Here is a 72,089-nt window from a genome sequence, read left to right as displayed (position 1 = left end):
TCCTGCTATACTTACACAGCAATGGCAAAACCAGCTTCCTCCAATCACGGAGTGGACTCACGAGATGGACGCTCTGGGGGGGAGCCATGATTGGAGGAAGCCGGTTTAGTCATTGGTGACGTATGGAACTGCGGGCTCGGGGATCGCTGATCTGGCTTTGCACAAAAGAAAGTATTTGTAAAAATACAGTGCAATGTAAACTTTCATGAAAGTGCCCCTATTTTTAATAGTATTTTTAAAAAGCAGGCACTAATTCATGAAAGTTTACATTCACTTTAAAAACGATATTGCTACATTTAAAGGGACACTAAACCCAAAATGTTCTTTCATGATTCAGGTAGAGAATACAATTTTAAACACATTTCAAATTTACTTCTATTATCCAATTTGTTTCATTTTTTAGATATCCTTTGTTGAAAAAATAGCAATGCACATGTGTGAGCCAATCACATGAGGCATCTATATTCAGCCACCAATCAGCAGCTACTGAGCCTATCTAGATATGCTTTTCATCAAAGAATATCAAGAGAATGAAACAAATTAGATAATAGAAGTAAATTAGAAAGTTGTTTAAAATTGCATGCTCTTTCTAAATCATGAAAGAAAAATTTGGGTTTCATATCCCTTTAAGTCAAATAGATTGTACATACACGTTTGTGCAATACATTTAAACAAACAAAAACACGTGATAAAAATGTAAAACATATGTATGATACATTCAACAGCTGTAATTATAAAGGTAAACACTAGAGGGAGCAATTTTCTAAAAGTCAGATTTTTATTTTGTTACGAAAAAAACAACATTGCTATATATATATATATATTTGTGTATATACATAGCGAGAAAGCGATACACAAGTGTTCTATTAACTAATAGCATATGTGATACACATTTACTACATTTTTAAAATATGAACAACTTTTTAGGATAATACATTTTTTATAACTAAATCAGTGATCAACCATGAATGTAAACTCATAGTCAATTTGAGATTATACACATACATACATACATACACACACGTCGGTAATGCTAACATTACCAAATGTTGGCATTTCTTTAACCCTTAGTTACTCTATTTAAAACTGAAAAAAGTATCATTAAAGTGGCAACAAACTGAAAATAAATGTATTATTCATAATGTTTTTGCTACATGTCTGGGCATGTACTTTAGTTAATAATAGTTTTCTTTCTTATTGTTATCTGTGAAAAACAGAGATGTATATCACTGTAGATCAGAACAGGAGTTGACTTCTCTATTTGGTATTACACACTACACATTTTTTATGCATTTTTGCAATTATTTCACACTCTCAACTGTCAAAAAGCATAAATCATCAGTTACAACAAGGAAGAAGTGGTTTTGATAGGATATAACAAACAATATTGTTACAAGTCATATATGTGTTATACATTCATTTAATGGGTTTTAATAAATATCATCAAATGTAAGTATTTGGTGAAATGTATGTTTTTTTAATACTGTATTAAAGTGAATGTAAATTTTGATGCTAAATTGCCCGGTTTTTAAAAATTTGATTAAAAACATGGGCACTTTAAGTCATCAAAATTTACATTTCACTTGTGCTGGGAAAAAATACTTACCTTTTAAACTTGGCAGTCGCTCCAGCTTCCTCTGGTCGTTGCAAGCCATTTCTGATGTCAGAAATGATGGATAGGTCATCCTCCAATCATGACTTGCCCCCGGGGGAATCAGTGTCTGATTCAATGCCGTGATTGGAGGAAGACGGATTCCTCATTTTAGACCCAGGAAGAGGCTTTGCGACGGGTGGAGGAAGCTGGAGCGGCTGTCAAGATTAAAAGATAAGTAATTTTTCACAACAGGAGTGAAATATAAATTTTGATGAATTAAAGAGCCATTATTTTTAATAAAATTTTTAAAAACCGGACACTTTAGGATCAAAATTTACATTCACTTTAAAACAGATACTCCAACCTCAAAGGAAACCTCATTAAAGGAATGAGACATTTGACATTAAATTTAATGTACATAAAAACAAGTTATTTTAAAATCATGAAGTCAACATTAAACATTCACAATTTATTTCCAATTTACTCGTTACTTTGTTCACTTGGTATCCTTTGTTAAAGAATACACCTACATAGACTCATAGGAGTTCCGTAGTATGCAAACATTGCTGCCATTGAGTGATAAAGACACATGCTGTGTCCCATGCCTACCTAAATATGTATACATTGAACATATTATTATTATTATTATTATTATTATTATTATAATAATAATAATAATTATTATTATTATTATTATTATTATTATTATTATATTAATTAATAATACTTAATATGAACCATGCAAATTTTGTTTTGATTTTCATATTTTTTTTTTTTTTTAATTTCTTAAATTGCTATATCACTGAGTTTATATTCCATGCTCAGGTTTTCCATATTTCTTGGCAGAAATAAATAAAATGTCTAGGAGCAACAACAGCTCATGCAAAGTCAAGAGCATATTGCATACACATTGTCTATCATAAGCTGCATCACTCACTACAGAGTTACAAATTGCCTCTGAAAGCAACAGAAGCATACAAACTTTGTGTTGGGAGCTTCATGAAATGGGTTTCTACGGCCAATAAGCTGTACACAAGCCCAACATCTACATAAGCAATGCCAAGCGTCATCTGGAGTGGTGTAAAGCAGGCGCCACTGGACTCTGGAGCAGTGGAAATGTGTCCGCTGGAGTGAATTATGATCCAGTATCTGGCAATCTAATGGAAGAATCTTTTTTTTTCCAGTGAAGGAACTTAAGTGGCCTACACAGAGCCCTGACCTTTTTCCTCACTGAACACCTCTGGGATAAACTGGAACACTAAATATAAACCAGACCTTTTAGTCCAAAGTCTGCGCTTTACCTCACAAATGCTTGTTTGGCTGGATAGGCACAAATTCCCACAGACACACTCCAATATCTTGTGGTGGCTCTTCTAGCTGCAAAGGGGGGGGGGGGGGGACTCCATAGTTTGGAATGGGATATGTGTGATGATCAAGTGTCTCTATACTTTTGGCCACATAGTATGTGTGTGTGTGTGTGTATATACTATTGGCAGGCCCGGACTGACCATAGGAAATACAAGGCAAATGCCTGGTGGGCCAGTTTATCTTAGCCCCGCCCACATACCGAGTGCCCCGAACATTTTATTATAGTGTTCTGTGTGCTGGGCTTGTGCTGTGAGACTGAGCATCTTCCTACTGGCAAGTTTGTCTCACAGTTGCTGTATGCAAGAGACATAATGGCTGCTACAGTCTGATGTGGCCGAGGGTGGGAGGAGCAGCAGGGGCCTCTGAGATCTGTGCTGGGTGGACTGGCCTGGCTGACTGGGGGGAACTGAAAAAGGACAACATGTGACCTGTAGCAGCACGCGCAGGAGGTAAGAGAGGGTGAGGGAGGTAGCCTGTAGCCAGTGAGTTACTAGCAGGGGATGGAACTACCAGTGATGAAGGGGGGCCCAACTTCAGACAGGTTGTGTACTGTTTTTATTTTTTATTTTTGCAGGGGGGGGAAGCACCCACGGGGGGCACCCACAGGGGGGGTAGCCATGGGAGGAGGCAGCCATGACGGCTCTGGCTGGAGTGGAGAGATGCTCACTGCTCAGCTCAATGCACATGCTGTGATCCCTAGCTCTAGCTGGAATGCATTAGTATTTAAAATCCTAAAAATGTTGCCTATCAGAGGGTCTAGTAGCGGGGGCTTGATTTATTGCAGGGGGGCTGGGGCATCTTTTTTTGTTGGGGGCATCATTTTATTGCATTAGGGCTGAGGGCATCATTTATTGCAGGGGTGCTGGGGGCATAATTTTATTGCTGGGGCATAATTTATTGCAGGGGGCCTGGGGGCATCATTATATTGCTGGGGCATCATTTTATTGCAGGGGTGCTGGGGGCATCATTTTATTACAGGGGGCATCGTTTTATTGCAGGGGGCTGGGGCCATCATTTATTGCATGGGGCTGGGGGCATCAATTTATTGCAGGGGGCTGGGGGCCAGAGGCATCATTTTATTGCTGGGAGCATCATTTTATTGCAGGGGTGCTGGGGAATCATTTTATTGCAGTGGGTCTGGGCATCATTTTATTGCAGGGGGCTGGGGGCATCATTTTATTGCAGGGGGCTGGGGGAATCATTTATTGCTGGGGGGATCATTTATTGCAGGGAAGATGGGGGCATAATTTCATGGCTGGGGCATCATTTTATTGCAGGGGCTGGGGGAATCATTTATTGCAGGGCGCATAATTTATTACAGGGGGCTAGGGGCATCATTTATTGCAGGGGAGCTGGGGGCATCATTTTATTGCAGACATTAATGGGGTTGCATTACTGCGATCACCCTTCCGGTGTTAGGTTTTTCTCTAACACTCTCTACCCATTGATATCTATGGGGTAAAGCGTGCACGAGCACGTCAAAGCAGCCCTTGGATTTTGTGCGGTATTGAGCTTAATGCCACTATACCGCACACCATATCGCACGCACAAGGAGACTTTTCAGAAACTCGTAATGGCAGTGCTATGGGGGGGGAGGGGTGAAATAAGACAACTTTTGTTGCGTTCGTTTTGCACCCTGTTTAGCGCAAAACTCGTAATCTAGGTGATGGTATCTAACAGACTTGTGTTCCTAAATAATGTGGGGTCTAATAGACTTGTGTTCCTAAATATTATGGTGTCTAATAGACTTGTGTTCCTAAATAATGTGGGGTCTAATAGACTTGTGTTCCTAAATAATATGCACCTAGATTACAAGTTTTGCGCTATAGAGGGTGCAAAGCGAATGCAACAAAAGTTGCGTTATTTCACCCTCCATAGCGCTGCCATTACGAGTTTTTGAAAAGCCTCCTTGTGCATGCGATATGGTTGCAATGAGCTCCATACCGCACAAAATCCAAGCGCTGCTTTTACGTGCTCGTGCACACTTTCCCCATAGATATCAATAGGGAGAAAGTGTTAGGAAAAAACACTAACACCTGCGTTCGCGGAATGAAAACCTCCGTAAAGCAACCCCATTGATGGGGAATTTTTTTTTAAGTTTAAACCTAACACTCTAACATATACCCCATGTCTAAACAACCCTAATCTGCTGCCCTTGACATCGCTGACACCTACATAAACTTATTAAACCTTAATCTGCCACCCCCAACATCGCAGCCACCAAATAAATCTATTAACCCCTAAACCTAACAACCCCCTAACTTTAAATTAAAATTACAAGATCTCTAGCTTAAAATAAATAAAAACTTACCTGGGAAATTAAAAAAAAACTTAGTTTAAACTATATATTAAACTAAGATTACTATTATACTAAAATTAAAATAACTAATCGGTTAATAAATTACTCATTAAAAAAATGCTCACTACTAAAAAAAAAATAATAATCTACAGTTGCAAAAAATTAAAAATACTAAATTACAAAAACTAAAAAAATACTAAATTATGAAAAATAACAAACAAAATTATCCAAAATAAAAACAATTACACTTAATCTAATAGCCCTATCAAAATAAATAAAATAAAAAACTAATTTAAACAAAAAAAAATTGCGCTCTTATGCTGACAATAAAATATGTTAAAATCTGAAAGTGAATATGCAATCTCAATACAATTAATCTGACATCAACAAATGTCCTTAAGGTCTCAAAATGGGGGTACCAAAAAGGACTAGACCACAGTACCTTGTAAAGGAGAAATTTTGTTTAAATGTTAAAATCTTGCAGCTGGTGTCTTGCAGGTTCTTTCCTTGATTATGGAAAAACTGTTTCCTCTGAAGAAAAGTTATATCTCAATCGTTGTGCCTCTGTAGTGCAGCCTTGTTCCAGCCAGCAATTCACCAGTCTTGGCTCGAGAGTAGTAACATAAAACAAAGAAGAAAAAACAGGCGCACAAGGCACGATTCAAGTGTAAACGTTTAATAACAAAGTGACACGCACAGTAATGATTGCACTTACTAGACAAAAATAAATGATGTGCATTAAAACAAAACTCCTGGGATCTGCCTTCAAGCCTTTGAAAAAGCCCGGCCGAAGTCGGGGGAAACGCGTCAGGCCAGTCACTACATACTATCACTCCTTTTGGGAAGCAGAATAATCTGTATGCAGAAGCCGGTTACACGCTCAGGTTAAGGATCTGGATCACCATCACCTGAAGTTGTTTGACTGAGAGCTGCAAGGAGAAGGACCATCTGTGCCACTGTTACAGGAGCTGCAGATCCCAGGAGTTTTGTTTTAATGCACATAATTTATTTTTGTCTAGTAAGTGCAATCATTACTGTGCGTGTGTCACTTTGTTATTAAACGCTTACACTTGAATCGTGCCTTGTGCGCCTGTTTTTTCTTCTTTGTTTAATGTAAAAAAAAACCTAGCCTACAATAAACTACCAATAGCCCTTAAAAGGGCCTTTTGTAGGGCATTGCCCTAAAGTAATCAGCTTTTTTCAATGAAAAAAATACAAAGACCCCCCAACAGTAAAACCCACCACCCAACCAACCCCCCAAAATAAAAACCTAACTCTAAAAAAAAAAACCTAAGCTACCCATTGCCCTGTAAAGGGCATTTGTATGGGCATTGCCCTTAAAAAGGCATTTACCTTTTTTTATTACCCTTTAAAGGACATTCAGCTCTTTTAAGAAAAGCCCAAACCCTAATCTAAAAACAAAACCCCCACAAAAAATGTTTAAAAAAACCTAACACTAACCCCGACGATCCACTTACAGTTTCTGAAGTCCGGACATCCAGGAGGCAAGAAGTCATCATGCAGGTGACGAGGTCTTCATCCAACCAGACGGCTTCTATCTTCATCAGGGCGGAGCGAAGCGGTTCCATCCTGAAGACATCCGGTGCGGAGCTTCCTCTTCAAACGGTCGCCGCTGTATACTGAATCTTCAATCCAAGGGAGCCTTTTCATGAGAGCTACTGAAATTCTATTGGCTATTCAAATCAGCCAATAGGATCTCAGTAGCTCTCATCCTATTGGCTGATTTGACAGCCAATAGGATTTCAGTAGCTCTCATCCTATTGGCTGATTTGAATTTCCAAAATCAAATCAGCCAATAGGAATGCAAAGGACGCAATTTTGAAAAGGCTCCCTTGCATTGAAGATTCAGTATATGGCGGCGACCGTATGAAGAGGATGCTTCACGCCGGATGTCTGCAGGATGGAACCGCTCCTCACCGCCGGGATGAAGATAGAAGATGCCGCCTGGATGAAGATAGAAGACACCACCTGGATGGGTGAAGACCTCGCCGCCTGGATGAAGATTTCCCGCCGCCTGGATGAGGATGGATGTCTGGACTTAAAAAACTGTAAGTGGATTGTCGGGGGTTAGTGTTAGGTTTATTTAAACTTTTTTTGGGTGGGTTTTTTTTTAGATTAGGGTTTGGGCTTTTCTTAAAAGAGCTGAATGCCCTTTTAAGGGCAAGATAAAGAGCTGAATGCCCTTTTAAGGGCAATGCCCATACAAATGCCCTTTTCAGGGCAATGGGGAGCTTTTTTTAGAGTTAGGTTTTTATTTTGTGGGATTGGTTGGGTGGTGGGTTTTACTGTTGGGGGATCTGCTTTTTTTTCAGGGAAAAGAGCTGATTTATTTAGGGCAATGTCCTACAACAGGCCCTTTTAAGGGCTATTTGTAGTTTATTGTAGGCTATTTTTTTTATTTTGGACAAGTCTGACTGGGGTGATTGACAGCCTCTGCTGGCATGCGATTGGCCTCGTTCTAGAAAGGGGCAGTGCTTCTTAAATGTCGGCCTATGTGTCTAGTGCTGGTTGTTCCAGAGCTCATGGTATTCAGATTCTTTGGATCTGACACTGAACCTTGAATCTCTGATGCTTACCTTGAGTTTTAGCCTGTCACCTCAGTTATTGCCTAATCCCTCCTGATACTGCATATTTCATACATCAGGCTAAAGGGAAATAAATTCAGGAGAGATGTGTAGTGTTTGAAATCATTTTAAAGCCTGAGGGAGACTCTAAAAATCCATGGAAAATTACAGAGATTAGCGGCTGGATTAAAAATCAAGTATAGTGTACATTGTGTTAAAACCTTGTGCATGGTCCCACACAATCATTCAAGCTTAAACTTAGGGACTAAAACACATATTTTTTTCTTTCATGATTCAGATAGAGCAGCGATTGTAAGCAAGTTTCTAATTTACTCCTATTATCAATTTTTCTTCGTTATCTTGCTATCTTTATTTGAAAAGGCAGGAATGTAAACTTTAGAGCCGGCCCATAATAGATTCAGCATCTAGGTAGCGCTTGCTGATTGGTGGTTACATTTAGCCACCAATAAGCAAGTGCTACCCATGGTGCTGAACCAAAAATGGACTGGCTCCTAAGCTTACATTCCTGCTTTACAAATAAAGATTCCAAGAAAATGAAGAAAAATTGATAATAGGATTAAATTAGAAAGTTGCTTTAAATTGCTACTCTATCTGAATCAGGAAAGAAAAAAATTGGGCATTGTGTCCCTTTAAGAGGAAAGAAACATCAAAATTGAAATGTGCATAGGTGCATTTCAATTTTAAATAGAAGCATTTTTCCACTATAATTCTATTACCAGAAATGCTACTAGTAAATTATTAATCTTTTTCAGTGGCATACTCACATATTCACATATCTTCAAGCACCAACTCTGCTCAAATCCTTAAAGGGACAGTCAAGTCCAAAAAAATCTTTCATGATTTAAATAGGGCATGCAATTTTAAACAACTTCCCAATTTACTTTTATCACCAATTTTGCTTTGTTCTTTTGGTATTCTTAGTTGAAAGCTAAAACTAGGAGGTTCATATGCTAATTTCTTAGACCTAGAAGACTGCCTCTAATCTGAATACATTTTGACCACTAGAGGGCATTAGTTCACATGTTTCATATAGATAACATTGAGCTCATGTACGTAAAGTGACCTAGGACTGAGCACTGATTGGCTAAAATGCATGTCTGTCAAAAGAACTGAAATAAGGGGCAGTCAGCAGAAGCTTAGATACAAGATAATTACAGAGGTAAAAAGTATATTAATATAACTGTGTTGGTTGTGCAAAACTGGGGAATGGGTAATAAAGGGATTATATTTCTTTTTAACCAACAAAAATTCTGGTGTTGACTGTCCCTTTAATTAGTGTCATACAAGTCATTGCTGACTTTCTGAGCAGGTGCAGTGTTTGAATACGAGTGCTCCGGCCTTCACAGCACTGAAAAACAATAATAGCTTACTAGAAGCATTTTTTCTGTTGGAAGTGTATTTAAAAAAATGCTTCTAATTAAAACTGAAATGCAATCCCTTTAATTTGGTATTACAAGTTGCTGGTTAAATTGTTTAATCATTTTAGCATGTTTGATACATTTAAAGTGTGCAGCAACTTTCAAAGGAAAGTGCAAAGGGATATTAAAGGGCTCTTTTCACTTATATCATGGTTTGAAAACCTGGTATCAACTATAACAGTTTGCGTGTGTGCTTTCAAATACAGTTTAAGATGATGCGGTAAGAAATTGAGATTAAATCTTAATACCAGGAAAAAAGGGTTAATAAGATAAAAACTTTGAGGAAGAGATATCTAATACTCTGCAGACTGCCCCCTTATCTCATTTATATTAATATACTTTTTACCTCTGTGTTTACCTTGTATCTAAGCATCTGGAGATTGCCCCTTATCTCAGTTATATTAATATACTTTGTACCTCTGTAATTACCTTGTATCTAAGCCTCTGCAGGCCTCCCATTATCTCAGTTATAGTAATATACCTATTACCTCTATGATTACCTTCTATCTAAGACTCTGCAGACTGCTCCTTATCTCAGTTATATTAATATACTTTTTACCTCTGTGATTACCTTGTATCTAAGCCTCTGCAGACTGCTCCCTTATCTCAGTTATATTAATATACTTTTTACCTCTGTGATTACTTTATATCTAAGCCTCTGCAGACTGCCCACATATCTCAGTTATATTAATATACCTTTTACCTCTATGATTAAATTGTATCTAAGCTTCTGCAGACTGCTCCTTATCTCAGTTATATTAATATACTTTTTACCTCTGTGATTACCTTGTATCTAAGTCTCTGCAGACTGCTCCTTAGCTCAGTTATATTAATATACTTTTTACCTCAGTGATTACCTTGTATCTAAGCCTCTGCAGACTGCTCCTTATCTCAGTTATATTAATATACTTTTTACCTCTGTGATTACCCTGTATCTAAGCCTCTGCAGACTGCCCCTTATCTCAGTTATATTAATATACTTTTTACCTCTGTAATTTTCTTGTATCTAAGCCTCTGCAGACTGCCACTTATCTTAGTTATATTAATATGCTTTTTACCTCTGTGATTACCTTGTATCTAACCCTCTGCAGACTGCTCCTTATCTCAGTTATATTAATATACTTTTTACCTCTATGATTACCTTGTATCTAACCCTCTGCAGACTACTCCTTATCTCAGTTATATTAATATACCTTTTACCTCTGTGATTACCTTGTATCTAAGCCTCTGCTGACTGCCTCCTTATCTCAGTTATATTAATATACTTTTTACCTCTGTGATTACCCTGTATCTAAGCCTCTGCTGACTGCCTCCTTATCTCAGTTATATTAATATACTTTTTACCTCTGTGATTACCTTGTACCTAAGCCTCTGCAGACTGTCTCCTTATCTCTGTTATATTAATACACTTTTTACCTCTGTGATTACCTTGTATCTAAGCCTCTGCAGACTGCTCCTTATCTCAGTTATATTAATATACTTTTTACCTCTGTGATTACCTTGTATCTAAGCCTCTGCAGACTGCCTCCTTATCTCAGTTATATTAATATACTTTTTACCTCTGTGATTACCTTGTATCTAAGCCTCTGCAGACTGCCTCCTTTTCTCAGTTATATTAATATACTTTTTACCTCTGTGATTAACCTGTATCTATCCCTCTGCAGACTGCCCCTTATCTCAGTTATATCAATATACTTTTTACCTCTGTGATTACCTTGAATCGAAGCCTCTACAGACTGAATCCTTATCTCAGTTATATTAATATACTTTATACCTCTGTGATTACCCTGTATCTAAACCTCTGCTGACTGCCTCCTTATCTCAGTTATATTAATATACTTTTTACCTCTGTGATTACCTTGTATCTAAGCCTCTGCTGACTGCCTCCTTATCTCAGTTGTATTAATAAACTTTTTACCTCTGTGATTAACCTGTATCTAACCCTCTGCAGACTGCCCCTTATCTCAGTTATATCAATATACTTTTTACCTCTGTGATTACCTTGTATCGAAGCCTCTGCTGACTGTCTCCTTATCTCAGTTATATTAATATACTTTTTACCTCTGTGATTACCTTTTATCTAAGCCTCTGCTGACTGCCTCCTAATCTCAGTTATATTAATATACTTTTTACCTCTGTGATTACCCTGTATCTAAGCCTCTGTAGACTTCCCCTTATCACAGTTATATTAATATACTTTTTACCTCTGTGATTACCTTGTATCTAAGCCTCTGCAGACTGCCCCTTATCTCAGTTATATTAATATACTTTTTACCTCTGTGATAACCTTGTATCTAAGCCTCTGCAGGCTGTCCCTTATCTCAGTTATATTAATATACTTTTTACTTCTGTGATTACCTTGTATCTAAGCCTCTGCCGGCTGCCCCCTTATCTCTGTTATATTAATATACTTTTTACGTCTGTGATTATCCTGTATCTAAGCCTCTGCAGACGGCCCTTATCTCAGTTATATTAATATTCTTTTTACCTCTGTGATTACCCTGTATCTAAGCCTCTGCAGACTGCCCCTTATCTCAGTTATATTAATATACCTTTTACCTATGTGATTAACTTGTTTCTAAGCCTCTGCAGACTGCCCCTTATCTCAGTTTTATTAATATACTTTTTACCTATGTTCTTAACTTGTTTCTAAGCCTCTGCAGACTGCCCCTTATCTCAGTTATATTAATATACTTTTTACCTCTGTGATTACCCTGTATCTAAGCTTCTGCAGACTGCCCATTTTCTCAATTTTATTAATATACTTTTTACCTCTGTGATTACCCTGTATCTAAGCCTCTGCAGACTGCCCCTTATCTCAGTTATATTAATATACTTTTTACCTCTGTGATTACCTTGTATCTAAGCCTCTGCAGACTGCCCCTTATCTCAGTTATATTAATATACTTTTTACCTCTGTAATTATCTTGTATCTAAGCCTCTGCAGACTGACACTTATCTTAGTTATATTAATATGCTTTTTACCTCTGTGATTACCTTGTATCTAACCCTCTGCAGACTGCTCCTTATCTCAGTTATATTAATATACTTTTTACCTCTATGATTACCTTGTATCTAACCCTCTGCAGACTACTCCTTATCTCAGTTATATTAATATACCTTTTACCTCTGTGATTACCTTGTATCTAAGCCTCTGCTGACTGCCTCCTTATCTCAGTTATATTAATATACTTTTTACCTCTGTGATTACCCTGTATCTAAGCCTCTGCTGACTGCCTCCTTATCTCAGTTATATTAATATACTTTTTACCTCTGTGATTACCTTGTACCTAAGCCTCTGCAGACTGTCTCCTTATCTCTGTTATATTAATACACTTTTTACCTCTGTGATTACCTTGTATCTAAGCCTCTGCAGACTGCTCCTTATCTCAGTTATATTAATATACTTTTTACCTCTGTGATTACCTTGTATCTAAGCCTCTGCAGACTGCCTCCTTATCTCAGTTATATTAATATACTTTTTACCTCTGTGATTACCTTGTATCTAAGCCTCTGCTGACTGCCTCCTTTTCTCAGTTATATTTATATACTTTTTACCTCTGTGATTAACCTGTATCTAACCCTCTGCAGACTGCCCCTTATCTCAGTTATATCAATATACTTTTTACCTCTGTGATTACCTTGAATCGAAGCCTCTACAGACTGAATCCTTATCTCAGTTATATTAATATACTTTATACCTCTGTGATTACCCTGTATCTAAACCTCTGCTGACTGCCTCCTTATCTCAGTTATATTAATATACTTTTTACCTCTGTGATTACCTTGTATCTAAGCCTCTGCTGACTGCCTCCTTATCTCAGTTGTATTAATAAACTTTTTACCTCTGTGATTAACCTGTATCTAACCCTCTGCAGACTGCCCCTTATCTCAGTTATATCAATATACTTTTTACCTCTGTGATTACCTTGTATCGAAGCCTCTGCTGACTGTCTCCTTATCTCAGTTATATTAATATACTTTTTACCTCTGTGATTACCTTTTATCTAAGCCTCTGCTGACTGCCTCCTAATCTCAGTTATATTAATATACTTTTTACCTCTGTGATTACCCTGTATCTAAGCCTCTGTAGACTTCCCCTTATCACAGTTATATTAATATACTTTTTACCTCTGTGATTACCTTGTATCTAAGCCTCTGCAGACTGCCCCTTATCTCAGTTATATTAATATACTTTTTACCTCTGTGATAACCTTGTATCTAAGCCTCTGCAGGCTGTCCCTTATCTCAGTTATATTAATATACTTTTTACTTCTGTGATTACCTTGTATCTAAGCCTCTGCAGGCTGCCCCCTTATCTCTGTTATATTAATATACTTTTAACGTCTGTGATTATCCTGTATCTAAGCCTCTGCAGACGGCCCTTATCTCAGTTATATTAATATTCTTTTTACCTCTGTGATTACCCTGTATCTAAGCCTTTGCAGACTGCCCCTTATCTCAGTTATATTAATATACCTTTTACCTATGTGATTAACTTGTTTCTAAGCCTCTGCAGACTGCCCCTTATCTCAGTTTTATTAATATACTTTTTACCTATGTTCTTAACTTGTTTTTAAGCCTCTGCAGACTGCCCCTTATCTCAGTTATATTAATATACTTTTTACCTCTGTGATTACCCTGTATCTAAGCTTCTGCAGACTGCCCATTTTCTCAATTTTATTAATATACTTTTTACCTCTGTGATTACCCTGTATCTAAGCCTCTGCAGACTGCCCCTTATCTCAGTTATATTAATATACTTTTTACCTCTGTGATTACCTTGTATCTAAGCCTCTGCAGACTGCCCCTTATCTCAGTTATATTAATATACTTTTTACCTCTGTGATTACCTTGTATCTAAGCCTCTGCAGACTGCTCCTTATCTCAGTTATATTAATATACTTTTTACCTCTGTGATTACCTTGTATCTAAGCCTCTGCAGACTGCTCCTTATCTCAGTTATATTAATATACTTTTTACCTCTGTGATAACCTTGTATCTAAGCCTCTGCAGGCTGCCCCTTATCTCTGTTATATTAATAAACTTTTTACGTCTGTGATTATCCTGTATCTAAGCCTCTGCAGACTGTCCCTTATCTCAGTTATATTAATATTCTTTTTACCTCTGTGATTACCCTGTATCTAAGCCTCTGCAGACTGCCCCTTATCTCAATTATATTAATATACAGTTAACCTATGTGATTAACTTGTTTCTAAGCCTCTGCAGACTGCCCCTTATCTCAGTTTTATTAATATACTTTTTACCTATGTGCTTAACTTTTTTCTAAGCCTCTGCAGACTGCCCCTTATCTCAGTTATATTAATATACTTTTTACCTCTGTGATTACCCTGTATCTAAGCTTCTGCAGACTGCCAATTTTCTCAATTTTATTAATATACTTTTTACCTCTGTGATTACCCTGTATCTAAGCCTCTGCAGACTGCCCCTTATGTCAGTTATATTAATATACTTTTTACCTATGTGATTAACTTGTTTCTAAGCCTCTGCAGACTGCCCCTTATCTCAGTTATAGTAATATACTTTTTACCTCTGTGATTACCCTGTATCTAAGCCTCTGCAAATTGCTCCTTATCTCAGTTATATTAATATACTTTTAACCTCTGTGATTACCCTGTATCTAAGCCTCTGCTGACTGCCTCCTTATCTCAGTTATATTAATATACTTTTTACCTCTGTGATTACCTTGTACCTAAGCCTCTGCAGACTGTCTCTTTATCTCTGTTATATTAATACACTTTTTAACTCTGTGATTAACTTGTATCTAAGCCTCTGCAGACTGCTCCTTATCTCAGTTATATTAATATACTTTTTACCTCTGTGATTACCCTGTATCTAAGCCTCTGCAAATTGCTCCTTATCTCAGTTATATTAATATACTTTTAACCTCTGTGATTACCCTGTATCTAAGCCTCTGCTGACTGCCTCCTTATCTCAGTTATATTAATATACTTTTTACCTCTGTGATTACCTTGTACCTAAGCCTCTGCAGACTGTCTCCTTATCTCTGTTATATTAATACACTTTTTAACTCTGTGATTACCTTGTGTCTAAGCCTCTGCAGACTGCTCCTTATCTCAGTTATATTAATATACTTTTTACCTCTGTGATTACCTTGTATCTAAGCCTCTGCAGGCTGCCCCCTTATCTCTGTTATATTAATAAACATTTTACGTCTGTGATTATCCTGTATCTAAGCCTCTGCAGACTGCCGCTTATCTCAATTATATTAATATACCTTTTACCTATGTGATTAACTTGTTTCTAAGCCTCTGCAGACTGCCCCTTATCTCAGTTTTATTAATATACTTTTTACCTATGTGCTTAACTTGTTTCTAAGCCTCTGCAGACTGCCCCTTATCTCAGTTATATTAATAAACTTTTTACCTCTGTGATTACCCTGTATCTAAGCTTCTGCAGACTGCCCATTTTCTCAATTTTATTAATATACTTTTTAACTCTGTGATTACCCTGTATCTAAGCCTCTGCAGACTGCCCCTTATCTCAGTTATATTAATATACTTTTTACCTCTGTGATTACCTTTTATCTAAGCCTCTGCTGACTGCCTCCTAATCTCAGTTATATTAATATACTTTTTACCTCTGTGATTACCCTGTATCTAAGCCTCTGTAGACTTCCCCTTATCACAGTTATATTAATATACTTTTTACCTCTGTGATTACCTTGTATCTAAGCCTCTGCAGACTGCCCCTTATCTCAGTTATATTAATATACTTTTTACCTCTGTGATAACCTTGTATCTAAGCCTCTGCAGGCTGTCCCTTATCTCAGTTATATTAATATACTTTTTACTTCTGTGATTACCTTGTATCTAAGCCTCTGCAGGCTGCCCCCTTATCTCTGTTATATTAATATACTTTTTACGTCTGTGATTATCCTGTATCTAAGCCTCTGCAGACGGCCCTTATCTCAGTTATATTAATATTCTTTTTACCTCTGTGATTACCCTGTATCTAAGCCTCTGCAGACTGCCCCTTATCTCAGTTATATTAATATACCTTTTACCTATGTGATTAACTTGTTTCTAAGCCTCTGCAGACTGCCCCTTATCTCAGTTTTATTAATATACTTTTTACCTATGTTCTTAACTTGTTTCTAAGCCTCTGCAGACTGCCCCTTATCTCAGTTATATTAATATACTTTTTACCTCTGTGATTACCCTGTATCTAAGCTTCTGCAGACTGCCCATTTTCTCAATTTTATTAATATACTTTTTACCTCTGTGATTACCCTGTATCTAAGCCTCTGCAGACTGCCCCTTATCTCAGTTATATTAATATACTTTTTACCTCTGTGATTACCTTGTATCTAAGCCTCTGCAGACTGCCCCTTATCTCAGTTATATTAATATACTTTTTACCTCTGTAATTATCTTGTATCTAAGCCTCTGCAGACTGCCACTTATCTTAGTTATATTAATATGCTTTTTACCTCTGTGATATCTAACCCTCTGCAGACTGCTCCTTATCTCAGTTATATTAATATACTTTTTACCTCTATGATTACCTTGTATCTAACCCTCTGCAGACTACTCCTTATCTCAGTTATATTAATATACCTTTTACCTCTGTGATTACCTTGTATCTAAGCCTCTGCTGACTGCCTCCTTATCTCAGTTATATTAATATACTTTTTACCTCTGTGATTACCCTGTATCTAAGCCTCTGCTGACTGCCTCCTTATCTCAGTTATATTAATATACTTTTTACCTCTGTGATTACCTTGTACCTAAGCCTCTGCAGACTGTCTCCTTATCTCTGTTATATTAATACACTTTTTACCTCTGTGATTACCTTGTATCTAAGCCTCTGCAGACTGCTCCTTATCTCAGTTATATTAATATACTTTTTACCTCTGTGATTACCTTGTATCTAAGCCTCTGCAGACTGCCTCCTTATCTCAGTTATATTAATATACTTTTTACCTCTGTGATTACCTTGTATCTAAGCCTCTGCTGACTGCCTCCTTTTCTCAGTTATATTAATATACTTTTTACCTCTGTGATTAACCTGTATCTAACCCTCTGCAGACTGCCCCTTATCTCAGTTATATCAATATACTTTTTACCTCTGTGATTACCTTGAATCGAAGCCTCTACAGACTGAATCCTTATCTCAGTTATATTAATATACTTTATACCTCTGTGATTACCCTGTATCTAAACCTCTGCTGACTGCCTCCTTATCTCAGTTATATTAATATACTTTTTACCTCTGTGATTACCTTGTATCTAAGCCTCTGCTGACTGCCTCCTTATCTCAGTTGTATTAATAAACTTTTTACCTCTGTGATTAACCTGTATCTAACCCTCTGCAGACTGCCCCTTATCTCAGTTATATCAATATACTTTTTACCTCTGTGATTACCTTGTATCGAAGCCTCTGCTGACTGTCTCCTTATCTCAGTTATATTAATATACTTTTTACCTCTGTGATTACCTTTTATCTAAGCCTCTGCTGACTGCCTCCTAATCTCAGTTATATTAATATACTTTTTACCTCTGTGATTACCCTGTATCTAAGCCTCTGTAGACTTCCCCTTATCACAGTTATATTAATATACTTTTTACCTCTGTGATTACCTTGTATCTAAGCCTCTGCAGACTGCCCCTTATCTCAGTTATATTAATATACTTTTTACCTCTGTGATAACCTTGTATCTAAGCCTCTGCAGGCTGTCCCTTATCTCAGTTATATTAATATACTTTTTACTTCTGTGATTACCTTGTATCTAAGCCTCTGCAGGCTGCCCCCTTATCTCTGTTATATTAATATACTTTTTACGTCTGTGATTATCCTGTATCTAAGCCTCTGCAGACGGCCCTTATCTCAGTTATATTAATATTCTTTTTACCTCTGTGATTACCCTGTATCTAAGCCTTTGCAGACTGCCCCTTATCTCAGTTATATTAATATACCTTTTACCTATGTGATTAACTTGTTTCTAAGCCTCTGCAGACTGCCCCTTATCTCAGTTTTATTAATATACGTTTTACCTATGTTCTTAACTTGTTTTTAAGCCTCTGCAGACTGCCCCTTATCTCAGTTATATTAATATACTTTTTACCTCTGTGATTACCCTGTATCTAAGCTTCTGCAGACTGCCCATTTTCTCAATTTTATTAATATACTTTTTACCTCTGTGATTACCCTGTATCTAAGCCTCTGCAGACTGCCCCTTATCTCAGTTATATTAATATACTTTTTACCTCTGTGATTACCTTGTATCTAAGCCTCTGCAGACTGCCCCTTATCTCAGTTATATTAATATACTTTTTACCTCTGTGATAACCTTGTATCTAAGCCTCTACAGGCTGCCCCTTATCTCAGTTATATTAATATACTTTTTACCTCTGTGATTACCTTATATCTAAGCCTCTGCAGACTGCTCCTTATCTCAGTTATATTAATATACTTTTTACCTCTGTGATAACCTTGTATCTAAGCCTCTGCAGGCTGCCCCTTATCTCTGTTATATTAATAAACTTTTTACGTCTGTGATTATCCTGTATCTAAGCCTCTGCAGACTGTCCCTTATCTCAGTTATATTAATATTCTTTTTACCTCTGTGATTACCCTGTATCTAAGCCTCTGCAGACTGCCCCTTATCTCAATTATATTAATATACAGTTAACCTATGTGATTACCTTGTATCTAAGCCTCTGCAGACTGCCCCTTATCTCAGTTTTATTAATATACTTTTTACCTATGTGCTTAACTTTTTTCTAAGCCTCTGCAGACTGCCCCTTATCTCAGTTATATTAATATACTTTTTACCTCTGTGATTACCCTGTATCTAAGCTTCTGCAGACTGCCAATTTTCTCAATTTTATTAATATACTTTTTACCTCTGTGATTACCCTGTATCTAAGCCTCTGCAGACTGCCCCTTATGTCAGTTATATTAATATACTTTTTACCTATGTGATTAACTTGTTTCTAAGCCTCTGCAGACTGCCCCTTATCTCAGTTATAGTAATATACTTTTTACCTCTGTGATTACCCTGTATCTAAGCCTCTGCAAATTGCTCCTTATCTCAGTTATATTAATATACTTTTAACCTTTGTGATTACCCTGTATCTAAGCCTCTGCTGACTGCCTCCTTATCTCAGTTATATTAATATACTTTTTACCTCTGTGATTACCTTGTACCTAAGCCTCTGCAGACTGTCTCTTTATCTCTGTTATATTAATACACTTTTAACTCTGTGATTAACTTGTATCTAAGCCTCTGCAGACTGCTCCTTATCTCAGTTATATTAATATACTTTTTACCTCTGTGATTACCCTGTATCTAAGCCTCTGCAAATTGCTCCTTATCTCAGTTATATTAATATACTTTTAACCTCTGTGATTACCCTGTATCTAAGCCTCTGCTGACTGCCTCCTTATCTCAGTTATATTAATATACTTTTTACCTCTGTGATTACCTTGTACCTAAGCCTCTGCAGATTGTCTCCTTATCTCTGTTATATTAATACACTTTTTAACTCTGTGATTACCTTGTGTCTAAGCCTCTGCAGACTGCTCCTTATCTCAGTTATATTAATATACTTTTTACCTCTGTGATTACCTTGTATCTAAGCCTCTGCAGGCTGCCCCCTTATCTCTGTTATATTAATAAACATTTTACGTCTGTGATTATCCTGTATCTAAGCCTCTGCAGACTGCCCCTTATCTCAATTATATTAATATACCTTTTACCTATGTGATTAACTTGTTTCTAAGCCTCTGCAGACTGCCCCTTATCTCAGTTTTATTAATATACTTTTTACCTATGTGCTTAACTTGTTTCTAAGCCTCTGCAGACTGCCCCTTATCTCAGTTATATTAATAAACTTTTTACCTCTGTGATTACCCTGTATCTAAGCTTCTGCAGACTGCCCATTTTCTCAATTTTATTAATATACTTTTTACCTCTGTGATTACCCTGTATCTAAGCCTCTGCAGACTGCCCCTTATGTCAGTTATATTAATATACTTTTTACCTATGTGATTAACTTGTTTCTAAGCCTCTGCATACTGCCCCTTATTTCAGTTATAGTAATCTACTTTTTACCTATGCATTTAACTAGTTTCTAAGCCTCTGCCGACTGCCCCTTATCTCAGTTATATTAATATACTTTTTACCTCTGTGATTACCCTGTATCTAAGCCTCTGTAAATTGCTCCTTATCTCAGTTATATTAATATACTTTTTACCTCTGTGATTACCCTGTATCTAAGCCTCTGCTGACTGCCTCCTTATCTCAGTTATATTAATATACTTTTTACCTCTGTGATTACCTTGTACCTAAGCCTCTGCAGACTGTCTCCTTATCTCTGTTATATTAATACACTTTTTACCTCTGTGATTACCTTGTATCTAAGCCTCTGCAGACTGCTCCTTATCTCAGTTATATTAATACACTTTTTACCTCTGTGATTACCTTGTATCTAAGCCTCTGCAGACTGCCTCCTTATCTCATTTATATTAATATACTTTTTACCTCTGTGATTACCTTGTATCCAAGCATCTGCAGACTGCCCCTTATCTCAGTTATATTAATATACTTTTTACCTCTGTAATTACCTTGTATCTAAGCCTCTGCAGATTGCCTCTTATCTCTGTTATATTAATATACCTTTTACCTCTGTGATTACCTTATACCTAAGCCTCTGCAGACTGCCTCCTTATCTCAATTATATTAATAAACTTTTTACCTCTGTGATTACCTTGTATCTAAGCCTCTGCAGACTGCTCCTTATCTCAGTTATATTAATATACTTTTTACCTCTGTGATTACCTTGTATCTAAGCCTCTGCAGACTGAATCCTTATCTCAGTTATATTAATATACTTTTTACCTCTGTGATTACCTTGTATCTAATACTCTGCAGACTGCCCCCTTATCTCATTTATATTAATATACTTTTTACCTCTGTGATTACCTTGTATCTAAGCCTCTGCAGACTGCTCCTTATCTCAGTTATATTAATATACTTTTTACATCTGTGATTACCTTGTATCTAAGCCTCTGCAGACGGACTCCTTATCTTAGTTATATTAATATACTTTTTACCTCTGTGACTACCTTGTATCTAACACTCTGCAGACTGCTCCTTATCTCAGTTATATTAATATACTTTTTACCTATGTGATTACCTTGCATCTAAGTCTCTGCTGACTTCCTCCTTATCTCAGTTATATTAATATACTTTTTACCTCTGTGATTACCCTGTATCTAACCCTCTGCAGATTGCCCCTTATCTCAGATATATTAATATACTTTTAACCTCTGTGATTACCCTGTATCTAAGCCCCTGCCGACTGCCTCCCTATATCAGTTATATTAATATACTTTTTACCTCTGTGATTACCTTGTATCTAAGCATCTGCAGACTGCCCCTTATCTCAGTTATATTAATATACTTTTTACTTCTGTAATTACCTTATATCTCTGCAGGCTGCCCCTTATCTCAGTTATAGTAATATAATTTTTACCTCTGTGATTACCCTGTATCTAAGGCTCTGCAGACTGCTCCTTATCTCTGTTATATTAATATACTCTTTACCCCTGTGATTACCTTGTATCTAAGCCTCTGCAGACTGCTCTTATCTCAGTTATATTAATATACCTTTTACCTCTGTGATTATCTTGTATCTAAGCCTCTGCAGACTGCTCCTTATCTCAGATATATTAAAATACTTTTTACCTCTGTGATTACCTTGTGTCTAATCCTCTGCAGACAGCCCCTTATCTCAGTTATATTAATATACTTTTTACCTCTGTGATTACCTTGTATCTAAGCCTCTGCAGACTGCTCCTTATCTCAGTTATATTAATATACTTTTACCTCTGTGATTACCTTGTATCTATTCCTCTGCTGACTGCCTGATTATCTCATTTATATTAATATACTTTTTTCCTCTGTGATTACCCTGTATCTAAGCCTCTGCTGACTGCCTCCTTATCTCAGTTATATTAATATACTTTTTACCTCTGTGATTACCTTGTATCTAAGCATCTGCAGACTGCCCCTTATCTCAGTTATATTAATATACATTTTACCTCTGTGATTACCTTATATCTAAGCCTCTGCTGACTGCCTCCTTATCTCAGTTATATTAATATACTTTTACCTCTGTGATTAACCTGTATCTAACCCTCTGCAGACTGCTCCTTATCTCAGTTATATTAATATACTTTTTACCTCTGTGATTACCCTGTATCTAAGCCTCTGCTGACTGCCTCCTTATCTCATTTATATTAATATACTTTTTACCTCTGTGATTAACCTGTATCTAACCCTCTGCAGACTGCTCCTTATCTCAGTTATATTAATATACATTTTACCTCTGTGATTACCTTATATCTAAGCCTCTGCTGACTGCCTCCTTATCTCAGTTATATTAATATACTTTTTACCTCTGTGATTACCCTGTATCTAACCCTCTGCAGACTGCCCCTTATCTCAGTTATATTAATATACTTTTAACCTCTGCGATTACCCTGTATCTAAGCCCCTGCCAACTGCCTCCCTATATCAGTTATATTAATATACTTTTTACCTCTGTGATTACCTTGTATCTAAGCATCTGCAGACTGCCCCTTATCTCAGTTATATTAATATACTTTTTACTTCTGTAATTACCTTGTATCTCTGCAGGCTGCCCTTATCTCAGTTATAGTAATATAATTTTTACCTCTGTGATTACCCTGTATCTAAGCCTCTGCAGACTGCTCCTTATCTCTGTTATATTAATATACTCTTTACCCCTGTGATTACCTTGTATCTAAGCCTCTGCAGACTGCTCTTATCTCAGTTATATTAATATACCTTTTACCTCTGTGATTATCTTGTATCTAAGCCTCTGCAGACTGCTCCTTATCTCAGATATATTAATATACTTTTTACCTCTGTGATTACCTTGTGTCTAATCCTCTGCAGACTGCCCCTTATCTCAGTTATATTAATATACTTTTTACCTCTGTGATTACCTTGTATCTAAGCCTCTGCAGACTGCTCCTTATCTCAGTTATATTAATATACTTTTACCTCTGTGATTACCTTGTGTCTAATCCTCTGCAGACTGCCCCTTATCTCAGTTATATTAATATACTTTTACCTCTGTGATTACCTTGTATCTATTCCTCTGCTGACTGCCTGATTATCTCATTTATATTAATATACTTTTTTCCTCTGTGATTACCCTGTATCTAAGCCTCTGCTGACTGCCTCCTTATCTCAGTTATATTAATATACTTTTTACCTCTGTGATTACCTTGTATCTAAGCATCTGCAGACTGCCCCTTATCTCAGTTATATTAATATACATTTTACCTCTGTGATTACCTTATATCTAATCCTCTGCTGACTGCCTCCTTATCTCAGTTATATTAATATACTTTTTACCTCTGTGATTAACCTGTATCTAACCCTCTGCAGACTGCTCCTTATCTCAGTTATATTAATATTCTTTTTACCTCTGTGATTATCCTGTATCTAAGCCTCTGCTGACTGCCTCCTTATCTCATTTATATTAATATACTTTTTACCTCTGTGATTACCTTGTATCCAAGCATCTGCAGACTGCACCTTATCTCAGTTATATTAATATACTTTTTACCTCTGTAATTACCTTGTATCTAAGCCTCTGCAGATTGCCCCTTATCTCTGTTACATTAATATACCTTTTACCTCTGTGATTACCTTATACCTAAGCCTCTGCAGACTGCCTCCTTATCTCAATTATATTAATAAACTTTTTACCTCTGTGATTACCTTGTATCTAAGCCTCTGCAGACTGCTCCTTATCTCAGTTATATTAATATACTTTTTACCTCTGTGATTACCTTGTATCTAAGCCTCTGCAGACTGAATCCTTATCTCAGTTATATTAATATACTTTTTACCTCTGTGATTACCTTGTATCTAATACTCTGCAGACTGCCCCCTTATCTCATTTATATTAATATACTTTTTACCTCTGTGATTACCTTGTATCTAAGCCTCTGCAGACTGCTCCTTATCTCAGTTATATTAATATACTTTTTACCTCTGTGATTACCTTGTATCTAAGCCTCTGCAGACTGACTCCTTCTCTTAGTTATATTAATATACTTTTTACCTCTGTGACTACCTTGTATCTAACACTCTGCAGACTGCTCCTTATCTCAGTTATATTAATATACGTTTTACCTCTGTGATTACCTTGCATCTAAGTCTCTGCTGACTTCCTCCTTATCTCAGTTATATTAATATACTTTTTACCTCTGTGATTACCCTGTATCTAACCCTCTGCAGACTGCCCCTTATCTCAGTTATATTAATATACTTTTAACCTCTGTGATTACCCTGTATCTAAGCCCCTGCTGACTGCCTCCCTATATCAGTTATATTAATATACTTTTTACCTCTGTGATTACCTTGTATCTAAGCATCTGCAGACTGCCCCTTATCTCAGTTATATTAATATACTTTTTACTTCTGTAATTACCTTGTATCTCTGCAGGCTGCCCTTATCTCAGTTATAGTAATATAATTTTTACCTCTGTGATTACCCTGTATCTAAGCCTCTGTAGACTGCTCCTTATCTCTGTTATATTAATATACTCTTTACCCCTGTGATTACCTTGTATCTATGCCTCTGCAGACTGCTCTTATCTCAGTTATATTAATATACCTTTTACCTCTGTGATTATCTTGTATCTAAGCCTCTGCAGACTGCTCCTTATCTCAGATATATTAATATACTTTTTACCTCTGTGATTACCTTGTGTCTAATCCTCTGCAGACTGCCCCTTATCTCAGTTATATTAATATACTTTTTACCTCTGTGATTACCTTGTATCTAAGCCTCTGCAGACTGCTCCTTATCTAAGTTATATTAATATACTTTTACCTCTGTGATTACCTTGTATCTATTCCTCTGCTGACTGCCTGATTATCTCATTTATATTAATATACTTTTTTCCTCTGTGATTACCCTGTATCTAAGCCTCTGCTGACTGCCTCCTTATCTCAGTTATATTAATATACTTTTTTACCTCTGTGATTACCTTGTATCTAAGCATCTGCAGACTGCCCCTTATCTCAGTTATATTAATATACATTTTACCGCTGTAATTACCTTGTATCTAAGCCTCTGCAGACTGCCCCTTTTCTCAGATATATTAATATACTTTTTACCTCTGTGATTACCTTATACCTAAGCCTCTGCAGACTGCCCCTTATCTCAGTTATTCTAATATACTTTTTACCTCTGTGATTACCCTGTATCTAAGCCTCTGCAGACTGCCCCTTATCTCAGTTATATTAATATACTTTTTACCTCTGTGATTACCTTATATCTAAGCCTCTGCAGACTGCCCCTTATCTCAGTTATATTAATATACTTTTTACCTCCGTGATTAACTTGTATCTAAGCCTCTGCAGACTATCCCTTATCTCAGTTATATTAATATATTTTTTAACTCTGTGATTACCCTGTATCTAAGCTTCTGCAGACTGCCCCTTATCTCAGTTATATTAATATACTTTTTACCTCTCTGATTACCCTGTATCTAATCATCTGCACACTGCTCCTTATCTCAGTTATATTTTACATTTTTTACCTTTGTAATTTCCCTGTAGCTAAGCCTCTGCAGACTTCCCTTATCTCAGTTATATTAATATCCCGTTTACCTCTGTGATTACCTTGTATCTAAGCTTCTGCAGACTGCCCTTTATCTCAGTTATATTAATATACTTTTTACCTCTGTAATTACCCTGTATCTAAGTTTCTGCTGACTGCCTCCTTATATCAGATCTTTTCACAGACTTGCATTTCAGGCAATTAGTGCTGACTCTTAAATAATTCCATATGCATGTGCACAATGTTATTTATATCAAACACATGATCTAATAACGCCCTCTAGCTGTGAAAAGCTGTCAAATTTATTCAGATAAAGGCGGCTGTCAAGTGCTTAGAAATTAGCATATGAGCCTCCTAGGTTTAGCTTTCAACTAAGAACACCAAGAGAACAAAGCAAATTTGAAGATTAAAGTAAATTAGAAAGTTGTTTAAAATGACATGTCCTATCTGAATCATCAAAGTTTATTTTGGACTTTACTAGCCCTTTAAATATAGTATACTGAATACTTGACTTATGTTTGTGGTAGTCTTTTGTTACTCAACTTAGCCAATCCCCTCTCAGTGATGTCATGTTTCTCCCAGCCAATCCTAGATCTGCAAATTAAGCCATATCTTAGAGCTTGAGATAACCAAAGTATTTGCAAACAGTAAACTTTTAAAATGACCCCATCTACAGGTGATGGAGAGAATGACAGGTTTTGGACACAGTATGGTGCTCAAATTCTCTCTTTTTACAGAAATTGTGTGCAGAGTAAAAGTTATAATTGTCCTGCTGTTAGTAACTGCAGAGTTAAAGTGTCAGTAAACTTTAAAAATAATGTTATACAATGTTTTATAAATGTTTGGCTAATATAATGTTATATAATTCTGCACTATGTGCAGAATTATATAACATTATTTTTAACGTTTACTGTCCCTTTAACCAAAATCTTGCACTAGAAATAGATAACTGTTTCTGAAATTTGTCTGGTACCTTTTCAATGATTACAATCTTATAATTCATCTACCAATAATAATACTCCTGAAGTCTGACATTTTTCTTTCCAGAAAACAATACAAAATTGTCATCTTCATGGTTAATTTCTAAATTTTGTAATCCAAACAACTAATGTGCAGGATTAAAGGTATAGTGTATCCTAAACTTTTTTCCCCTTTAATTTGATCCCAATTATCCATTTTAGCTAATGGAGTGCACATTGTTTACAAACAATCCTTTACCTTTATATCAGCAATTGAAAAAGCTGTTTTTTTCTTGTGGAATATATAAATATCCTGTAAATTTCTATACAGAAAGGAACATGAAACACATTTTTTTAATTTTATGATTCACATAGGTTATACATTTTTAATCAGCTTTCCAATTTACTTCTATTATCAATGCTGCTTCATTCCCTTGGTATTGTTTATTGAAGGAACAACAATGCATTACTGGGAGCTAGCTGAACACATCAGTAATCCAATTACAAGAGGCATATATGTGCAACCACCTATTAGCAGCTATCTCCCAACCAATGAGCCTACTTAGGCATGCTTTGCAATTTGCAAAAAAGCATATCAAGAGGACTAAGCAAATTAAATATTATAAGTAAATTGGAAAGTTGTTTAAAATTGTATGTTCTATCGAATCATGAAAGAAAACATTTGGGGTTTATGTCCCTTTTAAATATTAGCTAAAAAAAAAAAAGTTGTGTAAAACATATCCAGCAGAAAAAAATAACACTCCAGTGGGGTTAGGAGAGAGAAGCAATAACATGTTAATGTTTATCTTAATAATATTGAACTTTGGTATACAGAGATAATATAAAAAGGCATGTATGTGTACAGAAAGTGATCAAATAGAGAGATCTGATTTCCCTGTAAGCTCAACCATTTTTAGTTAATTATGTTTTGAAAGAATAAAACCAGCTATTTTATATACAAAAATAAACATATAGAAGCAATTTCTTGTAGATTTTAATTTTTCTGCAGCTGGTATAACAAGTCATTGGAAACATAGAAACATAGATATTAACGGCAGATAAGAGCCATAGGCCCAGCAAGTCTGCCCGATATTACCTAACAGTATAAACTTATCTAGTTTGTAGGATAGCCTTATGCTTGTCCCATGCATTTTTAAAGTCCCCCACATTGTTTGTTGCTACTACCTCTTGAGGAAGTTTATTCCATAAATCAATCACTCTTTCTGTAAAGAAGTCCTTCCTCAAATTACTCCTGAATCTACTACCCTTTAGCTTGAGATCATGACCCCTTGTTCTTGAATTTTCCATTTTATGTAAAATACCCACAGCCTCAGTTTTACTAAACCCTTTAATGTACTTGAAAGTTTCTATCATATGACCTCTTTCCCTTCTCTCATGTAAGACCTACATATTTAGGTCATTGAGCCTATCCTGGTAAGTTTTATTTTTTAGACCATGTATAATTTTTTTAGCCCTCCTTTGCACAGATTCAAGTTTAATATCCTTCTGAAAATATGGCCTCCAGAACTGCACACAATACTCAAGATAAGGCCTAACTAATGATCTATAAAGTGGCATAAGAACCTTACTATTGCTGCTGCAAATACCTCTACTAATACATCCAAGCATTCTGCTAGCCTTACTCGCTGCATTACTACATTGTTTACTAAGTTTTAAATCATCTGAAATAATAATTCCCAAGTCCTGTTCCTCATCTGTAACAGTGAGTAAAGTATCATTAAGTCTGTAATTAACATTTGGATTTTTCTTCCCTAAATGCATTATTTTACACTTTGCTGTGTTAAACTTTAGATCCCGTCATTTGTCCAATCCTCCAATTGTTGTATATCACTTCTCATTTTGTTTACCCCCCCTGGAACATCCACTATGTTACAAATTTTTGTATCATCTTCAAACAGACATACTTTCCCCTGTAGCCCTTTGCTGATATCACAGATAAATAGGTTAAACAAAACAGGCCCCAGAACTGACCCCTGAGGCCACCACTAGTAACAGCCCCCCCCCCCCCCCCCTGCTGAATGAACTCCATTTACTAAGACACTTTGTTTTCTGTCCTTAAGCCAGTATTCTACCCAATTCACAATTTTTGAGTCTAGACGGTGTGGGACGGTGTCAAATGCTTTGCTGAAATCTAGATATGCTACATCAACTGCTCCACCCTTGTCTAATACTTTTATTACATATTCAAAGAAGTCAATTAGATTAGTCTGACATGATCTCCCTGAAGTAAAACCATGCTGATTTTGGTCCTCTAAATTGTTTGTCTTTATGTAAGTCATAACACATGAAGGAAAAATATTTTATAGTAAACTGTCCCTCTACGATGCGCATGAGGTATGCTCGTCATGCGCATCATGACCTGCCAATCGAACACTGTTTTGGCGATCCCCTGCACTACAGGCTGGGGATCATTGGTTGCCTACTGGATGACACTCCTTCATGGAAGTGCCTGTGATATCACTACGTACACAGGTGGTGACATCCCAAAGAAGGCAGAACTAGGGAGCTGGGGGGTGAGGGTTCTTCTCCTTTAGCAGTTACAAAAATCCAAGAACCCTCATTTGAAAGAGGATCACCTGCTATTTCAAATGGTTGTAGTCTTCGAAAAGTACTACAGAGAAGAAGTTGAAAACACAACACATAGGCATTTGCTTTGGAATGGGATATTATATGTACAATAAAACAAAATCTGTTATGTCTAGAGACACCTAATAAGTTTATTTTCTATAAGACAAGTCCCTCTTTTTTTTGTCTGTATCATCAGGTGCTCACTGTAGTAACAGTAGTCAGGTGATCACTGTAGTAACAGTATATTCAGGTGATCACTGGAGTAACAGTATAGTCAGGTGATCACTGGGGTAACAGTATAGTTAGGTGATCACGGAGGTAACAGTATAGTCAGGTGATCACGGTGGTAACAGTATAGTCAGGTGATCACGGTGGTAACAGTAAACACCTTGCAAGAAAAAAAAATGTGTTTTTATTTCTGTATGCACAATGGGGCCTCTCTTATATATATTATATCCCACAAAAGCCTGTATGGGCCCTATTTCACATGTGACTACGCTTGATGACAATTTAGTAAGGTGATCACAGTAACAGCAGTGGTAACTTGGCCATTTTTAATATTATTTACTAAAATATATGCAAAAATATACTCTTTTTTTTTTTACAGTATTGTGCAGAATTATATAACATTAGCTTACCGGCACATTTATACTTTCAATTATTTCAGAGAAATTTTATGTAAAAACCTAATTTTACCAGAACACTGCTACTTGCTCTACTGAGCTGGTCTGGTTTTATCACAGCGCTTCGCGGCAACACTGTCTAGTCACAGTATGACCGGTCGCGCCATTAAAATGTATGTCGGTAAGCTAATGTTGTTTAATTCTGCACTATGTGCAGAATTATATAACATTAGTATGTAAGTTTACTTCCCCTTTAAGATAATAGAAGATTTCAGCTCCATTACAGGTTATAAAATAAGGGCAAATTAGAAATATTGTGGATTAAGAGACGAAGAACACATTTGAAAATCCCTTTTAAAGACGTTAGAGTTAATTTTAAGTATTTGGGGATTAAGATCTTTAAATCACCAATGGAATAGTATAGATTAAATTACACAGAGTTACTTAATAATATAAAAGACAGTTTAAAGAAATGGGAACATCTTTCTATATCCTTACTTGGAAAACTAAACAATACTAAAATGTTTATTTTTCCTAGAATATTATATTTGATGTATAATCTTCTTATTCCTTTATCAATAAATTGAGTAGATATAAAAAAATAAAATAAGGGGCAAAATAAGGGTAAAATTTAGTTTCAGTAAATTAATGTTATCTAAGAGAAGGGGAGATTTTTCACTACCGAATTTTGATACATATAACATAATTTTCCATGCTAAATGGGTTATGGATTGGTTGGCCTTGGCTTGCCATTTTTCTATTCTTGAAGTAGAATAAAATATTGTAAATCCTTATTTGTTAAAAGCTTTACCTCATTAATATATGTAGAATCTTCCACCCATTAACAAATGTGAAATAAGATGGAAAATATGTTTTTTAAATCTATTTTTCTCAGCCTACAAGGAAACATTTTATTCGTGGATTTACAACGGAAGCCTCTGAGGTATGAAAAGGACTTAAACAGATAGGACAGCTACTGTACACTTCTGGTTCAAAGAGTAATTCATTTGTAACTCTACACATGGGGGCCGAATTATCACGCTCCTGAAGGCTCGCCGGAAACAGAAGTTATGAAACAGCGGTCTAAAGACCGCTGCTCCATAACTTGTCCGTCTGCTCTGAGGCTGCGGACAGAAATCAACCCAATCGAATATGATCGGGTTGATTGACACCCTTTGCCTGGTTTGAGTTCTTTTATAGCCAACACCACTTCAGCATGTGTAACAGCCGAGTTTAATTGGTCTTGATCTTCCGTAGTCAATTGTGGTAGCCTCGCGGAATTCAAAAAATTCTCAAGAGTAGTCTGTGTTTGGGTGCTGTGTTGGACTTTTTCCCCATCATATAGCTTTCTATAGTAATCTGCAAAAGTATTCACAATTTCTTGTGGGTGAGATGTGGTATTGCCTGATGTGCTCTGTATATGTGGAATGGACATTGATTGATACTCCTCTCAAAGGCCTAGATTTAGAGTTCAGCGGTAAAAGGGCTGTTAACGCTCCGCGGGTTTTTTTCTGGCCGCACCATAAATTTAACTCTGGTATCGAGAGTTCAAACAAATGCTGCGTTAGGCTCCAAAAAAGGAGCGTAGAGCATTTTTACCGCAAATGCAACTCTCGATACCAGAGTTGCTTACGGACGCGGCCGGCATCAAAAACGTGCTCGTGCACGATTCTCCCATAGGAAACAATGGGGCTGTTTGAGCTGAAAAAAAACCTAACACCTGCAAAAAAGCAGCGTTCAGCTCCTAACGCAGCCCCATTGTTTCCTATGGGGAAACACCTCCTAAGTCTGCACCTAACACCCTAACATGTACCCCGAGTCTAAACACCCCTAACCTTACACTTATTAACCCCTAATCTGCCGCCCCCGCTATCGCTGACCCCTGCATTACACTTTTAACCCCTAATCTGCCGCTCCGTAAACCGCCGCCACCTACGTTATCCCTATGTACCCCTAATCTGCTGCCCTAACATCGCCGACCCCTATGTTATATTTATTAACCCCTAATCTGCCCCCCACAACGTCGCCGACACCTACCTACACTTATTAACCCCTAATCTGCCGAGCGGACCTGAGCGCTACTATAATAAAGTTATTAACCCCTAATCCGCCTCACTAACCCTATCATAAATAGTATTAACCCCTAATCTGCCCTCCCTAACATCGCCGACACCTACCTTCAATTATTAACCCCTAATCTGCCGACCGGAGCTCACCGCTATTCTAATAAATGTATTAACCCCTAAAGCTAAGTCTAACCCTAACACTAACACCCCCCTAAGTTAAATATAATTTTTATCTAACGAAATAAATTAACTCTTATTAAATAAATAATTCCTATTTAAAGCTAAATACTTACCTGTAAAATAAATCCTAATATAGCTACAATATAAATTATAATTATATTATAGCTATTTTAGGATTAATATTTATTTTACAGGCAACTTTGTAATTATTTTAACCAGGTACAATAGCTATTAAATAGTTAAGAACTATTTAATAGTTACCTAGTTAAAATAATTACAAATTTACCTGTAAAATAAATCCTAACCTAAGATATAATTAAACCTAACACTACCCTATCAATAAAATAATTAAATAAACTACCTACAATTACCTACAATTAACCTAACACTACACTATCAATAAATTAATTAAACACAATTGCTACAAATAAATAACATTAAATAAACTATCTAAAGTACAAAAAATAAAAAAGAACTAAGTTACAGAAAATAATAAAATATTTACAAACATAAGAAAAATATTACAACAATTTTAAACTAATTACACCTACTCTAAGCCCCCTAATAAAATAACAAAGCCCCCCAAAATAAAAAATTCCCTACCCTATTCTAAAATACAAATATTACAAGCTCTTTTACCTTACCAGCCCTGAACAGGGCCCTTTGCGGGGCATGCCCCAAGAATTTCAGCTCTTTTGCCTGTAAAAAAAAACATACTATACCCCCCCCCCAACATTACAACCCACCACCCACATACCCCTAATCTAACCCAAACCCCCCTTAAATAAACCTAACACTACCCCCCTGATGATCTTCCTACCTTGTCTTCACCATGCCAGGTTCACCGATCCGTCCTGGCTCCAAGATCTTCATCCAACCCAAGCGGGGGCTAGACATCCACTGAAGAAGTCCAGAAGAGGGTCCAAAGTCTTCCTCCTATCCGGCAAGAAGAGGACATCCGGACCGGCAAACATCTTCTCCAAGCGGCATCTTCTATCTTCTTCCATCCGATGACGACCGGCTCCATCTTGAAGACCTCCAGCGCGGATCCATCCTCTTCTTCCGACGACTAGACGACGAATGACGGTTCCTTTAAGGGACGTCATCCAAGATGGCGTCCCTCGAATTCCGATTGGCTGATAGGATTCTATCAGCCAATCGGAATTAAGGTAGGAATTTTCTGATTGGCTGATGGAATCAGCCAATCAGAATATAGTTCAATCCGATTGGCTGATCCAATCAGCCAATCAGATTGAGCTCGCATTCTATTGGCTGATCGGAACAGCCAATAGAATGCGAGCTCAATCTGATTGGCTGATTGGATCAGCCAATCGGATTGAACTATATTCTGATTGGCTGATTCCATCAGCCAATCAGAAAATTCCTACCTTAATTCCGATTGGCTGATAGAATCCTATCAGCCAATCGGAATTCGAGGGACGCCATCTTGGATGACGTCCCTTAAAGGAACCGTCATTCGTCGTCTAGTCGTCGGAAGAAGAGGATGGATCCGCGCTGGAGGTCTTCAAGATGGAGCCGGTCGTCATCGGATGGAAGAAGATAGAAGATGCCGCTTGGAGAAGATGTTTGCCGGTCCGGATGTCCTCTTCTTGCCGGATAGGAGGAAGACTTTGGACCCTCTTCTGGACTTCTTCAGTGGATGTCTAGCCCCCGCTTGGGTTGGATGAAGATCTTGGAGCCAGGACGGATCGGTGAACCTGGCATGGTGAAGACAAGGTAGGAAGATCATCAGGGGGGTAGTGTTAGGTTTATTTAAGGGGGGTTTGGGTTAGATTAGGGGTATGTGGGTGGTGGGTTGTAATGTTGGGGGGGGGGTATAGTATGTTTTTTTTTACAGGCAAAAGAGCTGAAATTCTTGGGGCATGCCCCGCAAAGGGCCCTGTTCAGGGCTGGTAAGGTAAAAGAGCTTGTAATATTTGTATTTTAGAATAGGGTAGGGAATTTTTTATTTTGGGGGGCTTTGTTATTTTATTAGGGGGCTTAGAGTAGGTGTAATTAGTTTAAAATTGTTGTAATATTTTTCTTATGTTTGTAAATATTTTATTATTTTCTGTAACTTAGTTCTTTTTTATTTTTTGTACTTTAGATAGTTTATTTAATGTTATTTATTTGTAGCAATTGTGTTTAATTAATTTATTGATAGTGTAGTGTTAGGTTAATTGTAGGTAATTGTAGGTAGTTTATTTAATTATTTTATTGATAGGGTAGTGTTAGGTTTAATTATATCTTAGGTTAGGATTTATTTTACAGGTAAATTTGTAATTATTTTAACTAGGTAACTATTAAATAGTTCTTAACTATTTAATAGCTATTGTACCTGGTTAAAATAATTACAAAGTTGCCTGTAAAATAAATATTAATCCTAAAATAGCTATAATATAATTATAATTTATATTGTAGCTATATTAGGATGTATTTTACAGGTAAGTATTTAGCTTTAAATAGGAATTATTTATTTAATAAGAGTTAATTTATTTCGTTAGATAAAAATTATATTTAACTTAGGGGGGTGTTAGTGTTAGGGTTAGACTTAGCTTTAGGGGTTAATACATTTATTAGAATAGCGGTGAGCTCCGGTCGGCAGATTAGGGGTTAATAATTGAAGGTAGGTGTCGGCGATGTTAGGGAGGGCAGATTAGGGGTTAATACTATTTATGATAGGGTTAGTGAGGCGGATTAGGGGTTAATAACTTTATTATAGTAGCGCTCAGGTCCGCTCGGCAGATTAGGGGTTAATAAGTGTAGGTAGGTGTCGGCGACGTTGTGGGGGGCAGATTAGGGGTTAATAAATATAACATAGGGGTCGGCGATGTTAGGGGTAGCAGATTAGGGGTACATAGGGATAACGTAGGTGGCGGCGATTTGCGGTCGGAAGATTAGGGGTTAATTATTTTAAGTAGCTTGCGGCGACGTTGTGGGGGGCAAGTTAGGGGTTAATAGATATAATACAGGGGTCGGCGGTGTTAGGGGCAGCAGAGTAGGGGTACATAAGTATAACGTAGGTGGCGGTCGGCAGATTAGGGGTTAAAAATTTTAATCGAGTGGCGGCGATGTGGGGGGACCTCGGTTTAGGGGTACATAGGTAGTTTATGGGTGTTAGTGTACTTTAGGGTACAGTAGTTAAGAGCTTTATAAACCGGCGTTAGCCAGAAAGCTCTTAACTCCTGCTATTTTCAGGCGGCTGGAATCTTGTCGTTAGAGCTCTAACGCTCACTGCAGAAACGACTCTAAATACCAGCGTTAGAAAGATCCCATTGAAAAGATAGGCTACGCAAATGGCGTAGGGGGATCTGCGGTATGGAAAAGTCGCGGCTGAAAAGTGAGCGTTAGACCCTTTAATCACTGACTCCAAATACCAGCGGGCGCCCAAAACCAGCGTTAGGAGCCTCTAACGCTGGTTTTGACGGCTACCGCCGAACTCTAAATCTAGGCCTAATTTTTTTAGCTAAGTACCTATCAGGCTTATTTGCATAAATAAAATAATTAGCTTTAAGTCTCTGGGCTGCCCTAATAGAATTGTCGTTTAATAATGTTAGTAGATCTGCCTTCTTTTGGTTTAGGGAGTTCAATATAATTTGGGAGCCAGTTTGTTTATGTTCCTTTTCTAAAAGGTTAATTTCTTGTTGAAGCTGCAAATAGCGAGTGCTAGCCTGTTTCTTATAATTTGTTTTTTCTTTTATTAGTAGTCCTCTAAAAACTGATTTATGGGCTGCCCATACCGAGATAGGGTTTGCTGTGGAGTCTGTATTGATTCTCCAGTAGTCACTCATGTCTTTTAGTAATCTGTCTTTTGTGTTAGGGTGTTTCAAGCAGGTCGGGTCAAAGGTCCATGTTTTGGTTCTGTTTGGTTCCATAAGGGATCCCAGGAGTAGCTGTGTAATAGAGTGGTCCGACCAGACACAAGTATGTATGTGTGCCTCGCGTAATGTAGGTTGCAGTATTTGACTTGTGAAAACATAATCAATTTTCGTGTAGCATTTATGTGCTGAGGAATAGTAGGTTGTATCAGTAGTATCTCCGTATAGTGTGACCCATGTATCTTGTAACCCATGTGGCCGGAGTAGCTCAACGACTTTTTTAGCTATGCTTTGTACTCTCATTTTCTTTTTTGAGATGTTCCCTGTCGTCGCCCTCCTTAGCGCTACAAAGTCTATATTGAAATCACACGCCAATATGATTCTCGATCTAGACCAGTTGGTGAGCAAATTAGTTATACATCTAAAGAATGGTTCTTGTTGCTCGTTAGGTGCACAGATATTGCATAGGAGTACTTCGGTCCCCTGTATATTACCCCTCACCATTATATAGCGGCCCTCACTATCTTTCACTGTGTCCTTGTGTTCAAAACCCAAGGACGAGTGAATCAATATAGAGACTCCTCTAGTTTTAATGTTAGAGGTAGAATGAAAGTGCTGTGAATATTATTTGGACCAATATTTAGGTATTTGTGTCTTCAGAAAGTGAGTCTCCTGTAAAAATAAAATATTTGCTCTAAGCTTTCTATATTGTGTTAGTGCAGTCCTCCGTTTTATGTCTGAATTAAGGCCTCTCACATTGTGTGAAATCAAGTTAACTCCAGGAAAGTGTAGTATTTCAGCCATAGCAATGTTTCAGTAAAGTAGTGTATTCATTAGTATATAACCATCCCTTTTCATTATTTAAATAACCTGGAGTGTCACATTCTGTGCTATTATGTAGGTCTAATCTTACAGTCCCTGTATTTTTAACCTCGGTGTAGCTCCACAAGAAGGTGTTAATTAAGTTGCAGTTGACTTGGCACAAAACAAACCAATTAAATAACATAACATATATTCCTGTAAAAAAAAAAACCAGTAAAAACAACACAAAATATCCCTAATTTGCATTAGTATAACATATAATCAGTGATACCTTGTAGCTCATAATATTTTCTTAATTTACCATAGGTGGTAATGAGTAAAGAATAACGAAATTAAAGAGCAGTGTTAGGTTAACAGAATAACCTATGTATACAGAATATGTTCTAACGGTTTCAGCTCATTGTCTAAGGCAGTCTAAGTGTATTGCATATAGTCTCCAAAATACAACCCTGATAGTGTTTAGAAAAGAGTCTCACCAATCTCCCATTTTACTGTTTCCAGTAAAGTTCAAGTCAGATAAGGTATCATGTCTTGGAACGTTTATTATTCACTTTTATCCAACTGGATCTCTTGAGAGAATGTGTTAAGGTTTGTGTCCCTCTCTTCTCCTTGAGATCGGGATCAGGCGGTATGTCCGGTGTTTCTATACCTAGGGTTTTACACGCCCCAGGAATCTCCTGTATTGTCTTGATTGAAGTTATCTTACCATCTTTAAGTATGTTAAGGACAAATGGAAAGCCCCAATGATATGTGATTTGGCGTTTTCTGAGCAATGAAGTTAATGGTCGAAGTTTGCTTCGTCGTTGCAGTGTTTTCACACACAAATCTTGAAAAAATTGCACCACGTTCCCCTGGTATTTAAACGTGGGGTTCTTCCGAGATGCATTCAAGTTTTTTCTTTATCAAGAAACCTGAGGAATTTGATGATCACATCCCTTGGTGGCATATCTTTCTGCGGTCTGGCCCTGAGTGCTCTGTGGGCTCTCTCGATATGGTATTCTGTGTCATCCGTAGCCACTGTGATAGCTTTGAAGAGGCCTTGCAAATAGGTCAAAAGGTCAGCCGGACCAATTGATTCCGGTATACCCTTTATCCGGAGATTCGATCTCCTAGTGCGATTCTCAATGTCCTCCATTTTGTCTTGGAGGTCATCTATTTGTTGTTGCTGGAGGGAGATTGTCTGCGACATGACAGCTACATTTCCCTCAATATCTTCCTTGTCATTTTCTAGAGCTTCCACCCTGTTTCCCATTTCAAGCATCTCATTTTTGATATCTGCTAGGCTGCTAGTCACTGTGGTATGGAGACTATCAATTTTATCCCAGAGTTTTTCAAAATGTGATGCGATGTCCTGCTTTGACACTAGCATGCTGAGGTCGGCTTTGGTTACTGGTGTCTGATCATCTATAGGTTTGCTTTGTTCAGATTCTAAGTCAGAATCCTCTTCTGCCTCCATTGAGGTAGTTTCTAGCTGTTTATGAGCTGCATTGGATCTAAGAAATGTATCCATAGAAGTAAGCTTATTAAGTTTGTCAGTTTTCTGAAACCTTCTGGTAGACATTGTAAACCAGGCCAGGAGTGCAGGTTATCTCGATCGTTTCTGTACAGTATGATTAATATACTTTTTTTACACTCAGATATTCTTACTAAGAGATAATGTCCCGCTTAATGTATCAGGATTTCATTTGTGGCTCAGTTATCTTTTGCAGAAACATCAGTGGGGTTTATCATAGTTGCCAGCGGTGATGATGTTCAGTTTTTTTTAAATAATAGTTTACTTTCTGCTGATGTGTGCAGTTCCTGCAACTTGCTTTATATATCATCAATACCGTATCTGCACAATCTGTAATCTTTTCATTGAGGTATTATAGTCATGGTTGTGTGCTATATCAAAAATAGTAGTGTCTCAATGATTACCAAAGACTAAACTTGCCAGCCTGAGAGATGTTTATGTGCGTATCTTGGCACTCTTTCTGTAACGCTTCACCATTATTGTTATATGTCCCCCACTTGTGGCTTGTGTTCCCTGTAAACCCGGTTACCTCTTGTATGGGCTTTGCATCTTGGTGTCATATCGATCGATGTAGGTGAAACTATTAACAGTCACTCCTGTTCTGCTCCGAGATAGATTTTTGTTAGCTGCGCGTGGCCTCCAAGATGGCGTCTGCTGTGTATATTCGTTCTGTGCAAGAGTGCTATTAGGCGTTTTTCCTCACTTTTTCTTGAAGATTTTCCTCTCAGGACTATAGCAGGGAACTGTGCCACCAACCTCAGTGCCTTCTTAGCCTCTTAGTATTCACATGTACGGCATTATCCACCTATTTTGCTGTATCACATACCAGAGCTCAGCTCTCACACATCCATCCGTGTGTGCTGCTAGGCTCCGCCCCCGACGGCAGCCATATTTAAAGGGACACTAAACACAAACTGTAAACTACATGATTATGAACCTTTATATATAGGAATCATTTTGCAATGAAAACTGCAGCTTTATTTTGTCAAATGAGTACATTATTTTAGGTTTCTTCTTTTCTAATATTTCCCTGTCCTCCAGAACAAAAGAACCCCCACTAACCAATCACAAACTGATATTCAGATATAGCACACACACTGCAAATGTGTAGACTGAGGCAGGCTGCCCTCTTATATTCCCTTAAGGAGGTTTAGCACTTATTCAACTTCGTTAGTATTGCAAAGAATGATTTTCATATGAACAGAAGGGCAAGCAGACACTGCAAATGTGGTGTAAATTAAAATCTTCAAGTTTATTGATAAACGATAAAATTCAGCACAGACATGTAGGATGACAAACAGGCAAACGTCTAACGTGTTTCGCACCCCGCGTTTCCTATCATGATTGTTGATGCAAAACTGATAATCCACCTTTTGAAAGCATTTGACACCATGGAATCTTAGGGAGGGAGAGAAAAGTAAACAAAAGCCCACATAAATTGCCTAAAGGTATTAACCCAAGCCTCCCTGGGAGAAATTCAAACAAGCACAAATTTTAGATGTATTTTACAGCAAAAGACTGCAAAATAAATAATTAATGTACATTGCAATAATGTTTCACTTGCAGTAATGAACCATTTTATGCACTGTTGAAATGTCAAGTTTAGTGGTCCTTTAAGATGTCGTTCCCATATGATTCTACAATAACTCAAATAGGTCAAACATATCTTTTAGAGATTGCAAAAAATGGAAGAAAATGATTAGAATTAGATTAAATATAGATGACATTAAAAAGACTATCGACAGGCTAGATAAAGCTTCTCCATCAATTTATAAAGAGGAACATTTAAACGTTTTACATCAAGCATTTTACAACTTATAAGTTATAAAAATAGGAAATGCCATAAAATAACAAACATAATAGATTGTCATAATATTAAATAAGGTATTTATAACTAATCAAACAATTTGATCAAGATATTTTCAAAGATTCCGTGATTAGGAAATTTATGCTTAAATGGGAACTTTTTATCAAACAAAATAAAAAAGATGTTAAAAAATAAATATTATCAGAAAAGAAAAGGGGCGAAAGTCACTTGAAACAACGCTCTGGGTGTAAATCTGATAGTATATCACAACCAGTGAAGGGAAGATTAATACAGTTAATATTAACCTCTAAAGTCCACAGTTACTGCTTACTATAGAGCCCAAACAGTTAGTGCTTACTATAGAGCCCATACAGTTAGTGCTTACTATAGAGCCCATACAGTTAGTGCTTACTATAGAGCCCATACAGTTAGTGCTTACTATAGAGCCCATACAGTTAGTGCTTACTATAGAGCCCATACAGTTAGTGCTTTCTATAGAGCCCATACAGTTAGTGCCTACTATAGAGCCCATACAGTTAGTGCTTACTATAAAGCCCATACAGTTAGTGCTTACTATAGAGCCCATACAGTTAGTGTTTACTATAGAGCCCATACAGTTAGTGCTTACTATAGAGCCCATACAGTTAGTGCTTTCTATAGAGCCCATACAGTTAGTGCCTACTATAGAGCCCATACAGTTAGTGCTTACTATAAAGCCCATACAGTTAGTGCTTACTATAGAGCCCATACAGTTAGTGTTTACTATAGAGCCCATACAGTTAGTGCTTACTATAGAGCCCATACAGTTAGTGCTTACTTTAGAGCCCATACAGTTAGTGCTTACTATAGAGCCCAGTTAGGGATAAAAGCATTTTCCAAGAGCCTTAAGAGACTCTCTTATCTAATGCTTGCTGTTCAAAAGTGCTGCACGGCTCCTATTCAAATACCAGAGATGTCCGCCGAAAAGTAGTATATACGGATGCCGGGCACCTAAGCCGGTATGGATACTTCGGCGTTACTCCCTCGCATTAGGGCAGCCCATCCGGTCACTCTGTGTGAAGATGCTCACATCCAAACAGCAGCAGTCTTACCTTTATTGCGCCAAGTAGTTCCGTACTCTGGCGTCTTCCTCCATTTCCTGACATCTCTCTCATCAGCCAATCATCAAGAAGAAGCAGTTTGCAGCCAAGAGAATCAGTAGTCTGTATTCAGCAGTCTGTATACAGATTCGGCTCTAATACCTGACTGTCACCAGGAGGGCAGTCAGTCTTTGTCTAACTGACAAAAGTTTATCCAGAACGAAAGAGTTTTGACATAGCCTGACAATATAAAAGTTCCATTTTATAAGGTTACAAAGTTAAAAGGAAAACGAAGGCACTCTCCAAAATATCAAGGTAGGACAACAGTCCCTAGAAAACAGCTAACCTGTTTTGGCTCAACAAGCCTTAATCATAGCTAAGGGCTATTATTATTATTATTCTTTATTTATAAAGCGCCAACAGATTCCGCAGCGCTGTTCATAGGTAACAAAGATAAAAGGACAGTACAATATGAGACACCAGACAAAATTTAACAAACAAATACAGGAGGAATTGGGAGCCCTGTTCCCGTGGGAACTTACAATCTAAATGGGTAGGAGGGTGAGAAACAGCAGGTGGGGACTGCAAAGGTGGGAATGATGTTAGTGTGAAGTTAGATGAGGGCAACTATTAGGCAAGTGGAATTCATTAGTTACTGATTTGGTTATAGGCTTCCCTGAACAAGAAGGTCTTTAGGGAGCGTTTAAAGGAGGAGGCTACAAGGCAACCTACAACCTGTAAAAAGGGGAAACCCTAAAGTTTAATAGGTTAAGATCAAATAGAGAGAGTGTCCATTAATTAACAATATGTTAACCCTAGCAAACCTAAAAATAAGGTTAAATCACCCGTGCCCTTAAATATGGTGAGAGCATCTTTAAGTATAAAATATAAAATTGTAGAGGACAAATGTAAATATAAATATATTCAAATAGATACAATAAAATCATGACACAAATGAGTAAAGGCTGCAGTTGTAAATCAATGCAATAACATATATGTATATGTGTAGATACTTATAAATGCATAGATGTATAAAGATGAGAGACTACAGTATATCACATCATTACACAAAAACAGTGGTTACAAAATTACCTCTCAGTTATAAGCTTATGCATGTCGTCTAAACTAAGTAAAATATATAATATAAGCTTTTATAAGTCAAAGAATATACATATGTGTGTATAAAGAGATCAAACAGAATGAGAATATCACTCCCAGTAACTAATCAGATTATACTCTGAGTTGAAGCCTAGAGGAGCTCTAGTCTGGAGAGTAAATATCCAGAACATTTCTCTTTTTTTAATAGTTTAGTTCTGTGACCCCCTCGTTTCGGGGGGAATACTCTCTCAATTGCTTGCCATCTCAGAGTAAGACCAGATCCGTCATGCATCTGAACAAAATGTTGTTCCAAAACAGTCTTTGGCCTACCAACGCTGATGGTAGATCAATTTTTACGTATTCTATATTGCACATCACGCATAGTTAACCCTACGTATTGAAGTTTATACTTGGTGCAGTTTAACAGATCAATAACAAAAGTATATATATATATATATATTTATTTATATATATATACACACACAGTATATATATATATATATATATATATATATATATAGATATATATAAATATATATATATATATATATATATATAAATATATATATATATATATATATATATATATATATATATATATATAATATTTACAGGGAGTGCAGAATTATTAGGCAAGTTGTATTTTTGAGGATTAATTTTATTATTGAACAACAACCATGTTCTCAATGAACCCAAAAAACTCATTAATATCAAAGCTGAATAGTTTTGGAAGTAGTTTTTAGTTTGTTTTTAGTTATAGCTATTTTAGGGGGATATCTGTGTGTGCAGGTGACTATTACTGTGCATAATTATTAGGCAACTTAACAAAAAACAAATATATACCCATTTCAATTATTTATTTTTACCAGTGAAACCAATATAACATCTCAACATTCACAAATATACATTTCTGACATTCAAAAACAAAACAAAAACAAATCAGTGACCAATATAGCCACCTTTCTTTGCAAGGACACTCAAAAGCCTGCCATCCATGGATTCTGTCAGTGTTTTGATCTGTTCACCATCAACATTGCGTGCAGCAGCAACCACAGCCTCCCAGACACTGTTCAGAGAGGTGTACTGTTTTCCCTCCTTGTAAATCTCACATTTGATGATGGACCACAGGTTCTCAATGGGGTTCAGATCAGGTGAACAAGGAGGCCATGTCATTAGATTTTCTTCTTTTATACCCTTTCTTGCCAGCCACGCTGTGGAGTACTTGGACGCGTGTGATGGAGCATTGTCCTGCATGAAAATCATGTTTTTCTTGAAGGATGCAGACTTCTTCCTGTATCACTGCTTGAAGAAGGTGTCTTCCAGAAACTGGCAGTAGGACTGGGAGTTGAGCTTGACTCCATCCTCAACCCGAAAAGGCCCCACAAGCTCATCTTTGATGATACCAGCCCAAACCAGTACTCCACCTCCACCTTGCTGGCGTCTGAGTCGGACTGGAGCTCTCTGCCCTTTACCAATCCAGCCACGGGCCCATCCATATGGCCCATCAAGACTCACTCTCATTTCATCAGTCCATAAAACCTTAGAAAAATCAGTCTTGAGATATTTCTTGGCCCAGTCTTGACGTTTCAGCTTTTGTGTCTTGTTCAGTGGTGGTTGTCTTTCAGCCTTTCTTACCGTGGCCATGTCTCTGAGTATTGCACACCTTGTGCTTTTGGGCACTCCAGTGATGTTGCAGCTCTGAAATATGGCCAAACTGGTGGCAAGTGGCATCTTGGCAGCTGCACGCTTGACTTTTCTCAGTTCATGGGCAGTTATTTTTGCGCCTTGGTTTTTCCACACGCTTCTTGCGACCCTGTTGACTATTTTGAATGAAACGCTTGATTGTTCGATGATCACGCTTCAGAAGCTTTGCAATTTTAAGAGTGCTGCATCCCTCTGCAAGATATTTCACTATTTTTGACTTTTCTGAGCCTGTCAAGTCCTTCTTTTGACCCATTTTGCCAAAGGAAAGGAAGTTGCCTAATAATTATGCACACCCGATATAGGGTGTTGATGTCATTAGACCACACCCCTTCTTATTACAGAGATGCACATCACCTAATATGCTTAATTGGTAGTAGGCTTTCAAGCCTATACAGCTTGGAGTAAGACAACATGCATAAAGAGGATGATGTGGTCAAAATACTCATTTGCCTAATAATTCTGCACTCCCTGTATACACACACACACACACGTAGCCCTCAATTTATGCCGGGGTTAGGTTCCAGAAGGAATGGTTGAAAATAGAAACCGTTGTAAATTGAAACCCAGTTAATAATATGTCAATGGGAAGTGAGGGAGTTGAGTTCCAGGCCCCTCTCAAAATACATTATTTTTAAAGCTTTGAAATGGGGGGTGGAGCCAACTCTGGAGCTGAGCGCAGCTCCGGCTATATTATACATAAAAAGGCGACCGCTCAGGCTCCTATGCTCTACTGTGATTGTGTACTTGTAGGTTTTAGTGACCTATCTACTTAAAATAAAGGAGAGGAATTCTCTGGGGAGAGAACCCCACTGTCCTGTGATCTATCTTGCAGACCGGAGAATTCGGGAGCGGCCATCTTTCCTCCCACGTGGCATCCAACGTGTGGAACAAGTCTAGCTAAATGCAACTATACTACTTACGATAGTGCTAAATATTGAACAACCGCATCATGGCATCAGCAGTATACATCGTCGAGGAGATAAACAACCTCTTCGATGCTTGCAGAACTGCATTTGAATGTGAAATTAAACAGATGACTCAACCTGTGGCAGCGGTGTCTGACACTCAACACCTATTCTCACACCTCCGTAACTGGCTACAAAGGTGGTGACACTCTGGGGCCCCAGTGTTTGCTACCCACTCTAGGTGATTTATGGAGTGCTGCAGAAACAGCTCCCACAGCAACAAACCACCATGGAAAGTTAGAAGGTGAGAGTATGCAGCATGAGATGGAGCATCTCACAAGTCAATCTGATTTGTGTGGAGTAACAGATCAGACTCTCTATTCTGTTCTAGTAGAAATTTCAACTGCTCAGAAGCATATAGAACAGAGACACATCCAATTAGCGATTGACACATCTGCCCAGGGAAATCTCTTTGTGACATTTTCCGAATTGCAAGTGATCTATTGCACGACCCCTTATAGTGAGCTAATGCAGGATATGGGGAGCACAGCCCTTACGATATGTGTAGTATATGCACCAGAATCACTGAGGTTCTCTACCGTTTGGAACTGGTATATAAAACAACAAGGGAGCAGGAGAAATTTCAGATGAGGGAATGCCGTCTTTGCTTACATCTCTCAATTTGTGGATATGTACCAAATTCAGCATGTCCCCCCATTCAGGCGAGTCTGTCTTAATGCCACTTCTGGGTCTATACAAACAGTTGGGGTAGGATAAAGTACTTATTCAAAGGACAGTGTCTGCAGTTATGCATTCTATCAGGTGTCATAGACTGGATTACCGCAGTAATTTATGTTAAGCTCTTTCTAAATGTTATTCATAATACACTACTTAGTAATATGTCATTTGTTAGTTCATAATGCTACCGCCCAAAGTTTTATACATTCCTATTGTTAAAGGACAAATGTTTAAGTTGCACATGATGTTCCAGTTACATTGAAATAGTCACTTTTAATAATATGATTTTATTAGGAAGTTATTATAATGCATTTGATATCTACGTGTTGCTTTTCAGAACATACTTTCTTAGTTGATATTATCTATATTTATCTAAATCAATAATGGTTCTATGCCAGTGCATATGCTTTACAATTTTCATTAAATATAACCACAGTTCACTAGTAATCCCATAATATGCAAGGCAGGGTAGAAAGTGTGGTCCTATTTTGATCTGAATACTTAGATATGACCCAGGGCTTCCTCTTAACCGATAGTCCTAAAAGCTAGATGTTTTGACCATTATTCCCAGTTCATGCGTGGTGGGGGTACTTCCTCATAAGTCTCGTATTGATGAGGCAGCTAAACTCATGTATACTTTTATGTACTGGTTGGTCATAGAATGTAAGCTACACCTCTCTTGCAGACATTGTAATGCATATACACTATAAGCCTTCTGTACTACAACAAGCTCCGTTTCCCCCATTATATAGCTTACTGGTTAAGCTAAGGGGCATAAATCCCATGTTTACATCCCTAAATTATGCATAAGCGTGATATACCCTCCCTTACCCTTTAAAGTAAAATGAGGCATTGACTCCATAGGTTCTTTCACCCGAATTATGGCACCTATATAAGTAAAGTATATAAATTAAAGAGATATTGCAATATACTATAGGTTGTTTGAATGCAACTATTTCTATATTTACTTTTGTGACTGTACTAAATATGCTCTCGATTCATTTTTTGTTTTGTTTATAGGCGATCTATGTTAGCCTTTTAAATATTCATGGTCCCCCAAAATTTTGTACATGACTTATGGGTATGAAGGAACATGTTCAACATGTAATATGTTTGTAATAGCCTTAAAAAAAAAAAAAAGCTTTGAAATGAAGACTATTAAATGCTAAGCAGCATTATAAACAGTATGAAATAATCACACAACACAGAGTGCATCAAACCAAGTTTAATGAACAAAAACATTTACTTTACTTGCAAACAGTTCTCTGCACTGTTAGCATGTTAGATAATATGGGGTCTGCAGCTATTCTATGCATTTAAGTCTGGACTGATTTATAGGCACCCTCACCTCAAGCAGCTGGGATAGAAGAAGAAAGGGAAGTTTCCCTCACGGCTGCTAGATCTTGTTTCTTTGAAAGCTGCTCGATAGCTCAGATCTGATCTGTTCACACTGATTAATTTCAGCCTGCTTGGCTTGCATATCTTTGCTGCAACACAAGCAGACAGCTCCACCTACTGGTCTGCCCTTATTTTAATCACTGTGCTGCTTCTCAGTACTTTTCAATAGCAGTCACATGACTGAAAATAAAGGGCGTTATTCTAAAATGGCGCAAATTGAACCGGCGCAAAATGAGGGCCACCTGTGTGTAATATATATATATATATATATATATATATATATATATATATATATATGTTATGAAGTAGCAAAAGAGAGAGAGCATTAGGAACGTACTCCTAATTTATAAAGACAGGGATTTCAGCACTCTTTTTATTAGTGAAAGATAATATAAGCTCAAAAATCAGATTCCAATTCAAATAATGTTTTATCATGAGACAGTGATCTCCTGCACATAAAAAGTACATTCATTCCTGGAAAATCTTAACAAGTAAACAGCAAAAGTTGGTGTTTTAGAATGTATCAAACCAAAAGAAACATGTGTCGATAAAATATATACTTAAAACCTGACCGGTCAGGAGTACATGCAGATACCGCTAGAAATTTCAGTCTAAAAGTAATTTATATACATTGTTTTTACAGAGTAGTGTTCTATATCAAGACCTACCACACCCTGCTGCTCACAGAACCTCTTAAACAAAGGTCTAAGGGGTTTAGCCTGGGCAGGTTGTTCTTGGGATCTAGGTGGCTAGAACGGAACACTAGTGTAAAGAGGTAGACTCATATTGAGTATTGATTAAGACGTTATTCCATGTAACAGCATACGCCAAATTTATATCAAGGAGAACCGCTCCAGTCTTACTACACCCCGCTGCACACAGCCCCCAATCAAGGGTCAAATATGCTGGGCAGGTATACCTTAGGGATCTAAGTAGACTGATTAGCGCACTCACTTAATATGTACATGTCAGGACACACCTATAGTTAATAAAGCAGTATACAACAATGCTTAATAAAGTAGAAACATGAAACAGCTTGGAGTGTCTATGGGAGAAGACAAAGATGAATTTCGCTTAGCATGCAAGGCACTAGTAACATAAAGGCAGTGTGGATTAGTAGCCAAAATTAAGCAAGTGGTTCAGTATTGATATCTTGCAGGCATTTGCATTAGCAGCGGCAGTGATAAATAATATCCAAAGTAGATCGTTATTCATAAACAAGCTGTGAAAATCTGTACTTGAGAAAGTGGTCCACTATGAGCTCCCCAAATGCAAAAACCCATGACAGGGAATTGTATAAGTATAAGCACAGTTCCAGTATGAAAGCTAGAATTGCCTTGTATCACAATTTGTGAAGCAGAGTTCATACAACCTGTACAGATTATGTTCCTTATGCATGTCCTTTCCTTGTCCCGTTCATCACAACGGTGAGAGTGAAGTCTCAATCAAATTGTATTTGCCGGGAAACAAACTTCCATTCGTAGGATCCAGCAGCAGCGATAAGTGCATGTATCACATGATCAGTCGGCTCAGCCAATGCCGGGCGCGTTTCACCCGCTTGTCTTTGCTTCAGACCGGGCTTCGTCAGGGCGGAGTTCAGCTGTCATCCTTACGTCCTAATTTATAGGAAACAGTAATGCGCCTCTGCTGGTAGGTGAAAATAATAGCATGCTATGGATACATATTTTAACAAAGGATTCTTTGTTCGCTACAAAAATGTTTACATTAAGAGAAATGTGTCAAGAAGACACTACTAACAGTAAGTACAATACTACAGGAACAATTAGAAAGTTTAAAAAAAAAATTATATGTGTGTAACTAGTAGATAAACTGTCAACTAAAAACCGTATACATAATATCTTCACATTGTTTCTAAAGAAGCTTAGTTAGCTTTAAATTATTAGATCTATAGTAAATAATAAATAATAGTAAAGTAAGAAAATACCACAGGCAATTTATAAAAAGCAGGCCATATCCAATTTGTCATTAAGACCGTTTGGAAACTGTGTTTCAAGAATTGAAATCCACCTGCACTCTTTTCTGAGGAGGGCCTTGTCATTGTCCCCACCTCTGCCATTCATGATGCCTCTGTCGATGCCCACGATTCTCAAGAAATCAAGATCACACCCATTACATAATTCAAAGTGTTTTGCTACGTTGCTTTTGGGATTTTTGTTTTTAATGTCATCCCGATGCTCCGTTACATGGTCTTTTATTGCTCTCCTCGTTTTTCCCACGTAAAAACGTGGGCAACTGCAGGAGAGCAAATAAATGACACCCACTGTGTTACAATTCACAAAGAATTTTAGTTTGTAAATTTTACCTGTGTTGGTACTGAACTCCTTAGTTTTTAGCATGTATTTACATGCTACACATTTTCCACAGGGATAGTTGCCTGAGGATCTATGAGTTTCTTTTAGATTGGGTGCCCTCCTCGCAGTAATGCTAGGGACCTCACCAACTTCCTGAGATACTCCTGAATCACTAACAAGGACTTGCCAATTTTGGCAAGGATGTTTCTCAGGGTATGCCAATGGCAATTGTAGTCAGCAATAAGCCTGATTTTTGGGTCTTTTTCCTTTTCTTTGGGTGCTAGAAGTTTGTCTCTGTTTGCATGCAAGAAAAAATCTGAAGCCAATCATATCAGCCAATCATATTGCACTCTATTGGCTATTTTTTATTTTGGGGGGCTGTTTTATTTTATTAGAGGGCTTAGATTAGGTGTAATTAGTTTAAACTGCTTGTAATTATTATTATTATTTTTTTTTAATTTAGTGTTTGTTTGTTTTTGTATTATAGTATAGTTTATTTTATTGTATTTTATTTTAGCTAATTGTATGTAATTTATTTAACTAATTTAATGATATTTTAGTGTTAGGTGTATTTGTAACTTAGGTTAGAATTTATTTTACAGGTAATTTTGTATTTATTTTAACTAGGTAGCTATTAAATAGTTATTAACTATTTAATAGCTATTGTACCTAGTTAAAATAAATACAAAGTTGCCTGTAAAATAAATATAAATCCTAAAATAGCTACAATGTAATTATTAGTTATATTGTAGCTATATTAGGGTTTATTTTCTAGGTAAGTATTTAAATAGGATTATTTTATTTAATTTTAGGAATATTATTTCATTTAACTTAAATTATATTTATGTTAGGGGGTGTTAGGGTTAGAGTTAGGGGTTAATAAATTTGTTATAGTAGCGGCGACGGTGCGGGCGGGAGATTAGGGGTTAATAATTGTAGGTAGGTGGCGGCGATGTTTGGGAGGGCAGATTAGGGGTTAATACTATTTATTATAATGTTTTCGAGGCGGGAGTGCGGCGGTTTAGGGGTTAATACATTTATTATAGTGGCGGCGATGTCCGGTCGGCAGATTAGGGGTTAATAAGTGTAGGTAAGGTGGCGGCGACGTTGGGGGGGCAGATTAGGGGTTAATAAGTGTAGGTAAAGTGGCAGCGACGTTGGGGGCAGATTAGGGGTTAATAATTATAATATTAGGGTTGGCGGTGTTAGGGGCAGCAGATTAGGGGTTCATAGGGATAATGTAGGTTGCGGCGGTGTCCGGAGCGGCAGATTAGGGGTTAATGGTATAATGCAGGTGTTCGCAATAGCGGGGGTGGCAGATTAGGGGTTATTAAGTGTAAGGTTAGAGGTGTTTAGACTCGAGGTTCATGTTAAGGTGTTAGGTGTAGACTTAGAGAGTGTTTCCCCATAGGAAACAATGGGGCTGCGTTAGGAGCTGAACACTGCTTTTTTGCAGGTGTTAGGTTTTTTTTCAGCCCAAACTGCCCCATTGTTTCCTATGGGGATATCGTGTATGAGCATGTTTTAGCTGCTTACCGCTACCATAAGCAACGCTGGTATTGAGGGTTGAAGTGGAGCTAAGTTAGGCTCAACGCACCCTTTTTTGAGCCTAACGCAGCCCCAAAGACAACTCTAAATACCAGCGTTGTCTTAAGGGTGCGTTGGGGAAAAAAGCAGCGTTAGCTATGCGGGTCTTTACCGACAAAACTCTAAATCTAGCAGTAAAACCTTTAATAGAAGAGCAAGTTATCATGGTTACAATCTTCAATTAAAGTACTGTTCTAGAGCGAAGTCAGCTGTGTGTCACGATTCAACATATTTTAGACTAGAACTATTCAGTGAGTGAATAAATGTAAGTTTGTAGCTACTGGATACAGGTGAACTCTGCTCACTATTGAATTGTTTAATGAGCAAGTGCCTGAAATGTAGCAGTGATACTGAACAGAAAGAAACAAAGTTTCACTTTGAAAACTACTCACTGACAATGTCAACTAAGAGTAAGTTACTTGCAGTTAAAGAAGCAGGTTTATAGCAATGTTATAGTTGATAATCAAATAATAGTTAGCTGAAATAACTCTGGTAGTGAAGTAATGGTTTAGATTAGGTAGGTTTAAACACATTGATTTGCGAGGTATATAAAGTTCAGTACATTATTAGATGTTTCAATGTAATATGTAAAAGGTTTAACAAGTAGTGATGTCGCGAATAGGTCGCCGGCAAATGGTTCCCGGCGAACATAGCATGTTCGCGTTCGCCGCGGCGCGCGAACATATGCAATGTTTGATCCGTCCCCTATTCTTCATCATTGAGTAAACTTTGACCCTTTACCTCACAGTCAGCAGACACATTACAGCCAATCAGTGGCAGACACTCCCTCCCAGACCCTCCCACCTCCTGGACAGCATCCATTTTAGATTCATTTGGAAGCTGCATTCTTAGTGAGAGGAGAAACAGTGTAGCTGCTGCTGATTTAATAGGGAAATTGATAGCTAGGCTAGTGTATTCAGTGTCCACTACAGTCCTGAAGGACTCATCTGATCTCTGCTGTAAGGACAGCACCCCAAAAAGCCCTTTTTAGGGCTAGAACATCAGTCTGCTTTTTTTTTCTTCTTTTTCTGTGTAATCTAATTGCAGTTGCCTGCCTGCCAGCGTGTGTGTCAGGCTCACAGCGTATACTGTGCCCACTTTCCCAGTGCCACCACTCATATCTGGTGTAACAGTAGTGTAGATTTAAAAAAAACAACACTTTTTTGACTGTGTTAAATAATAGCAGTCAGTTTCCTTCACACGTGTGCGTTTCAGTGCCTGCCTGCCAGGGCACAGTGTCACCCGAGTGTAACTCATATCTGGTGTAACAGTAGTGTAGATTTAAAAAAAACAACACTTTCTTTCATGTAATTAGCAAGAGTCCATGAGCTAGTGACGTATGGGATATACATTCCTACCAGGAGGGGCAAAGTTTCCCAAACCTTAAAATGCCTATAAATTCACCCCTCACCACACCCACAATTCAGTTTTACAAACATTGACTCCCGTGGAGGTGGTGAAGTAAGTTTGTGCTTGATTCTACGTTGATATGCGCTTCGCAACAGGTTGAAGCCCGGTTTTCCTCTCAGAGTGCAGCGAATGTCAGAGGGATGTGAAGAGAGTATTGCCTATTTGAGAACAATGGTCTACCTCTAGGGGAACTTTTTCATAGGTTCTCTGTTATCGGTCGTAGAGATTTCTTCTCCTACATCCCTTTTCAGATCGACGATATACTCTTATATACCATTACCTCTACTGATTCTCATTTCAGTACTGGTTTGGCTATCCGCTTTATGTGGAGGAGTGTCCTGGGGTAAGTAAGTCTTATTCTTTGTGACACTCTGCGCTATGGTTGGGCACTTTATATGTAAAGTTCTAAATATATGTCTATAAACTTATATTTGCCTTGATTCAGGAAAAACGGTATTCCTTATTTTCAGACTGTCAGTTTCATTATTGGGATAATGCATTTAATTATTTTTTCTTACCTTGAAAATTTTTTCATTTTGCCATTTTTTCCTGCGTGCTGTTAAGCTCGCGGGGGTGGGAAATGTTCCTTTTTATTTCGATATTTTTTGGCGCGTTCTTTTTTTGGCGCTAAAAATGTTCGTCACTTCCGGCGCAGTAATTTTTTACCGGAAGTTGTATTCTATTACGCATGCATATTTAGACATTTTTTTGCGCCAAAAAAATGGGGCGTCTCTTTTACTCACATTATTTAAACATTTCTATTCATTGCTTCTGGTTGCTAGAAGTTTATTTTTTTGCATTCTTTCCCATTCCTGAAACTGTCATTTAAGAAATTTGATAATTTTGCTTTATATGTTGTTTTTTCTATTACATATTGCAAGATGTCTCATCCCGACCCTGGATCAAAACCTACTAATGAACAGACGTTGCCTGATGCTGGTCCTACCATATGTTGATGTACTAAAAGCACCACCTTTAAGAAAAAGAAACAGAGAGGAACAAGAGGAGGGAGAACAACAACAACAAAAAAAAAATGTCAAGAAAACAAAATAAACCCACCAATAGGGATCTTTAATCTAAGTAGCAAAATACTAACAAAAGAGCAAGAAAAAGTGCTACAACTTGGTCTAAGTTTTGCCCCTACGGCCAAAATGAATAAATTTAATACACATATTCACGTAAGCCAATTTGTACGAAAGTTAACATTAAAAAGATTCTTTGCAAAAAATCCAATAGAAAGACAAATAACTTCTAATAGAACAATCACGAATACAGATACAGCAACCCCAGAAATAAAACACACAAATTTAAAATTGAAATCAAAATTCTATCCAACTAATGAAAAAGGAAGAAACCTCGAGCTCTTTGAAAAACTAGTACAAATTGATATTGCTAAATTAAAATACAATAAACATAAACTAAGAAATCTGTCTAGAAAAGAAAATACAATAATAAAAAACCTACAAAAAGATAAAGAACTGACAATTAAGGCTGCGGATAAGGGAGGAGGGATTGTCCTTTTAGACACAACAAGCTATATCAATGAGGCTAACAGACTCCTAGGAGACATAGACACTTACAAAGAAATTAAAATGGATCCAACAAAAAAATTTTTAAACAAACTAACAAACATACTAAAAGATGCCCAAAGTCAAAACATAATTCATAAAAAGGAATTTGATTTTCTATGTCCTAAATACCCAAAAATACCTGTGTTCTATTACCTGCCAAAATCTCACTAATCCACCTGGTAGGCCTATAATATCTGGAATAGGGTCTATAACTGCAAACTTATCACAATACATTGACAACTTTCTGCAAAAATATGTAAAAACTCTACCCTCCTACCTTAAAGATACTACTGATATATTACAAAATCTCAATAACCTAGAATGGAAAGATAACTATTTGATTGGCACGTGCAATGTTTCCTCTTTATACACGAGCATACAACATCAACTAGGCACAAAAGCAGCGGAAATGTGTATGACTAGGGATAATACACTAAATCAAAGACAAAGAGACTTTATACTTCAAGGTATTGATTTTATTTCGAACCAGAATTATTTTTCCTTTAACAAGAGATTCTATCTGCAAACAAAGGGCACGATATTTGCACCGAGCTATGCAAATTTATTCTTGGGAAAATGGGAAGAAGAATTAATTCCCAAACATGAGCTCGGTGCAAATCTTGTGCTCTATAAGAGGTACATTGATGACATCATCTTTATATTGAAAGGGTCATCCATGGAGCTAGATAAATTCATCACAGACATGAATAATAATGATATAGGAATAAACTTCACACACAATATAAGTAAAGAAAAAATTACATTCATAGACCTGGATATTGAAATTGTTGAAAAAGAAATAACAACAAAAACACACTTCAAAAAAGTAGATGCAAATAACCTAATACACTTTAAAAGCTGTCATTTAAATAAATGGAAGGAAAATATCCCCAAAGGACAATACCTCCGAATAAAACGAAATTGTACAAAAACCTCAGATTATTTAGAACAAATCGAGATACTTGAAAATAAATTCATAGACAGAGGGTATAATATAGAAACAATAAAAAAGGCAAAAGAACAGGTAGATCAAAAAGATAGAAATACTCTACTTACATATAAAAATAAAAACTCTAACAATTTGGACAATAAAGAAGAGAAAGAGGATAAATTTAATGTTGCACTAATTACTGATTATAATTGTGATCATTATCTTTTACAAAAAATAATCCAAAAACACTGGCACCTAGTTCAAACAGATCCCCTTATAGGTGAAAAAATGGCAGATAATGCGAAAATCATCTTTAAAAAAGCAAAAAATTAAAAAAAAATACTAGCTCCCAGTGAGTTTAAACAAATTAAAACAAATTCAACACTAGAAAAAGATCTACTAGGAAATAAACTAGCTGGTTTCTACCCCTGTTTCGGCTGCAGATCTTGTAAATTTAGCAACAAATGTAAGAAAATTAAGTCAAATACAAATGGTTTAGTTCATCATATAAAAGAAACCATAAGATGTCAGGATAAGGGTGTTATCTACATTATACAATGCACATGCCAATTACAATACATAGGAGAGACCACCAGGACTCTAAGGGAACGCATACACGAACATCTATCATGTATAGACAGAGGGAATCTAGACACACATTTATATACCCACTTTAGAGAAATACACAAAAACAATCTAAAAGACTTCACCTTCTGAGGCATAAAAAAGCTAAAACCAGTATGGAGAGGAGGAAATTTTGAAGAAAAACTCCTAAGAACAGAAGCAGAGCTAATTTATAATATGCAAACTCTTTATCCAGCAGGATTAAATTCAGAATTAGACCTGTCCCCTTTCCTTCTGTCTTAAAAGTCAATGAAAATATATATAACACAATTTAAAAAAACTTGATCCTCATCTAGAATAGTGTGCAATTAGATAAACAAACAGTTAAAGAAACAAATATACACGATAAATAAAGGGGAAATATAAAGTTCAGAAATAAAAGTTCTGCAAAATACCAATCATTCACCATACATCAGAAAGCTATATATCATATAATTCTAAAAGCAAAAAAGTGAATTAGTTCTGCCTAAGTAAAGGCTAAACCTCACATTAAGATTAAGAAATTATAAGTTTCAAAATCTTTCTAATACTGTATTTTGAATTAATTTGTCTTTTGAATTTCATTGCAAAAAATTATTTTTGTTTCAAATAAAAAAGCTAAATGTGATAAGATTCCATCATAGAGAATGTCACTATAACTAATTCTGAATATATTATATTATATATATATTATAACAAAAAAACTATAATTATTAGATATCCAAAGACACATAAGAATTATCAGAAGTAAGCGATAAAGACCTGGAAAGATTCCACCTTATTTATACTAAAGAAATCCACCTTAAAAATCACACCTATCAAAACGAAGGAACAACTGACCAATCAAAAAGAAAAGAGGGCTTTTTAAACTGCCGGGCTCAAAACAAACACTATCCGTCTTGACAAAGCCTGCTGGCGAAACGCGTAGACGTTACCTGCTGTTACCTGCTTTCTAATTATTGGACAAACAATTTTACCTATCCCCTATTGAAAGGAACAGAGGGCAAAGAAAGTTCAAAAAAACAAACTGCCGTTTGTATTTCAAGTCCAAGATTATATCTACACGCTGAGACGTGCACCTATATCAAGAAGCTGCCTGGGGAAAACGAGATTCTGACCTAGGGGCCAAAGTCGCTTCAAACCGATAGAGAAAAAACCCATACACGCAGGAGCGTGGTCTAGGTTTTCATTCTCGACATCGGAGATACCTACATCATACAAGGAGGAGAGACACAAACTAAAAAACCGGTAAGAGAGACCGAGATACCATCAGACACAGATGTGTCAGAAGAGCCGGTAAGCCCTACCAAAAAATATCAATTTTTACTGAGTACAGCCAACTTTGTATATATATTACATACCAAAAGACATTGCTACAAAAAGTTAACAACTTAAACTGTATAAAACAACAATATATTGGACTATGATATGTAAATTGCTTCCTTCTGATACAAAGTAACAGTATAAAAGTTGAAACCGATATAATATCTGAGAAATCTCTTGCGGCCACTAAGAATCAGAATTAAGGTGGAAATCAAAGATAAATGATTTAAAGAAAAAACCTAGGTGGAATCTTTTAGAGAAATATACCAAAGTGCTCTTTTTATGCAGTAAATTTTACTTGTTCTTAAATTACAAAGGGAGACGTCCCACAATCTATTCTAAAAGCTATATACTTGTTTTATATTGTTTTAATAAATATATTTTTGCTAAATTGTCCTTCAGTCTCCAGACTTTCTCATTTAGCTTCTAGCGCTCCCAAACTACTATTGATTTTTGTTATTGTGGACAAAAATAATAATCCCCTGAGTATAATAATATCAATGTTAATATGTAAAGCATTAGATATTGGCATATTGTACATTTTTGTATAAGCTGCATATCATTAAACAGATGACTCATTGGCAGTACAAATAGTGATTCAAGTGTTTGCTAATTCTGGGCTATAAAGAGCAGCATTCCATGCAGGGAGAGCATTTGCACTCTGTAGCAGCCCTTCAAAATCCATGTGTGCAGGTACTCTACTACAGATGCGTATATATCATAAAACACCCATGTGTGCAGGTACTCTACTACAGATGCGTATATCTCATAAAACACCCATGTGTGCAGGTACTCTACTACAGATGCATATATATCATAAAACACCCACGTGTGCAGGTACTCTACTACAGATGCATATATATCATAAAACACCCATATGCACAGGTACTCTACTACAGATGCGTATATTTTATAAAACACCCATGTGTGCAGGTACTCTACTACAGATGCGTATATATCATAAAACACCCATGTGTGCAGGTACTCTACTACAGATGCATATATATCATAAAACACCCACATGCGCAGGTACTCTACTACAGATGCATATTTATCATAAAACACCCATGTGTGCAGGTACTCTACTACACATGCATATATATCATAAAACACCCATGTGTGCAGGTACTCTACTACAAATGTGTATATCTCATAAAACACCCATGTGTGTAGGTACTCTACTACAGATGCGTATATCTCATAAAAACACCCATGTGTGCAGGTACTCTACTACAGATGCGTATATATCATAAAACACCCATGTGTGCAGGTACTCTACTACAGATGCATATATATCATAAAACACCCATGTGTGCAGGTACTCTACTACAGATGAGTGTATATCATAAAACACCCATGTGTACAGGTACTCTACTACAGATGCGTATATATCATAAAACACCCATGCGTGAAGGTACTCTACTAAACATGCGTATATATCATAAAACACCAATATTTGCAGGTACTCTACCACAGATGCATTTATCTCATAAAACACCCATGTGTGCAGGTACTCTACTACAGATGTGTAATTATCATAAAACACCCATATGTGCAGGTACTCTACTACAGATGCATATATATCATAAAGCACCCATGCGTGAAGGTACTCTACTAAACATGCGTATATATCATAAAACACCAATATTTGCAGGTACTCTACCACAGATGCATTTATCTCATAAAACACCCATGTGTGCAGGTACTCTACTACAGATGCGTATAACTCATAAAACACACATGTGTGCAGGTACTCTACTACAGATGCGTATATCTTCTCATAAAACACCCATGTGTGCAGGTACTCTACTACAGATGCATATATATCATAAAACACCCATGTGTGCAGGTACTCTACTACACATGCGTATATATCATAAAACACCAATATGTACAGGTACTCTACCACAGATGCATTTATCTCATAAAACACCCATGTGTGCAGGTACTCTACTACAGATGCGTATAACTCATAAAACACCCATGTGTGCAGGTACTCTACTACAGATGCATACATATCATAAAACACCCATGTGTGCAGGTACTCTAATACACATGCATATATATTATAAAACACCCATGTGAGCAGGTACTCTACCACACATGCGTATATATCATAAAACACCCATATGCGCAGGTACTCTACTACAGATGCATATATTTCATAAAACACCCATGTGTGCAGGTACTCTACTACAGATGCGTATATTTTATAAAACACCCATGTGTGCAGGTACTCTACTACAGATGCGTTTATCTCATAAAACACCCATGTGTGCAGGTACTTTGTCGGCTGGATGAGGATGGCTGTCCGGACTTCGATAACTGTAAGTGGATTGTCGGGGGTTAGTGTTAGGTTTTTTTAAGGGTTTTTTGAGTGGGTTTGTTTTTTTAGGTTAGGGTTTTGGGCAATTCATAAAAGAGCTAAATGCCCTTTTAAAGGCAATGCCAATTTAAATGCCCTTTGCAGGGCAATGGTTACCTTAGGTTTATTTAGATTTTTATTTGGGGGGTTTGGTTGGGTGGGTGGTGGATTTTACTGTTGGTTGGTGTTTGTATTTTTTATTACAATTTAAAAGAGCTGATTTCTTTGGGGCAATGCCCAGAAAAAGGCCCTTTTAGGGGCCATTGGCAGTTTAGTGTAGGCTTGTTTTTTTTTTTTTTTCTTTATTTGGAGGCTTTTTTATTTTGATAGGGCTATTAGAATATGAGTAATTTGTTTTTATTTTTGATATTTTTATTTTTTATTTTTTGTAATTTAGTGTTTATTTTTTTTGTAAGTTAGTAAATTGTATTGTAATTGTAATTTATTATTTTATTGTAATGTTAGTTTTTAGTGTAAGGTAGCTTAGGTTTTATTTTACAGGTAACTTTGTATTTTTTTTTTAACTAGGTAGCTAGTAAATAATTAATAACTATTTACTAACTAGTCTACCTAGTTAAAATAAATACAAACTTACCTGTGAAATAAAAATAAAACCTAAGATAGCTACAATATAACTATTAGTTATTTTGTAGCTAGCTTAGTTTTTTCTTACAGGTAAGTTTGTATTTAGTTTTAAATAGGAATTATTTAGTTAATAATTGTAAGGTTTATTTAGATTTATTTTAATTATATTTAAGTTAGGGGGTGTTAGGCTTAGGGCTACGTTAGGGTTATTCTTAGGGTTAGGGTTAATGGTTAGGGTTAATATATTTATGTAGAGCTAGTTATGTGGGAGGTCAGAGGTTAGGGGTTAGTAATTTATTTTAGTATATTTCGTTGTGGGGGGCTTGCGGTTTAGTGGTTAATAGGTTTATTAAAGTGGCGGTGTGGGCGGACGGCAGATTAGGGGATCTTGTCAGTATAGGGTGTGCTGCTCACTTTTTGGCCTCCCAGGCAAACTCGTTGCGTGACGGCCAAAATGGTGTACGGTACAACAATACCTACAAAACTCGTAATAGCAGTGTTGTGAAGAATAACGTTGCTTTTTCACTCATAACGCAAAACTCGTAATCTAGCTGATTGTCTAAAAAAAATAAAATAAGAAAATTACATTAAAAATGGCTAGATTACGAATTTTGCGTTATGAGTAAAAAAGCAGCATTATGGGTTATAACGCTGCTTTTTCACTACCGCTGCTATTATGCGTCTTGTAGGTACAGCTGTACCGCAAACATTTTTGGCCTTAACGCAAATTAACTTACGCAATAAAGTCTTCTTTCAATGGGACTTCCATAGCGCCAATATTACAAGCTGTTTCTGGGAGGCCAAAAAGTGAGTGGTACAGCCTATCCCGCAAGATTCGTAACGCAATCTAAAGTCAGTAGTTATGAGTTTTACGCTACAAAGCCGTAGCATAAAACTCATAACTGAAGTGCTAAAAAGTACACTAACACCCATAAACTACATATTATCCCCTAAACCGCCGCACTCCTACCTCACAAACACTAGTTAAATATTATTAACCCCAAATCTGCCGCCCCCAACGTTGCCGCCACTATACTAAAGTTATTAACCCCTAAACCAAAGTCTAACCCTAACCTCCCCTAAGTTAAATATAATTAAAATAAATCTAAATAAAACCTACTATTAATAACTTTATAATTCCTATTTAAAACTAAATACTTACCTATAAAATAAACCCTAAGCTAGCTACAAAATAACTAATAGTTACATTGTAGCTAGCTTAGGGTTTATTTTTATTTCACAGGCAAGTTTGTATTTATTTTAACTAGGTAGAATAGTTACTAAATAGTTATTAACTATTTACTAAATACCTAACTAAAATAAATACTAATTTACCTGTGAAATAAAACCTAACCTGTCTTATACTAACACCTAACCTTACACAACAATTTAATAAATTACATTAATTAAATACAATTACCTAAATTACAAAAAAACTGATTGGAACAGCCAATAGAATGCGAGCTCAATCCTATTGGCTGATTGGATCAGCCAATAGGATTGAAGCTCAATCCTATTGGCTGATTGCATCAGCCAATTGGATTTTTTCACCTTTAATTCCGATTGGCTGATAGAATTCTCCCAGTCAATCAGAATAAAAGTGACTTCATCTTGGATGACATCATTTAAAGGAACCTTCATTCGTCTTTAGTCGTCGGAAGAAGAGGATGCTCCGCACCGGATGTCTTGAAAATGGACTCACTCCGCGCCGGATGGATGAAGATAGAAGATGCCGTCTGGATGAAGACTTCTGCCCGTCTGGAGGACCACTTCTGCTGGCTTGGATGAAGACTTCTCCCAGCTTCGTCAGGGTGCCAGGAATCAGACTGAGATGAGAAGTGCAAAAATAATCACACCTTTATTAATAGCAAAAATAATAAAAAGTCCACAAGTCAAATAACAAGCCAGGAGTCAAAACCAGAGCTGGTAGTCAGACGAGCCGAGTCAGGAGCCAAAGCGAATAGTCAGACGAGCCGGAATCAGGAACAAGGAAAAAAGCAGAGTCAGGAACAAGCCAGGGATCAGGAACCAGGAAGGATATCAGGCAGCCAGGTAATACACAGGAACTCTCACAAACAGGTCTGAGACAACGCAAAGGCAAAGCATACTGAACAGAGGCCCTTTAAATAATAAGTGATGACATCACAATTCTGAGACTGCATCCTGTCTCACATAGATGATGCACACCAGTCTGGCCATAAAAGGAAGTGTAGGAAATGAGCAGCATCCCCCACAATGCACCATAGTCAGGAAGAGAGGTGAGTAAAATGGCTGCCAGCAGCACATGGCAAACAACAGGGAAAAAACCCTGACAGTACCCTCCCCTCAACGACCCCTCTCCGCGGGAGGACAAAAGACCTATTGGGGAAATGGGTATGGAAGGCAAGGAGGAGGGCGGGAGCATGAACATCAGAGGAGGGAACCCAAGAATGCTCCTCCGGATCGTAGCCCCTCCAGTGAACCAAATACTGTACATGGCCCCTGGACATATGAGAGTCAATAATGCTGCTGACCTTATACTCCTCATGGTTGTCAACAAAGATAGGATGGGGACGAGGCAACACAGTGGTAAACCGATTACAAACCAATGGTTTCAAGAGGGAGACATGAAAAACATTGGAGATGCGCATAGCAGGAGGAAGGTCAAGAACGTAGGCCACAGGATTAACCCGTCAGAGTATTTGAAAAGGACAAACATAATGAGGAGCCAATTTATTGGAAGGCACACGAAGTTTCAAGTTGTGGGAGGACAGCCAAACTCTCTCACCAACCTGGTAGGAAGGTGCGGGCAGACGCCTACGATCAGCCTGGAACTTTTAGCACTGCATAGAACGATGAAGGCGATCCTGAATCTGCACCCACATGGAACGGAGTTGCCGGAGATGCTCCTCCAAAGCTGGAATACCCTGAGACATGAATGAATCAGGCAACAAGGATGGTTGAAACCCTTAATTCAAAACACAGGCGCTATACAGCTTAAACTAGAAGAAATGAATAAAAATATATATAAATGCAAATAACGCCAAATTTGTGTGTGCAAGTGATAATATTGAGTGCAAACCAAAAGAACCAAAGAAGTGATATCAACAACTAAAATGTAGAAAAATTATTTAATGTAAAATAATAAAAAAGAAAGTGAAAAGTAAATATGCAATTGCGTTGATCAGACGCATAGATACAGTGTAGTATACAAACAGCAACCATGTTTCAAAGATACAATATAGATGTAACAATATAAAGAACGATGATGGAATATAATGGGAATGAAAGCGATTTCCTGAAGAAATTCGATGTAGCGGTCTTTACATACGCCCAGATTGAAGAAGCAATTCAAACTTCAGTTGGAGCTGGAACAAGACGAAAGACCGATAAAACGGCAAACAAGGCAACAGCATAAGGTTATCACAGTCTTTCGTCTCGTTCCAGCTCCAACTGAAGTTTGAATTGCTTCTTCAATCTGGGCATATGTAAAGACCGTCATTTGCATTTATATATATTTTTATTCATTTCTTCTATTTTAAGCTGTATAGCGCCTGTGTGGTTTTGAATTCTATGGTCTCCTTTTGGACTCCATATTATTCTCTTTTTTTTCACATATTTGTTAGAGGTTGAGAGTTTCCTCTTGTCTATTACAGACATAGAGTTTTTTGCGCAGTTAACCCTTTACCTGTTTTCCTTCACTGAAACCCTTAATTCGCCATGAACGGGGATAACTTGGAGGAAGCATTAATAGCACTATTCCGAGCAAACTCTGCCCAAGGTAACAGTTCAGACCAATTATTGTGGTGATCTGAGACATAGCAACAGAGGAACTGTTCCAGAGCTTGATTAGACCGTTCCGCAGCCCCATTGGATTGAGGGTGATATGCAGAGGAGAAGGAAAGCTGGATCCCCATTTGAGCACAAAAGAAACGCCAAAATATGGAGACAAACTGGCTACCCCAGTCCGACAATATCTCCTTGGGTAACCCATGTAAACGGAAGACCTCCCGGGCAAAAATCGAAGCAAGCTCCTGAACGGTAGGCAGCTTCATCAAGGGAATGCAATGTGACATTTTAGAAAAATGGTCAACCACCATAAGGATAACAGTATTGCCATTGGAAACAGGGAGCTTGACAATGAAGTCCATGGAAAGATGTGTCCAAGGACGCTCACCATTAGCAATAGGTTGAAGAAGACCCACAAGAAGACGTCGAGGAGTCTTATTCTGTGCACAAACTGAGCAGGAGGCAACATATGCAGCAATATCAGAATGAAGACCCGGCCACCAGAATTGTTGAGTGACAGACCAAATCATTTGGTTCTTGCCTGGGTGACCTGCGGCTTTAGGATAGTGGTAAGTGTGCAAAAGTTTAGTTTGAAGATTCTCAGGAACAAAACACTTACCACTAGGTTTCTCAGGAGGTGTATTGGTTTGTGCAGCCAGGATCTCCTCCCCCAAGGGAGAAGTCAAATTAGTATGTATGGTAGCCAAAATATGGTCAGGAGGTATAACAGGAGTAGGTACAGACTCCTCCTTGGACAGAGGCGAAAATTGTCGAGAGAGGGCATCAGCCCTAACATTCTTACTACCAGGCAGGTAGGAGACCTCTTAATTAAACCAAGACAAAAATAGCGCCCATCTGGCCTGGGGGGGCGACAAACGTTTTGCTTCAGATAGAAAAGTTAAATTCTTGTGGTCAGTAAGAATGAGCACTGGCACGCTAGTACCCTCGAGAAGATGCCTCCATTCCTTGAGTGCCAAAATTATGGCCAGTAATTCTCTGTCACCAATTTCATAATTGCACTCTGCTGGAGACAATTTCTTAGAGAAGAAACAACACGGATGCAAGGAACCGTCAGGCGTAGGACGTTGAGACAAGAGGACACCTATTCCAGTCTCAGACGCAAGAACGAACGGCAGGACAGGCTTAGGATGAGCCAGAACTGGAGCGGCAGCAAAGGCAGTCTTAAGACTATCAAAGGCTTTAATGGCAGTAGGTGATGGATCATTCTCTTTACGGGTCATGTCTGTGATAGGTCTGACCAAGGAAGAAACGTTTTTAATAAACTTTCTATAGTAATTGGCGAACCCCAAAAAACATTGACTAGACCGAAGACCAACTGGGCGAGGCCACTGCAGAACTGCAGATAACTTGTCAGGATCCATGGAGAACCCTGCAACGGACATAACATAACCTAGGAAGGTTACTTGAGTCTGATGGAACTCACATTTCTCGAGTTTACAAAACAGGCCGTTCTCACGTAGTCTCTGAAGAACCTGTGTAACATCAGAACGATGAGCCTCAAGTGTGGGTGAGTGTATGAGGATGTCGTCTAAGTACACCACAACACACTGTTGCAACATATCTCGATGGACATCATTAATAAATTCCTGAAAAACAGCAGGAGCATTACATAGGCCAAAGGGCATTACAAGATACTCATAATCTCCGCTCCTGGTGTTAAATGCTGTTTTCCATTCGTGACCCTCCTTAATCCTAACGAGATTGTACGCTCCTCTCAAATCAAGTTTAGTAAAGATCGTAGCTCCCTTGAGGCGGTCAAAGAGTTCCGTAATGATGGTAAGCATTCCTAATGGTAAGACAATTAAGACCCCTACCCTATAATCGATACATGGTCTTAATTAACTCGCCACCCTTTTTCTTCACAAAGAAGAAGCCAGCCCATGCAGGATTTGCGGATGATTCCCCGCGACAGAGCATCGGCAACATACTCCTCCATAGCACAATTCTCTGCAACAGACAGAGGGTACACCCGGCCCGAGGAGGAATGGCTCCGGGTTGCAGGTCTATGGCACAAGACCGGTGAGGAGGCAACGTACCAGCACGCACCTTGTCAAACATGTCTAGGAACTCTCGGTACTCCTCTGGCAATTGAGATACCAAAGAAGTGCACAAGACTTTAACTGGTTTCCGAAGACAAGTGGAAATACACTGCGGGGACCATGACAAAATTTTGGACCTGCGCCAGTCGAGACTGGGATTGTGCTTTTGGAGCCAGGGATAACCCAGAACAACCGGAAAATGCAGAGAGTTTATCACCTGGAACTGGAGAGTTTCAAAATGGAGAGCCCCAACAGCCATGGACAACGGAGAAGTTTCGTGAGTAACGAGTGCGGGCTGAAGGGACCTGCCATCAATGGCCTCAATAGCAAGCGGAACGGACCAAGGCAAAACAGGAATGGAGTGCTTTGATACAAAAGTACTGTCAATGAAATAGCCCGCAGCACCGGAGTCAACAAGAGCGACTATGGAGGAGTCCACCCAGGAAAGGACAACCGTGACAAAAGGTTTCTCCTTAAGCGGTTCCGGGGACGAGGATAAACCACCCAAGCTCTGCCCCCGACAGGACCTTAGGTGTGAGCGTTTCCCGGCCGTGTAGGACAAGACTTCAAAAGGTGGCCCTGTAACCCACAATAGAGGCAGAGCCCCTCCCTCCTCCTAAAGGCCCTCTCTGCCACAGAGAGACACGTGAATCCCAACTGCATTGGCTCAGCAGTACCTGGTGACTCGGGACCAGGAGGCATGGGAGGAGAGGGAAGCATGGGTGGGAACGAACACGTAGGAGACAATGGAACAGGAGGCTTCCGCAAGCGCTCCTTGAAAGAGAGCCTCTCTCTGAGTCTGACGTCAATTAGGATAAAAAAAGACACCAATGCCTCGAGATCCTCTGGTAAATCTCTGGCAGCAACTTCATCTTTAATCGCATCAGAGAGCCCATGAAAGAAGGTGGCAACAAGGGCTTCATTGTTCCAACCTACTTCTGCGGCAAGTGTACGGAACTCAATAGCATACTGAGCAACAGATCTTGTACCTTGCTGCATGGACATGAGTCATTTAGCAGCAGAGGAGGAGCGAGCCGGAACATTAAATACCCTTCAAAAGGAGGCCACAAATTCAGGGTAATTGAAATCAAAGGTTTATTAGTCTCCCACAAGGGATTAGCCCAGACAAGAGCTGTGTCAGAGAGTAACGAGATGAGAAATCCCACCTTAGCTCTGTCAGAGGGAAACGCCTGAGGTAACATCTCAAAGTAAATGCCCACCTGGTTCAAAAACCCTCTGCACTGAATAGGATCGCCTCTATATCTCTGAGGTAGAGGTGCAGAACCGGACATGCTCCTGGTAGGCATAGGTGCAGCAGCAGAAACAGGAGCAGCCATAACTTGCGGGACACTTATTCCAAATGTGCAGTGCGAGTCAGCAGGGTTTGCAGGGCTAGTGCAAATTGATCCAAGCAGTGATCCTGTTCATCCATCCTGGAAATGATGGCAGGTAAAGGTGGATTATTAGCACCATCAGGATTGTCCTTTGCGTAATGTCAGGGTGCCAGGAATCAGACTGAGATGAGAAGTGCAAAAATAATCACACCTTTATTAATAGCAAAAAATAATAAAAAGTCCACAAGTCAAATAATAAGCCAGGAGTCAAAACCAGAGCTGGTAGTCAGACAAGCCGAGTCAGGAGCCAAAGCAAATAGTCAGACGAGCCAGAATCAGGAACAAGGAAAAAAGCAGAGTCAGGAACAAGCCAGGGATCAGGAACCAGGAAGGACGTCAGGCAGCCAGGTAATACACAGGAACTCTCACAAACAGGTCTGAGACAACGCAAAGGCAAAGCATACTGAACAGAGGCCCTTTAAATAATGAGTGATGACATCACAATTCTGAGACTGCATTCTGTCTCACATGGATGATGCACACCAGTCTGGTCATAAAAGGAAGTGTAGGAAATGAGCAGCATCCCCACAATGCACCATAGTCAGAAAGAGTGGTGAGTAAAATGGCTGCCAGCAGCACATGGCAAACAACAGGGAAAAAACCCTGACACTGATTCGCTGAGGACTTTTCCCGGCTTCGCTGAGGATGGATGTCGGCTCTACAAAACTGTAAGTGGATCTTCAGGGGTTAGTGTTAGTTTTTTTTTTAAGGGTTTATTGGGTGGGTTTCAGTTTTAGATTAGGCTTTGGGCAATTGAAAAAGAGCTAAATGCCCTTTTAAGGGGCAATGCCCAACCAAATGCCATTTTCAGGGCAATGGGGAGCTTAGGTTTTTTTTTAGTTAGGTTTTTATTTGGGGGGTTCGGTTGTGTCGGGTGGTGGGTTTTACCGTTTGGGGGGGTGTTTGTATTTTTTGTACAGGTAAAAGAGCTGATTTCTTTGGGGCAATGCCCCGCCAATGGCCCTTTTAAGGGCTATTGGTAGTTTATTGTAGGCTAAGGGATTTTTTAATTTTTGGGGGGTCTGATTTATTTTTATAGGGCTATTAGATTAGGTGTAATTAGTTTAAATATCTGATAATTTCTTTTTTTATTTTGTGTAATTTAGTTTTTTGTAATTTAGGTAATTGTATTTAATTTAGGTAATTTATTTAATTGTAGTGTAAGGTTAGGTGTTAGTATAAGACAGGTTAGGTTTTATTTTACAGTACTTTTGTATTTATTTTAGCTAGGTAGTTATTAAATAGTTAATCTGTTAGTGTAATCTAATTGCAGTTGCCTGTTAGTGTAAAACAGGTTAGGTTTTATTTTACAGGTAAGTTTGTATTTATTTTAACTAGGTAGCTAGTAAATAGTTAATAACTATTTACTAACTAGTCTACCTAGTTAAAATAAATACAAACTTGCCTGTAAAATAAAAATAAACCCTAAGCTAGATACAATGTAACTATTAGTTATATTGTAGCTAGCTTAGGGTTTATTTTATAGGTAATTATTTAGTTTTAAATAGGAATTATTTAGGTAATGATAGTAAGTTTTATTTAGATTTATTTGAATTATATTTAAGTTAGGGGGTGTTAGGTTTAGGTTTAGGGGTTAATAAATTTAGTATAGTGGCGGCGACGTTGGGGGCGGCAGATTAGGGGTTAATAAATGTAGTTAGGTGGCGGCAATGTTAGGGGTGGCAGATTAGGGGTTAATAATATTTAACTAGTGTTTGCGATGCAGGAGTGCGGCGGTTTAGGGGTTAATATGTTTATTATAGTGGCGGCGACATTGGGGCAGCAGATTAAGGGTTAATAAGTGTAGGTAGGTTTCGGCGACATTGGTGGCGGGAGAATAGGGTTTAATAAATATAATGTAGGTTCGGCGATGTTGGGGGCAGCAGATTAGGGGTTAATAAGTATAATGTAGGTGGCGGCAATTTCAGGGGTGGAAGATTAGGGGTTAATAAATATAATGTAAGTGTCAGCGATGTCGGGGGCAGCATATTAGGATTATTAAGTGTAAGATTAGGGGTGTTTAGACTCAGGTTTTATGTTAGGGTGTTAGGTGTAAACATAAATTTTGTTTCCCCATAGGAATCAAAGGGGCTGCGTTACGGAGATTTACGCTGCTTTTTTGCAGATGTTAGGCTTTTTTTCAGCCGGCTCTCCCCATTGATGTCTGAGGGGAAATCGTACACAAGCACGTAAAACCAGCTCACCTCTGACTTAAGCAGCGATGGTATTGGAATGCGGTATGGAGTACAATTTTGCTCTACGCTCACTTCTTGCCTAATAACGCCGGGTTTTTGAAAACCTGTAATACCAGAGCTGTAGGTAAGTGAGCGGTGACAATAACGTGCAAGTTAGCACCGCACCCTCATAACGCAAAAGTCGTAATCTAGCCGAAAGTTAACATTATAAAGGCTAAAGATTTGAGGTCTCAGGTGTTAGAAGAAAAAGACTGCAAAGGGCTTTAACATAGAGATACATTCATATACATGATGTCTAAATTTGTGTGTGTGTGTGTTTATATGTGTTAGCATATGGATGTGCTTTACTGTATATGTACTGTACATATTTCACATTCCAATGTTATTCACTTACTGGATAATGTATTATTTATTGTAAATATATATATATTTATATATATATATATATATATATCTCTATACTTGTATTTATATTCATATAGATATATAGGTATAGATATATATTTTACAGGAACATTATCAGATATTTATAGAAATACAAATAAAAATTATATTTTTTTCTATGTGAAGAACAGAAAAATGTAAAATATGCATAACCTTGATCAGGGTTCGAAATGTATTACTAACACGGTTGAGTAGGCACACATGAAGAATGGCTATCTTCAATGTGCGTTATTGAAATATTTAATATAAAAGATAAAAAAATATATATATATATATATATATATATTAAAAATTATTATACATTTTGTAAAATAATCTAAATAATCCATAGAATATATATCTATTTTTTACAGTATGTATAATAATTTGCATTTAAAAAAAAATATTTTACAGGTTTTGCTCATGCGCAAACTTTTTGCTTTCAACTTGTAATCAGCGCGTAACCTAACGTGTGCAAAAAACCTTCCATCCAGCGTTGTTTACACTTGAGCAGGAGCAATAAATAGTGCTCCACTTGTAATCTATCTCCATATGACCAAAACCTTTTTCTCAGTCAAGGAATGGGTCCAACTACCTGTGTACTGCTTTATTTTTAACCAGCATCCTTAACAATAAATATTGTAATCATGTTCATAGAATTCAGAATTCTTAAAGTATTTTGAGGAGTTCTTGGTCTGTTTATAAAATAGATACAGTTAACACAGGCTCCAACACAGTATACAATGCAGACGGGCGCTTTAATGAAGTATTCCAAAAATCTTTCATTGTAATCAGTGTACAGGTAGGTGATTAAATTTACATTTCCATATTTAATCTGCTTAACACTTACACTCTGTTATATAAAAAAGTGTATTTCCTCTGCTTTAGCTGTTTCAAACCTATCTTCACAGTTTATGTTTGTGGATAATTCTTTGCAGCTGTTGATAATTTCAGACCGTGCATGCAAGTAACAGTATAACTAACTGTACCACCATAACATTAGAGAACCGCTGTCATTTCTGCCTTTCTCCACTTAATCCGCCTTAGCTGGATATGATGCTATGAGTGCCTTGTGAAAAACAGATGGCAGTAACTGATACGGTTCCTAATTGTGTCCAGTTCATAGCTCAGGGTAACAGTGAGATAAGGAGCGAAGAAGCCAGACTTTTAACAACCACCTGCTGCTGACTTAACCCATGTTCATGTTCAGGATAAGTTGAAAGTCATTATTATACATTAGATAAAAAAATGCAGGTATCTCAAGAGTTAAATAAGTTTATACAAGTTTTGTCCCATATTCACTTTAATTTTTTCTTAAATATTTATTCAATAAGCTATGTGTCTAGTTAGTGTTAGATGTGCCTTGTCTAGTCACTGTTAGATATGACTTGTCTAGTCACTGTTAGATATGCCTTGTCTAGTCACTGTTAGATATGCCTTGTCTAATCACTGTTAGATGTGCCTTGTCTAGTCACTGTTAGATGTGCCTTGTCTAGTCACTGTTAGATGTGCCTTGTCTAGTCACTGTTAGATGTGCCTTGTCTAGTCACTGTTAGATATGACTTGTCTAGTCACTGTTAGATATGCCTTGTCTAGTCACTGTTAGATATGCCTTGTCTAATCACTGTTAGATGTGCCTTGTCTAGTCAGTGTTAGATGTGCCTTGTTTAGTCAGTGTTAGATGTGCCTTGTTTAGTCAGTGTTAGATGTGCCTTGTCTAATCACTGTTAGATGTGCCTTGTTTAGTCACTGTTAGATGTGCCTTGTCTAGTCACTGTTAGATGTGCCTTGTCTAGTCACTGTTAGATGTGCCTTGTCTAGTCACTGTTAGATGTGCCTTGTCTAGTCACTGTTAGATGTGCCTTGTCTAGTCACTGTTAGATGTGCCTTGTCTAGTTACTGTTACATGTGTCTTGTCTAGTCACTGTTAGATGTGTCTTGTCTAGTCACTGTTAGATGTGCCTTGTCTAGTCACTGTTAGATGTGCCTTGTCTAGTTACTGTTACATGTGTCTTGTTTAGTCAGTGTTAGATGTGCCTTGTCTAGTCACTGTTAGATGTGCCTTGTCTAGTCACTGTTAGATGTGCCTTGTCTAGTTACTGTTACATGTGTCTTGTCTAGTCACTGTTAGATGTGCCTTGTCTAGTCACTGTTAGATGTGCCTTGTCTAGTCACTGTTAGATGTGCCTTGTCTAGTCACTGTTAGATGTGCCTTGTCTAGTCACTGTTAGATGTGCCTTGTCTAGTCACTGTTAGATGTGCCTTGTCTAGTCACTGTTAGATATGCCTTGTCTAGTTACTGTTACATGTGTCTTGTTTA

The sequence above is a fragment of the Bombina bombina genome, chromosome 7 (assembly GCF_027579735.1).
Source record: "Bombina bombina isolate aBomBom1 chromosome 7, aBomBom1.pri, whole genome shotgun sequence".
In the NCBI taxonomy this organism is placed as follows: Eukaryota; Metazoa; Chordata; class Amphibia; order Anura; family Bombinatoridae; genus Bombina; species Bombina bombina.
Note: the sequence above shows the minus strand (reverse complement) of the source record.